At 46.1% G+C, this 72,089-nt stretch overlaps 2 protein-coding genes across 2 annotated transcripts; both read right to left on the bottom strand.

Moving 5' to 3' along the window:
- Positions 1-55,357: 55,357 nt before the first annotated feature.
- LOC311099316 (7SK snRNA methylphosphate capping enzyme-like) lies at positions 55,358-60,825 on the bottom strand. The gene is made up of 5 exons (XM_084140040.1): positions 60,596-60,825; positions 58,050-60,022; positions 57,659-57,877; positions 57,324-57,447; positions 55,358-57,212 (listed from the first exon to the last, which is right to left on the bottom strand). Exons 2-5 carry the CDS (start codon positions 59,979-59,981, stop codon positions 57,172-57,174), a joined length of 2,316 nt encoding a protein of 771 aa, XP_083996166.1. The 5' UTR covers positions 59,982-60,022; positions 60,596-60,825; the 3' UTR covers positions 55,358-57,171.
- Positions 60,826-68,039: 7,214 nt separating this feature from the next.
- Positions 68,040-69,911, bottom strand: her1 (hairy-related 1; the record flags this gene model as incomplete). The annotated part of the gene is made up of 4 exons (XM_084140572.1): positions 68,040-68,839; positions 69,251-69,341; positions 69,669-69,764; positions 69,885-69,911. 4 exons carry the CDS (start codon positions 69,909-69,911, stop codon positions 68,040-68,042), a joined length of 1,014 nt encoding a protein of 337 aa, XP_083996698.1.
- Between the last annotated feature and the right edge of the window lie 2,178 nt (positions 69,912-72,089).

The following is a 72,089-nucleotide window of genomic DNA, read 5'->3' as shown; positions in this document are numbered from 1 at the left end:
GCTCGAGCTCAACATCTGACACGGAAGAGGAAAAGACTGCCCGGGGCTGGCAAGAGCCAAAGTGTATAGTCTATGAGTCCCAGGTCATTGAGCTCATGAAGTTCTACCAGACCAGCTGCCATTTCCCAACACAAGATGAGGTTCAACAGCTAAAGAACATTCAGGACCCTGTCTGGAACATTCAGCCAACACAACATCCATATTCAGTTAGACTGATGTTGTAGTATAATATACACTGAATGTTCAGGTCTGGGGAACGGGCAGGCCAGTCCATAGCAACATCTCCTTCGCATAGAGTTGATCAGGCTGTTGATTGTGGCCTGTGGAATGTTGTCCCACTCCTCTTCAATGCCTGTGCGAAGTTGTTGGATATTGGCAGGAACTGGAACACGCTGTTGTACACGTCGATCCAGAGCATCCCAAACCTGCTCAATGGGTGACATGTCTGGTGAATACGCAGGCCATGGAAGAACTGGGACATTTTCAGCTTCCAGGAATTGTGTACAGATCTTTGCGGCATGGGACCTTGCATTATCATGCTGAAACATGAGGTGATGGCAGCGGATGAATGGCACGACAATGGGCCTCAGGATCTCGTCACGGTATCTCTGTGCATTACAAATTGCCATCGATAAATTGCAATTGTGTTCGTTGTCCGTAGCTTATGCCTCCCCATACCATAACCCCACCGCCACCATGGGGCACTCTGCTCACAATGTTGACATCAGCAAACCGCTCGCCCACACGACGTCATACAGGCTGTCTGCTATTTGGGCTGGCATGGTTACACGTGGTCTGCGGTTGTGAGGCCAGTTGGACGTACTGCCAAATTCTCTAAAACGACATTATGGTAGAGAAATGAACATTCAATTATCTGGCAACAGCTCTGGTGGACATACCTGCAGTCAGCATGCCAATGGCATGCTCCCTCAGAACTTGAGACATATGTGGCATTGTGTTGTGTGTCAAAACTGCACATTTTAGAGTGGCCATTTATTGTCCCCAGCACAAGGTGCACCTGTGTAATGATCATGCTGTTTAATCAGCTTCGTGATATGCCACACCTATCAGGTGGATGGATTATCTTGGCAAAGGAAAAATGCTCACTAACAGGGATGTAAACAAATTTGTGTACCAAAGTTGAGAGAAATAAGCTTTTTGTGCAAATGGAAAATTTCTGGGATCTTTTATTTCAGCTCAACATGGGACCAACACTTGCGTAAGGGCTGTTCTTAAAATGTTAGTATGTTAGTGTGTAAAAGAACATCAACAACTGTTTCGTCGTCCAGCCCTTCTTGGACAGAGGAATCATCAGAATCATCCATTGTAATTATTTAGCCATCTCAGATAGACAGTGCACGGTAACATACTGTAGCTCCCGTAAAACCTGTAGAAACTAGTACCGCCCCCGTTTTGAAAAGCCTGCCTTTGAGGGTGGGAACACAATTGGACAAGGAAGTAGGGCTCCCGTCAGCTGTAGTCTTTACAAAGCAAGGGAAAATGAGTCAACCTAGATATCCTGCAATGTCATGGCAGATAGGAACATCATTGAGACAATTCCAATGGCTCTATTGAACAAAGACAACGATATCTACACTGCTCAAAAAAATAAAGGGAACACTTAAACAACACAATGTAACTCCAAGTCAATCACACTTCTGTGAAATCAAACTGTCCACTTAGGAAGCAACACTGATTGACAATAAATTTCACATGCTGTTGTGCAAATGGAATAGACAACAGGTGGAAATTATAGGCAATTAGCAAGACACCCCCAATAAAGGACTGGTTTTGCAGGTGGTGACCACAGACCACTTCTCAGTTCCTATGCTTCCTGGCTGATGTTTTGGTCACTTATGAATGCTGGCGGAGCTTTCACTCTAGTGGTAGCATGAGACGGAGTCTACAACCCACACAAGTGGCTCAGGTAGTGCAGCTCATCCAGGATGGCACATCAATGCGAGCTGTGGCAAGAAGGTTTGCTGTGTCTGTCAGCGTAGTGTCCAGAGCATGGAGGCGCTACCAGGAGACAGGCCAGTACATCAGGAGATGTGGAGGAGGCCGTAGGAGGGCAACAACCCAGCAGCAGGACTGCTACCTCCGCCTTTGTGCAAGGAGGAGCAGGAGGAGCACTGCCAGAGCCCTGCAAAATGACCTCCAGCAGGCCACAAATGTGCATGTGTCTGCTCAAATGGTCAGAAACAGACTCCATGAGGGTGGTATGAGGGCCCGACGTGTTTTAAGGACATTACATCAAAGTTGGATCAGCCTGTAGTGTGGTTTTCCACTTTAATTTTGAGGGTGACTCCAAATCCAGACCTCCATGGGTTGATAAATTTGATTTCCATTGATCATTTTTGTGTGATTTTGTTGTCAGCACATTCAACTATGTAAAGAAAAAAGTATTTAATAAGATTATTTCATTAATTCAGATCTAGGATGTGTTATTTTAGTGTTCCCTTTATTTTTTTGAGCAGTGTACTTGATGCTAGCGTGACCGTGCAATTGGCGAAACACAAAGGCCAGAATAATTTTTACAAAGCCTGACTCCATTAATTTTTGGATCAGACAGCAGGCTCAATCAACCAATGACGTCATTGGTTGAACTCTCCTGGCGCAAAAATTCAAAAATACCACTATGTTGTATAATTATGTCTGAAACATCCCAAATAGTGACTAGCGGTGAAGTTTCCCTTTAAGAATCAGACAACTTTTCAATGATCTCAATCCAAAATACCTTTTGCCTACCAAGGTTGATGGCATTGATACAGTCAAGATAGACACCTTCTGGTCTCCATGACAGTAGTCTCGCGTTGTCATACCTTCAAAATCATGTCGTTGTCACGCCTCCCTTCAAAGACTCCCGTTTTAGGGAAGCCTGGTTCTCAACGAGGGTACCACGAAAGTGATCTAATTTGCAGTGGCGCCATTCATTACACTTTTGATTCACAATAGACAGCCACTGACCAGTTAGTAGCCTTTATGGACTGATGGATGATATCAAAGTGAAAGCCCTTACCAATAAACTGGATTCATCCCAAGGTCACAAACAGCTCTCTCAGATTACAAGGATAAGAAGCTATAGCCCAGCTAGCACATAACGTTCTGAGAACCATATGTTTCTTAGAGCTTGGTGAGAGCGTGGTTGTCCTATGGTTATTTTCCATACAACCTTTTGGGAATGATACAGGATAGTTTCTTGGCTTTGGAACATTCTCAGCACATTGAACCTTCAGAATGGGAAGCATAGAAATAGCACACATAGAACAGATGTACCGCTTCTTAGACTTGCTTTCAACGGGAATGAAAGATCTGTAACTCACATTTCTATGTGAATTTTGTCGGGTTGCCGAAAAACTTACATATTGTAGCTTTAACAGAACGTTTCCTAAAAGTTGGTTAATTTCAATTTTTGTAATGTTCTAGGAACGTTCTCCAACTGGTTTTACACTGGGAATGTTGGCAAATAGTTCAGAGAACTTTAAGAAAATAAGTTATGTGGGAATTTCAATACTTCAGCATAACATTTCCTATAAGTTTCCTCATCCCACTGGGCACAGACGTCAATTCAAAGTCTATTCCACGTTGGTTCAATTTCATTAATATGATGTGGAAACAACATTGATTCAACCAGTGTGTACCAAGTGGGATAGTTCTATTTAAAGTCATGTTCTCAAATTGTTCTGAGGACGTTAAGAAAACTTTCCATAAAAACCACAAGAAAACTATGGTAACGTTTAGAGAACGTTCTAAGAATGTTATTTAAAAATATATACATTCCGTTCTCAGCATGAACAAAACTCTCTCTATCCTCTATCTTGTTAAGTGTGTTAAGGTGTGTTGGCTGCACCCACTAATTGGCCACACCTGATCTTAATGAGTGCTTGTTTCCTTTGAAATGGGGTCTGCTTGAATAGACTAAAATAAACAGCTTTGTAAGCATTAAAAAAACATGTCATGCTAGCTCCATCCTGGTGGCGCAGTGTACTAATTCCATGGATAGAGAACAGAAGGTTAGAAGCTCACTGATAAAAAACAAATAAAAAACAAATGCATTTGCATGATTAATGCCTAAGGAAATGAATTTCCATGTGTCCTATCTGTGCTTGGAGTTCCAAAAAGTTAACCCAAAATAAGCTAGCAGTATTATTAAAAGTCGTATTGAAACATTCAGTGAACGTTTTAAATAACCTAGAATTTATGTTCTCAGAGCGTTAATAAACCTACCAGGAAAACTTTAAAGGAACCAGAGTAAAACATTCTCAGAACCTCCCTGCAACCTAAAAATAAGCGTTCCCAAAACACTTCTGTTCCAAGAATGTTTAAAAAACGTTACGTTTTACCAGTCAGGAAAGGCATGGCTTCGTTCCCACAACCAATGGGAAACCAAAAACATATATTCCCACAACTTCCAAGGAACCAAATGTGCTAACTGGGATCTATATTGTCTCTTTGTTGGGATGCACAACAGAAAGCTCATGACCTACAGCTGCGAAGTAAAGCAGAACATAATGTTCCTGCTGGTTTACATGCTGACCATTGATCTAAACAGCACAAATGTGAAGTATAAGGTTTCTTGTTTCATTGATGGTCTTTATAAGATAATCAAATGGTACCATCTCTAAAGATGCATGGATGGCTCAGATATGCTGGTTGATATTCCATGGAAATTGCCTGTGGAAATGGCAGATCTAAATGACGGCATGCAAAGTCGATATGAGTAGGCCTATAAGACCAGAAACACATATAAGGCGTATTGCCAGCAGAGGCTCCCATTTCAAAGCTCCAGATAATCGGGGATTGAGATCATTATGGGAAAGTGGAAACACAACAGTAACCTAAACATAAAGGCTGTGTGAGGTAGTGGGATCTTCTTTGGGGAATGATCACAATGCTCAGTCAGCAATTTCATTGTGTCAACCGAACGGTTTATTATTTTGAACACATAAGACACGAACATACACACGCACAAATGCACACACCAACACACTTGCGTGCTATATTGTATCTCATTCATCCTTTTAAGCCATCTATCTCATCATCTCCTCGCTTTCTCCCAATCTACGTGAATTGTGTTGCAATTACAAACTGTTGTAATAGCTTCGCTACAACTGTTACACCAAAACTGCTCTAAGCTTACCTTGCAACCGAACATGAGGGAGAGAGTCCGGTTGCTGCAGATGACCTTACACTGACACATCACCGGCGAGAGGCACTTTAGATTCCTAACAGGCGGAGACATCCGTTCAACACCCATAGACCAGACCACACCGGTCCACCGCCAGAGCCGCGATGCTGGAGAGGAGGGAGCGTTGAAGAGCTGTAGTCGGTGCAGGTGACTAGGCTATCCACGGTTGGTAGCCTACCCTGAAACGTGCTAAGCTACTCAACGCTGAAATCCGACGTTCAACTCTAAACTCTTGTATGATCAGAAAATGTAACTTTCAGTTCGGGAACATGAGTTATGGATTGTAGCCTAGCCTATTAGCTCTAAGATTTGCTTAGAACCTGGACAGATGTTAAGGTTGAAATGCTGTTGTTCACCTCATGTTCCTTCTATTCAAGTGTTACAAGAACACCATAATTCATGATTTGCACAAGTCTTCATCCACATCGACCTCTCTCTCTCTCTCTCTCTCCACCGTAAGGTTTGGATTTCATGCGCAATTATAATTGGAACGTGTAGTAGGCTCTGCATCAGTGAATCAAGACAAAAGCAGTTATGTTATAGGTTCCCATGCGGACATAGGCTATCGAAAATCACACGACATGCACATTGCTTTTTGGACGGTAGGTTATTTTGATCAAAACATGCACACATAATCAATAAACAGTAAATTATTTACTATCATGAGCTGACGTTTCCACATCAAAGTCCCCTCACACTGCCTGCTGTTCATGCTCACACCAACTCCGCAGCGATCATAGAAAGCCCATATGGTGTTATATAGCGCCCCCACATGTACAAATTGAGAAGTGTCTGCTGAGAACTGTCCATGGTCCTGAAATATGAATAAAGCTTCAGCACAGCAGTGGCCAGCGACACACTCTTTTCAGCGTGCAACTGCAATCACCTGTACGTCAGCATGGGGCGGTATCTTTAACACTGAGACCAGTCCTAAATCAAAAATATAAGCTTACGGTCAAACATGCAGAGACACATACTCACACAAGGTCATCCAATGTCTTTGTATGATTGTATGACAAAGCCTCCATATTCCATCCTCCCTCGAAGCACATAGCAGAGGCCCAGCTAAAACACACCGGAAAGCCTATATACCCTACCGGGCTCTTCTGGTAAATACTAATTGCCCAGATTGGTGTAGTATGCCCCCACTTCATCCACCTCTCTCTCTCTCTCTCTCTCTCTCTCTCTCTCTCCCCTTTCTCTCTCTCTCTCTCTCTCTCTCTCTCTCTCTCTCTCTCTCTCTCTCTCTCTCTCTCTCTCTCTCTCTCTCTCTCTCTCTCTCTCTCTCTCTCTCTCTCTCTCTCTCTCTCTCTCTCTCACACACACACACACACACACACCACATACACACACACACACACCTTGCAAGTGTAGATGTCAATCTGTGATAACACGTAACTTTTCAAGTGGTTCTCCTGATTATTATACGGGTGTTGTCAGGTTTTTTTGGTGGGGGTAGGCACTGGCTGACTGCGTCCACAAGGTGGAGCGAGAGAACCAGGTGGACTAAATATTGTGCATTCATCTCAGGACCGACTGCGGCGCGGGGGCTCCACGCTCTCGAATGACGTCAATGTTAAATGGAACAGATGCGACCGTACGAGACGCACAGGGTGTGCAGAGATAAAATATATTTTTCATCTTATTCCAAAAACCTTGTCCCTACCCCGTAATAAGAGGCAAGTAAGGTGTCAGGGACATTAAAATTAACATGTATTGGCTGTCGTTATTCCAAGAGGAAGTTCAACATTCACAGTTCATAGCCTACCGGCATGTGAATTATCCTGATGCCTTGCATTCCAGAGAGACCACAGAGGTTCATAAACTAACACATCAATTGTGTACACAGCAAGTAACTCCACACGGTTCTTTATCCGATCATTACTAAACTATACATTTGAAAACCTTGCCTGGGAGCAAACACTTAGCACAGAGAAAATTAAATGTCTAAAAAGAGAAAACTCACTGCAAATATTACGTTTTATAAAACGTTAAATCATGTCATTATTTGCCCACAAAGCCTATTGTCATATTGCTACAGCCTAAAATGGAATGGAACAAAGAAGAAAGTCAAAAAGAAAAACATGTAGAAAGTCAAATATATCAGTGTGTGTGTGTGTGTGAGAGAGAGAGAGAGAGAGAGAGAGAGGAGAGAGAGAGAGAGAGAGAGAGAGAGAGAGAGAGAGAGAGAGAGAGGGGGGGAGAGAGAGAGAGAGAGAGGAGAGAGAGAGAGAGAGAGAGAGAGAGAGAGAGAGAGAGAGAGAGAGAGAGAGAGAGAGAGAGAGAGAGAGGGAGAGAGAGAGAGAGAGAGAGAGAGAGAGAGAGAGAGAGAGAGAGAGAGAGAGAGAGGAGAGAAGAGAGAGAGAGAGAGAGAGAGAGAGAGAGAGAGAGAGAGAGAGGAGAGAGAGAGAGCGAGAGAGAGAGAGAGAGAGAGAGAGGGGGGGGGGGGAGAGAGAGAGAGAGAGAGAGAGAGAGGAGAGGAGAGAGAGGAGAGAGAGAAGAGAGAGAGAGAGAGAAGAGAGAGAGAGAGAGAGAGAGAGAGAGAGAGAGAGAGAGAGAGAGAGAGAGAGAGAGAGAGAGAGAGAGAGAGAGAGAGAGAGAGAGAGAGAGAGAGAGAGACACACACGTTTTCACTGTTTCTGCATTATTGTTTATATGACCAAGCGCACTGTGCTTTGGAACCCCACAACATGGTTTCCATGGATATTGTCTTCTGAAATAGAGATTCTGCCTCGGTTGCGGTACCAAACATTGGGGAAGCAGACAGATAAAAGACTCAGATGTTTCTGGACAAATGCAGGATGACAAACAGTGCGAAGATTTCATTGATAGATGTATACTGTTAAAAACTGCTAGTCACAACAGGTACACCCAAAGAAAATAATCTCACTGTCCGTGATTGTTTAATACACATTCAAAAGGACATAGACATGATCCATATTAGAAGAAACTGGAGGCCTTCCAAACAGTGTTATCCAAAACACTATTAGCCTGCTTAAAGAGGCTCTCAATAACAGTGTTATGGTTATATACCATGATGTAGTCCATGTCTGGTGACATATATGTAAATAGCTAGCCACAGACAGTGTGGGCCCTAGCCTAGCTGCCAAAGTCACAGAAGCCTGTATGTGGGGCTGGCCAACCCCTCAGTGGGCTCAGGCAGTACAGCTCTCTAGCTTTCACATCACATGGTGGGACTCTACTTGGATATATCATCAATAATGTACATTTTCTAACGTTTCTATGGATCTTAAAGAGGTGTCTGTTTACTCATCAACACCCCCCCCCCCCACCCCCCCTATTCTAAAATAGAACTCGCAAAACCACTCAACTACTGTCCACCACTGCTACATTGAGAGTTGGCATTGTGTAATAGTAAGTTTGACATCACACTGCTACATTGTGTATCTGTAATATTTGTATCCCAGCAGTACATTGTGTAGTAGTGAACTACACATCCCAACGGTACATTGTGTAGTAGTGAACTACATGTCCCAGCAGAACATTGTGTAATAGAGAACTACACATCCCAACAATACATGATGTAATAGAGAACTACACATCCCAACAATACATTGTGTAATAGAGAACTACACATCCCAACAATACATTGTGTAGTAGTGAACTACACGTCCCAGGAGAACATTGTGTAGTAGTGAACTACACATCCCAACAATACATTGTGTAATAGAGAACTACACATCCAGACAATTCATTGTATAGTAGTGATCTACACGTCTCAGGAGAACATTGTGTAGTAGTGAACTACACATCCCAGCAGTACATTGTGTAGTAGTGAACTTCACATCCCAGCAATGCATTTTGAAATAGTGAACTTCGCATCACAACACTGCAATGTGTAGCGGTGAGCTTCACATCCCAACAATGCACTGCATTGGGTGAACAAGCACACAGAAGAGAGAGGAAACCCCACAAGAGCCAGAGTGTTTCCATGACAACATCTGCAGGGGGCGGGGATTCCCCATCAAATAGTGTATTGGCTAGCTGGCTGGTGGTCAGGTTACCATGTTCCTATAGGATGACTGCACATCCTCATTAACTATTACAGCCTTCTACAGTGTACAGTCAGGCCATAGGTCTCCTCCTCCTGCTGCTACACTGGCTGTCACTGGGTTCCACCTCACTGGCCTTGACTGGTACACCTGTTCTGTGTGTTCTAGTCTCCTCTCTTTCATGATTTGATGTGACTTGGGGTTGATTAAGGCACAAAATTAATGTAGCACGAGGGGATATGTTGTGATTTTAGTTAAGTGACGAAAGCCTAATTGTAGTTAACAGTCAGTTATATGACTACTGTCATTTTGTTAGTGAAAGGTCAGATTAAAGCACTATATATGGTAGAATTAACTCAACAACAGCTCTACGTTAACATCATTGAAACACGGCATAACAGCTCTGCTGTTGTTGACAACTTGCAGATTGTTAGATATACATTATATGAAACCCAAGGAGCTGCGCTATGAAAGCACCTGTTGAGAGGATGCTACATTAGGCTACCTGATGTTACAGATGTAGGATCTTAATTTGACTAGTATTGTCGTAGCAAAAATAATCCATAATGTTGCTTGGTGGTTAGGCTATTAGCTGGACAAAATTAGGCTACATGAAAAGTGCAATACTATTGATATAGAGATTCCCTAAAAACACGTCACTTCAATACAGCTATGATCAGAAGTTACTTTTTCGTGGCAGGTTAGGAGAAATTGACGTAGCAGGTTAGGAGAATTAGGTTAAGGTTCAGAAAAGGTTTAGGGTTTGGGTTAGTGGAAATGCTCTACTAATCTGCTACGAAAAGTCACTTCCAGATGTAGCTGTATCAAGGTGGTGTGTTTTTAGGGAGTCCCGTTAATATAACTGTGTGTTAGTACAGGTTTTAGTGTTAATGCAGGACCCCTCATTTAGAGCATGCTACCTTGGCACCTCTTTTGAGATTGTCAGTTCTACAAGACTGTTTCTCCTTCTATTAGATTGAGAGGCGACGCGTGCTGAATGTGGAACGAGGGAGAGCTCGGTTTGTTGTTTTGAAAGTTTTGAAAGTCTCATAAAAAGTGTTCTATTGAAAAAGTTTGGTTACTAGCTACCTTTTGAATTTGGATCCTGCGAAGTGGTTAGCATCTGTTGCTGGGACCGCTACTATCTGTCCAGGGATCCTGCCAATCAAACGTCTGAAGAGCTGCTTGGCGTAGCAGCTAGCCTAGCTGCTAACTAGCTATCAAGCTAGCAAGGTTTCCTGAAAACTTGAGCACAGCCCACGACACAGTTAGCCCTTGTGGCTAGGACCGCGGATTGTTCCGGGCTTGTGGCTGTCTAAATCCCTGCTGTTTGTTGCTGTTTCCATCTGACCTGTAACCTGACCTTTCTGGAACTGCGTGGAGAACCAGAGTTAGCCTACGTTGCTACGATGACATCCAAAACCAAAGCCTGTGGGAGTAACGGAGAGGACAGTGTTTCTCTATCACATGTGAAGGAGCTTTTAAACGAACAAAAAGGTTTCTACAATCAGTTGTTACAACAGGAAAATTGCTTCAGCTGTATATGTTCAGAGCCATATTCCTGTAAAGCTTAGAGAGGATCTCATGTCTAGTGCTGTGTAAGTGGTGTAGTTTCACATTCACCTGCCTCAGCTAAAGCCTCTTCTTTTGGGGTGCTGCTATGGGCCACCAAGTGCTAACATTTATTATCTGGATAATACACTATATATACAAAAGTATGTGGACACTCCTTCAAATGAGTGGATTTGGCTATTTTAGCCACACCCATTGCTGAAAGGTATATCAAATCGAGCACACGGCCATGCAATCTCCATTGACAAACATTGGCAGTAGAATGGCCTTACTGAAGAGCTCATTGACGTTCAACGTGGCACCGTCATAGGATGCCACCTTTCCAACAAGTCAGTTCATCAAATTTCTGCCCTGCTTGAGATGCTGCAGTCAACTGTAAGTGATGTTATTGTGAAGTGGAAACGTCTAGGAGCAACAAGGACTCTGCCGCGAAGTGGTAGGCCACACAAGCTCACAGAACGGGACCGCCGAGTGCTGAAGCGTTTTGTGTGTAAAAATCATCTGTCCTCGGTTGTAACACTCACTACCGAGTTCCAAACTGCCTCTTGAAGCAATGTCAGCACAAGATCTGTTTGTCGGGAGCTTCATGAAGTGGGTTTCCATGGCCGAGCAGCCGCACACAAGCCTAAGATCACCATGCACAATGCCAAGCGCCGGCTGGAGTGGTGTAAAGCTCGCCGCCATTGAACTCTGGAGCAATGGAAACGCGTTCTCTGGAGTGATGAATCATGCTTCACCCATCTGGCAGTCCGACGGACAAATCTGGGTTTGGCAGATGCCAGGAAAACGCTACCTGCCCCAATGCATTGTGCCAACTGTAAAGTTTGGTGGAGGAGGAATAATGGTCTGGGGCTGTTTTTCATGATTCGGGCTAGGCCCCTTAGTTCCAGTGAAGGGAAATCTTAACACTACAGCATACAGTGACATTCTAAACGATTCTGTGCTTCCAACTTTGTGGCAACTGTTTGGGGAAGGCCCTTTCCTGTTTCAGCGTGACAATGACCATGTGCACAAAGCGAGGTCCATACAGAAATAGTTTGTCGAGATCGGTGTGGAAGAACTTGACTGGCTTGCACAGAGCCCTGACCTCAACCCCATCGAACACCTTTGGGATGAACTGGAACGCCGACTGCGAGCCAGGCCTAAGTGTCCAACATCAGTGCCCGACCTCACTAATGCTCTTGTGGCTGAATGGAAGCAAGTCCCTGCAGCAATGTTCCAACATCTAGTGGAAAGCCTTCCCAGAAGAGTGGAGGATGTTATAGCAGCAAAGGGGGGACCAACTCCATATTAATGCCCATGATTTTGGAATGAGATGTTCGACGAGCAGGTGTCCACATACTTTTGGTCATGTAGTGTGTGTGTGCAATGCTTGATAATGTGTGTGATGTTAACATAGAGGTCTATTTTCTGGGTGACCTGAATATATACTGGTTTTCATCAAGCTGTCCGCTCAAGAGGAAGCTGCTCACTGTAACCAGTGCCTGTAATCTGTCTCAGGTTATTAATCAACCTACCAGGGTGTTTACAAACAGTACAGGAACTACTGTAAATCATCCATGTGTATTGATCATATTTTTACCAATGCTGCAGAACTCTGCTCTAAAGCTGTATCCATACCCATTGGGTGTACTGATCATAATATAGTGACCATATCTAGGAAAGCCAAAGTTCCAAAGGCTGGGCCTAAAATAGTGAATAATAGATCGTACAAAACTTTTTGTACTGATTCCTTTGTTGAAGATACAAACAATATGTGTTGGTCTGATGTGTGTAATGAGGAGCATCCAGACGCCGCACTTGATGCACTTATGAAATTGTTTCTTCCAGTTATTAAAATGCATGCACCTATTAAGAAATTGACTGTTAGAACTGTTAAGGCCCCGTGGATTGATTAAGAATTGAAAAGCTTTATGGTTGAGAGGGATGAGGCAAAATGACTGGTTTATAAGTCTGGCTGCACATTTGATTGGCAAACTTACTGTAAATTGAGAAATTATGTGACTAAACTGAAAAAAAATTATAATAATTGTATTATGAAACCAATATACATGACAAAGTATTATGGAAAAAAGCTTTGGTATACTTTAAATGAAATGATGGGCAGAAAGGCTAATTCAACTCCATCTTTCATTGTCTCCGTGCTGCTGTGCTGTTTGTTGCTACTTGGCTACCTGCCAAACTATTCACGTTTTACTTTTAATAAACGTTTAATCAATCTCTGTGTTCAACAAATTTACCAACTTTTTAGTTTTGTCCTCACTCATCTTTTTTCGTTAAACGTTAAACTTTTTCACCCCGGACGTTTATCCCGAGACAGAAGAGTCATTTTCCTGTGCGTTTTAGCTGCCAACTTTACGTTATTTTCCTTTTTTCCATCGCAACTTTTTTCCCTTATTCAACTTTTTCACTCCGGACGCTTTATCTGGACATGGTTCATCAACATCTTCAACAGCCGAAGCTAAGTAGTAACATTAACATGATGTCTTCTAATTGCAGTCGCTGTACTCATAATATACAGGAGAATTCTCGCCTTACGGCGAGAATAGCTGTGCTACAAGCCCAGCTTCAGACGCAATCGTTAGAGACCTCTGTGGGCTATACTCGGCCTTGTCTCAGGATTGTAAGTTGGTGGTTGGGGATATCCCTCTAGTGGTGCGGGGGCTGTGCTTTGGCGGAGTGGGTGGGGTTATATCCTTCCTGTTTGGCCCTGTCCGGGGGTTTCTTCGGATGGGGCCACAGTGTCTCCGGACCGCTCCTGTCTCAGCCTCCAGTATTTATGCTGCAGTAGTTTATGTGTCGGGGGGCTGGGGTTAGTTGGTTATACCTGGAGTACTTCTCCTGTCTTATCCAGTGTCCTGTGTGAATTTAAGTATGCTCTCTCTAATTCTCTCGTTCTCTCTTTCTCTCTGAGAACCTGAGCCCTAGGACCATACGTCAGGACTACCGGGCATGATGACACCTTGCTGTCCCCAGTCCGCCTGGCCTTGCTGCTATTCCAGTTTCAACTGTTCTGCCTGCGGCTACGAAACCCCTACCTGTCCCAGACCTGCTGTTTTCAACTCTTAATGATCGGCTATGAAAAGCCAACTGAGAGACCTGAGCCCTAGGACCATACGTCGGGACTACCGGCCGTGGTGACTCCTTGCTGTCCCCAGTCCGCCTGGCCTTGCTGCTATTCCAGTTTAAACTGTTCTGCCTGCGGTTATGGAACCCCTACCTGTCCCAGACCTGCTGTTTTCAACTCTTAATGATCGGCTATGAAAAGCCAACTGAGATTTATTCCTGATTATTATTTGACCATGCTTGTCACTTATGAACATTTTTGAACATCTTGGCATGGTTCTGTTATAATCTCCACCCGGCACAGCCAGAAGAGGACTGGCCACCCCTCATAGCCTGGTTCCTCTCTAGGTTTCTTCCTAGGTTTTGCCTTTCTAGGGAGTTTTTCCTAGCCACCGTGCTTCTACACCTGCATTACTAGCTGTTTGGGGTTTTAGGCTGGGTTTCTGTACAGCACTTCGAGATATTAGCTGATGTAAGAAGGGCTATATAAAATAAAATTGATTGATTGATTGAATCAGATGGCTCATTTATCACAAAACCTTTTGATGTTGCCAATTACTTTAATTACTATTTCATTGGCATAGTAGGCAAGAAATGCCAACAACAAACTGTGAACCATCATATTCATGCATAAAATACCTAATAATGAAAGTAATTTTGAATTCTGTAAAGTTAGTTTGGGTGAAGTGGAAAAATGAATGTTGCCCATCAATAATGAGAAACCTCATGACAGCTTAGATGGAAATCTCCTGAGGATATATTGCCACTCCTTTTTGTCATATTCTTAGTCTGTAAACATTTGGTGGGAAGCTAAAGTCATTCCGCTACCCAAGAATGGTAAAGCACCCTTTAATGGTTCTAACAGCCGACCAATCAGCTTGCTGTCGACTCTTAGCAAACTTACAAATATTTTTAAAAGACCAGATCCAATGCTATTTCTCTGTAAACAAATTAACAACAGACTTTCAGCATGCTTATAAAGAAGAGCATTCTGCTGCTCTGTTCTTTATTTTACTGTTAATATGATCTATCCTGATGCCAAGTCACTTTACACTGCCTTTATGTACATATCTACCTCAAGTACCTCGTACCTCTGCACATTGCTCTGTAACATACTTTGTTTCATGGAAACTTGGCTCTCTCGGGATATTCTGTTGAAATCAGTCCAGCCAGCTGGGGTCTCAGTTCATTGCGCAGACAGAGATAAATATCTCTCCGGGAAGCAGAAGGGCGGAGGTGTGTGTTTCATGATTAACGACTCATAGTGTAATTGTAGTAACATACAGGAACTCATGTCTTTTTGTTCACCCAACCTAGAATACCTCACAATCAAATGCCGACTGTATTATCTCCCAAGACAATTTTCCTCGGTTATAGTCACAGCCGTTTATATCCCCCCTCAAGCCGATACCACGACGGCCCTCAAAGAACTTCACTGGACTATATGCAAACTGGAAACCACATATCCTGAGGCTGCATTTATTGTAGCTGGGGATTTTAACAAAGCAAATTTGAGGACTCGGCTGACGAAGTTCTATCAACATATCGACTGTTGCACTCGCGCGGCTAAAACTCTCGACCACTGCTATTTCAACTTCCGGGATGCTTACAAGGCCCTCCCCCGTCCTCCTTTCAGCAAATCTGACCACGACTCCATTTTACTCCTCCCTTCCTATAGGCAGAAACTCAAACAGAAAGTACCCATGCTTAGGACTATTCAACGCTGGTCTGACCAATCGGAATCCACGCTTCAAGATTGTTTTGATCACGCGGACTGGGATATGTTCCGGGTAGCTTGCGAGAATAATTTAGACAAATATACTGAAACGGTGACTGAGTTTATCAGGAAGTGTACAGGAGATGTTGTACCCACTGTGACTATTAAAACCTACCCTAACCAGAAACCATGGATAGATGGCAGCATTCGCGCAAAACTGAAAGCGCAACTGGTAATACAAACAGCGTAGTTATTCACTCCGCAAGGCTATCAAACAGGCAAAACGTCAGTATAGAGACAAAGTGGACACCGCCCTATCCCATCTGGACAAGCGGGATATCTATGTAAGAATGCTGTTCATTGACTACAACTCAGCATTCAACACCATAGTACCCTCCAAGCTCATCATTAAGCTCAAGGCCCTGGGTCTGAACCCCGCCTTGTGCAACTGGGTCCTGGGCTTCCTGACGGGCCACCCCCAGGTGATGAAGGTAGGAAACAACACCTCCACTTCGCTGATCCTCAACACCGGGGCCCCACAAGGGTGCAAGCTCAGCCCCTTCCTGTACTCCCTGTTCACCCATGACTGCGTGGCCAAGCACGCCTCCAACTCAATCATTAAGTTTTAAGACGACACAACAGTAGTAGGCTTGATTACCAACAATGACGAGACAGCCTACAGGGAGAAGGTAAGGGCTCTGGGTGTGTGGTGCCAGGAAAATAACCTCTCACTCAACATCAACAAAACAAAGGAGATGATCGTGGACGGGACCGCAGTGGAGAAGGTGGAAAGCTTCAAGTTCCTTGGCGTACACATCACTGACAAACTGAAATGGTCCACCCACACAGACAGTGTGGTGAAGAAGGCGCAAAAGAGCCTCTTCAACCTCAGGAGGCTGAAGAAATTTGTCTTGGCACCTAAAACTCTCACAATCTTTTAAAGATGCACAATTGAGAGCATCCTGTCAGGCTGTAACGCCACCTTGTACGGCAACCGCTTGGTACGGCAACTGCACCGCCCGCAACCGCAGGGCTCTCCAGAGGGTGGTGCGGTCTGCCCAACGCATTACCAGAGGCAAACTACTCGCCCTCCAGGACACCTACAGAACCCGATGTTACAGGAAGGCCAAAAAGATCATCAAGGACATCAACCACCCGAGCCACTGCCTGTTCACCATGAAATCATCCAGAAGGCAAGGTCAGTACAGGTGCATCAAAGCTGGGACCGAGAGACTGAAAAACTGCTTCTATCTCAAGGCCATCAGACTGTTAAATAGCAATCACCAGCACATTAGAGGCTGCTGCCTATAGACATAGACTAGAAATCAATGGACACTTTAAGAAATGGAACACTAGTCACTTTAATAATGTTTACATATCTTGCATTACTCATCTCATATGTATATACTGTATTCTATACTATTCTACTGTATCTTAGTCCATGCCGCTCTGACATTGCTCGTCCATATATGTATATATCCTTAATTCCATTCCTTACTTAGTTTTGTGTATATTGGGTATATGTTGTGAAATTATTAGATATTACTTGTTAAATATTACTGCACTGTCGGAGCTACAAGCACAAGCATTTCGCTACACCCGCAATAACATCTGCTAAACACATGTATGTAACTAATAGCATTTAATTTGATTTGATCTGGTACTGGTACTCCCTGTATATAGCTCCATTCCTGTGTATTGTATTGTATTACTCGTGTTATTATTTTATTTCTATTTTAAACTCTGCATTGTTGGGAAGGGCTCGTAAGCAAGCATTTCACGGTAAAGTCTACACTAGTTATATTCAGCGCATGTGACGAATAAAATTGGACTTGATTTGATTTACTGCACTGACACAAATGACTGATGATTGGTTGAAAGAAATTGATAATTAGAAGATTGTGGGAGCTGTACTGTTAGATTTCAGTGCAGCCTTTGATATTATTGACCATAACCTGTTGTGGTCAAACCTATGTGTTATGGCTTTTCAACCTCTGCCATATTGTGGATTCAGAAATATCTATCTAATAGAACACAGAGGGTTTTCTTTAATGGAAGCTTCTCTAATGTTAAACTGTGTAGTGTACTGCAGGGCAGCTCTCTTGGCCCTCTACTCTTTTCTATTTTTACTACTGACTTGCCACAGGCATTAAACAAAGTCTGTGTGTCTATGTATACTGATGATTCAACCCTATACATGTGTCACGACTTCCTCCGAAGCTGCCTCCTCTCCTTGTTCGGGCAGGCTTCGGCGTTCATCATCATCGCCCTTCTAGCCACTGCCGCTCCTCATCTCATCATTCCATTGGTTTTGTCTTGTTTTTTACACACACCTGGTTCATATCCCCTCATCAGTCCCTGTATAAGTATTCTCTCTGCCCACCATGTCTTTGTGTGTGATTGTTTCCATGTGGAGGTGTCGATAGCTCGGTGGAGCATTATGTACTTTATCACCAGGATATTCACCTGTGTGTTTTCCCCATTGCTGCGACCCGCTGTATTGGCCGAATAAACCATTATTCTGTGATTTACACCTCCTACGCCTGACTCCGTCCAAATCACCCGCTACAACACGTCAGCAACCACAGCTAGTGAAATCACTGCAACCCTAAACAAAGAGTTGCAGTCAGTTTTAAAATGGGTGGCCAGTAAAAAACTGGTCCTGAACATCTGGAAAACTAAGAGCATTGTATTTGGTACAAATCATTCCCTAAATTCTAGACCTCAGCTGAATCTGATAATGAATAATGTGGCTGTTGAGCATGTTGAGGACACTAAATAATTTGGTGTTACCTTGGATTGCAAACTGTCATGGTCAAAACATATTGATGCAATGGTTGTAAGGATGGGGAGAGGTCTGTCCATGATAAAGAGGTGATCTGCTTTTTGGACACCACACTCCACAAAGCAAGTCCTGCAGGCTATAGTTTAATCCTATCTTGATTATTGTCCAGTCGTTTGGTCCAGTGCTGCAAGGAAAGACTTAGTTAAGCTGCAGCTGGCCCAAAACAGAGCGGCACGTCTTGCTCTTCATTGTAATCAGAGGGCTGATATAAATACTATGCATGCCAGTCTCTCTTGGCTAAGAGTTGAGGAGAGACTGACTCCATCACTTCTTCTTTTTATAAGAAACATTAATTTGTTGAAAATCCCAAATTGTTTGCATAGTCAACTTACACACAGCTCTGACACACACACTTACCCCACCAGACATGCCACCAGGGGTCTTTTCACAGTCCCCAAATCCAGAATAATTCAAGAAAATGTACAGTACTATATAGAGCCATGATTGCATGGAACTCCTTTCTTCTCAGATTGCTCAAGTGAACAGCAAACCTGGTTTAAAAACACATAAAGCATCACCTCATGGCACAATGCCTCTTCCCTATTTGACCTAGATATTTTGTGTGTATGTATTGATATGTAGGCTATATATTATGTTTTAAATGTATGTAGTTCTGTCCTTGAACTGTTCTTATCTATTAATGTTCAGTATTATGTAATGTTTCATGTTTTGTGTGGACCCCAGGAAGAGTAGATGCTGCTTTCGCAATCCTCATAAAATACCAAATACTGAGTTTTCAGTGTATTTATGTACAGTTGAAGTCGGAGGTTTACATACACCTTAGCCAAATACATTTAAACTCAGTTATTCATAATTCCTGACATTTAATCCTAGTAAAAAGTCCCTGTCTTAGGTTAATTAGGATCACCATTTTATTTTAAGAATGTGAAATGTCAGAATAATGGTAGAGAGAATGTTTTATTTCTTTCATCACATTCCCAGTAGGTCAGAAGTTTACATACACTCAATTAGTATTTGTTAGCATTGCCTTTAAATTGTTTAACTTGGGTCAAACGTTTTGTGTAGCCTTCCACAAGCTTCCCACATTAAGTTGGGTGAATTTTGGCCCATTCCTCCTGACAGAGATGGTGTAACTGAGTCAGGTTTGTAGGCCTCCTTGCTCGTACACGCTTTTTCAGTTCTGCCCACACATTTTCTATAGGATTGAGGTCAGGGCTTTGTGATGGCCACTCCAATACCTTGCCTTTGTTGTCCTTAAGCCATTTTGCCACAACTTTGCTTGGGGTCATTGTCCATTTGGAAGACACATTTGCGACCAAGCTTTAACTTCCTGACTGATGTCTTGAGACGTTGCTTCAATATATCCACATAATTTTCCTTCCTCATGATGCCATCTACTTTGTGAAGTGCACCAGTCCCTCCTGCAGCAAAGCACCCCTACAGCATGATACTGCCACCCCTGTGCTTCACAGTTGGGATGTTGTTCTTCGGCTTGCAAGCTACCCCCTTTTTCCTCCAAACATAACAATGGTCTTTATGACCAAACAGTTCTATTTTTGTTTCATCAGACCAGAGGACATTTCTCCAAAAAGTACGATCTTTGTCCCCATGTGCAGTTGCAAACCGTAGTCTGGCTTTTTTATGGCGGTTTTGGAGCAGTGGCTTCTTCCTTGCTGAGGGGCCTTTCAGGTTATGTCGAAATAGGACTCGTTTTATTGTGGATATAGATACTTTTGTACCTGTTTCCTCCAGCATCTTCACAAGGTCCTTTGCTGTTGTTCTGGGATTGATTTGCACTTTTCGCACCCAAGTACGTTAATCTCTAGGAGACAGAACGCGTCTCCTTTCTGAGCGGTATGACGGTACTATTGTTTGTACAGATGAACGTGGACCTTCAGGCATTTGGAAATTGCTCCCAAGGATGAACCAGACTTGTGGAGGTCTACACATTTTTTTCTGAGGTCTTGGCTGATTTCTATTGATTTTCCCATGATGTCAAGCAAAGAGGCGCTGAGTTTGAAGGTAGGCCTTGAAATACATCCACAGGTACACCTCCAATTGACTCAAATTATGTCAATTAGCCTATCAGAAGCTTCTAAAGCCATGACATCATTTTCTGGAATTTTCCAAGCTGTTTAAAGGCACAGTTAACTTAGTGTATGTAAACTTCTGACCCACTGGAATTGTGATACAGTGAATTCTAAGTGAAATAATAAGTCTGTAAACAAATTGTTGGAAAAATTACTTGTGTCATGCACAAAGTAGATGTCCTAACCGACTTGCCAAAACTATAGTTTGTAACAAGACATTTGTGGTTGAAAAACGAGTTTTAATGACTCCAACCTAAGTGTATGTAAACTTCCGACTTCAATTGTATCACCTTGTCACACCACTCCAGACTAGACATACACCACCCTGAGACACAACAAACACAGTGAGACTGTCACACGCACACATGCACACACACACACACAGTAATGGCCAGACAGCTCAGGCTGCGTTTATGTCCACTCAGTAACTAAGCCAGGGGGAGACCTGAGCTCCCAGTAACTAATCAATGCTCTCATGTTCCCATTTGTGCACTTACACACACATACTGTATATACAAACACAATACATACACACTCATACTATACAAACACTATACACACACACACACACACACACACACACACACACACACACACACACACACACACACACACACACACTGTACAGAGAAACAGCCTTCCAAACACACCCAAATAAATATAATGTAACACAAACCAGAGGAGGTATAAAGGCATGTACTCCTGTATTCAACAAGTCTACTAGAACCACTCTCTATACTCACTAACTCTGACACACACACCACATGTGCCAGGCCACATTCATACGCTGATTCAACCCACCCTCCCTTACACACACACATACGTACATGCCTGCATAACTATAAATCTAAGGAACACACCCAAACACAGCGTGCATGACAAACAGAGGTTTTACCTCCAGCTCCTATTGGTGCTAAGCTACAGGTGACCAGGACGACAGACCTACAGACAGCCCGACAGACAGATTGGCCCCCATCTCCCACAGCAACTACCCACTCAACAACAACACCTTGACCCGACATGCCAGACACAGACAGAGAGAGGGATGAGGGGTAATAATGAAAGACACCGAGGTAAATCTACCTACCACACACGAGCAGAGCGAAGGGAGCTTAGTGCGGCCCTTCATGAGCGAGAGACACAGAAAAACAGCCTCTCAGACGCCCGCAGTAAAGGAGGAAAGGAGGGATGGAGAAATGGGAAGAGAGCGAGAGCGATGGGAGACTGTGAATGGGTAGGGGGAAATAAAAAAGAGAGACGGGGAGGGGAAGAGAGGGAGGGGGAAGGGGGTTGTCGTAGCAGATGAGGAGAGATAGTTTTTCCTGGAAGCCAGAGTTGGTGTTGGCTACGTCTCAGTGTTAAGGCTACGGTCTAAACAGAGAGATCTGGCTGACTGATCCAGCCGTGACTCACAAAATATGTTCGTCACAGCCAGTGAGAGAGGGAGGGGAGAGAGAGAGAGATTGAGAGAGAGAGAGAAGGAGAGAGGAAGAGAGAGTGAGTGTAGACCTCACCTACGCTTTTTGCATGTATTTTCTGCTCTTCCCTTCAAACATACAGTACTGTTTATAGCCCCTCCCTCCCTCCACCCCTCTCTCTCCCTCCCTCCCTCCTTCCTCTTTCTTTCCTTCCTTCCTTCCTTCCTTCCTTCCTTCCTTCCTTCCTTCCTTCCTTCCTTCCTTCCTTCCTTCCTTCCTTCCTTCCTTCCTTCCTTCCTTCCTTCCTTCCTTCCTTCCTTCCTTCCCTCCCTCCCTCCCTTCCTTCCTTCCTTCCTTCCTTCCTTCCTTCCCTCCCTCCCCCCTCCCTCCCTCCCTCCCTCCCCCCTCCCTCCCTCCCTCCCTCCCTCCCTTTCTCTCTTTCTGTCCCTCTCTCACACACCTTCCCCTTCATTTCCTCATTTGGATTCCTCCTATATGACTCAGGTCAGCTTTTTTAAAAATCTATGTTCAAATTAGGACTAACATTGAATTCAACCAGAATATTTGTAATTTCAGACAAGCCCTGTGCAGTGTCAATTAAAGCTGCTTGTAATATCCAACTGTGTTCTGGTAGCACTTGGTGTACACATTATAATCAACATGATGTGGAGCTACCTAAGCAACAGTAGCAGTATTAGGCCAACTCATCTGCAACTCAAATGACCCACTGGCTGGTCCAATTTCAAAACAACCTATAGCCACAGAACACATTCACTTCAGGAGGTTGATTTGCCTGAGCCCAGCCCTATCTGGGTTATAGCATCCATCCTGCCCACTATGGATTACTGGATGTGGCCATAGAGCGTGTAACACCAATACCAGGTGTAAACAGGGTAAAGGTCTGTGTGGTAGCCCAGAGCGAACTACATTCATACCACAGCTACATAATATGATGTTGTTTTCAGTCTGTTCAGAGCAGTGGGGTGTATGCAAGAATGCTAAGGGAAGCCAGGCTTCCCCCACTGGAATAGGCTCCATTGAACTGGGTTGCTAGATGTGTTTTCACAGCAGCTGAGGTTGGGCTTAGAGCCCACTTGTATTAGATAGAGGGTATTTGGACTAAAACGTTCTGTATCTATGACTAAAGCTAACTAACAGCCATCTAGTAATTTTCATTGACACAGTACTCAGCAAATGGTGTATCACGCAAAACATCTGCATCATATACAACGCGTAAAGTGTTCATTTCTTATTCTCTGCTACCGCCTACGCCGAGGTCACCCTCCTACCTGCACACTCCGGGTTTCATATCATCAACACTCATCAACAACATGTCTCACTCTGTGCTCGTGCTCGTGCTCTCTCTCCCTCGCTCTCTCACTCTCTCTCTACCTCCTTCCTCTTTCGCTCTCTTGGTCTCTCAGCCCCTCTCTCACTTCTCCTTCCCTCGCCTTTCATATATTTTCTCTCCATGATACCCCTACCATGTTGTCATGGCAACAAACGGGCCCTGATGGCTTGGTTGCTAAGCAACTGACATCACCCATAAGAGGAACATGAAGATACAGAGTCAGAGACAAACAAACCACTCAAATGTGTATGTATGTATGTGTGTGCGCGCGCGCTAGTCCACGCGAGTACGTGTGTATGTTTGTGCCTTCATATAATCAGTTAATTGATCTGTCATGTTTTTCTCTCTATTCAGTGCTGTCTATGACAGATATAGAGGTAGCAGTTTATGCCATTAACACTAGAGAGCACATAATCGACACCAAAGACTTAGGCATTCAGAGGAGCCGTTTTTTTGGAATGCAGCAGGTTAAGCCGACCGGTTTTTCCCGACCAGAATTTCAGATTAGACCGTTACAAATGATCAGAGCAGGGAAAACAGCCATTGTTCACAAACCACTGGAGACAGTAATATTCATTGTCATTCTCTCTACTGATTACTTATTTTTCAGTGGTTTCATCCCATGACGAGAATGCATAACGGTTCAAAAACTACAGAAGATATGCGAATTAGGATCTAGGCTATTGTACAGGAATATAATTAATTGAATGACATGAAATTAGTAGTGAAGCAGTAGAAATAGCACTGTGTCCCATGGGCTAAATTCACATTTTCATGCACATATACAGCATGCCACAAGGTGTCAGCCTACTCTATGTTGAAGAGTATAATAAGAGCATTGTCATAATATCTGATCCATTTGCAAGGCTAATACCTCTGACACTCCTATAGGAGACATTATCACCATCTTTATACAGTGTGGGATCAAAGGGATGTCTTGTATGGATCCCACCTTCTCCCTTGACACCAAAGGACATTCTTTCATACCAGTCTTCTCTTTTCTGAGATATGTCTCTAGCCATCCATCCAGTCAGCCAGCCAGCAAGTTAGCCACAGCCAGGTATTCAGCAGTGTTACCAGCCAGCCATTCAGTAGTGTTACCAGCCAGGTATTCAGCAGTGTTAAAAGCCAGGCATTCAGAAGTGTTAAAAGCCAGGCATTCAGCAGTGTTAAAAGCCAGCCATTCAGCAGAGTTAAAAGCCAGGCATTCAGCAGTGTTAAAAGCCAGGCATTCAGCAGTGTTAAAAGCCAGGCATTCAGCAGTGTTAAAAGCCAGCCATTCAGCACAGCAGTGTTACCAGCCAGGCATTCAGCAGTGTTACCAGCCAGGTATTCAGCAGTGTTACCAGCCAGGTATTCAGCAGTGTTACCAGCCAGCCATTCAGCAGTGTTACCAGCCAGGTATTCAGCAGTGTTAAAAGCCAGGCATTCAGCAGTGTTAAAAGCCAGCCATTCAGCACAGCAGTGTTACCAGCCAGGCATTCAGCAGTGTTACCAGCCAGGTATTCAGCAGTGTTACCAGCCAGGTATTCAGCAGTGTTACCAGCCAGCCATTCAGCAGTGTTACCAGCCAGGTATTCAGCAGTGTTAAAAGCCAGGCATTCAGCAGTGTTAAAAGCCAGGCATTCAGCAGTGTTAAAAGCCAGCCATTCAGCAGAGTTAAAAGCCAGGCATTCAGCAGTGTTAAAAGCCAGGCATTCAGCAGTGTTAAAAGCCAGGCATTCAGCAGTGTTAAAAGCCAGCCATTCAGCACAGCAGTGTTACCAGCCAGGCATTCAGCAGTGTTACCAGCCAGGCACTCAGCAGTGAATACACTAGGAATGGGTCATGTTACAGCATGAGTCTTCTAACCCAATGTGAAGGGACTAAGTCCCCAGCTGATCCAACCTGTCATCTGTAGTGGGGACCATTCCCAGACAGACAGTAACACAGACAGCATCAAACAGGTAGATGAAGACTAGAGCCATGAAACCGTGTCTGTGTGTGGATTCTGTGTGTAATACAACATCTAGAATTCAATTAGGATTGGGACAAAGGTTGACACTGTTTCTTACTCTCTCCCATTCAAGTCAGTGTGCTTGGTTGTTAGTGGTTTGTGTGTGGGTGGGTGTATTTTTCTGTACAATGCGTGTAGTGGGTACATATGTAGGTGTGTGGCTTTGTGTGTGAATAGGTTGGAGTGTGTGGATTCAGGGCACAGTATGAGGGGTGTCTGAGTGTGTGGGTGTGGGGCTTTGTATAGATGAAGGGTTGAGTGTGGTGAAGTGGGTTGTGACGTGTGGGTTGCAGTCTGTGAAAGATAGAGTGTTTAGGTGTGTTCATTCTACTAAGTCATACTGCAAAGCAAATCTATGGTATAATTAAGCAAAAAGGCCTGAGGAGGTGTGGTATATGGCCAATATACCACAGCTAAGGGCTGTTTTTACGCACGACGCAACACGGAGTGCCTGGATACAGCCCTTAGCCGTGGTATATTGGCCATATAGCACAAACCCCCAATGTGCCTTATTTCTATTATAAACTAGTTACCAAAGTAATTAGAGCAGTAAAAATACGTTTTGTCATACCCGTGGTATTCGGTCTGATATACCGCGGCTGTCAGCCAATCAGAATTCAGGGCTCGAACCACCCAGTTTATAATGTCATATTATTACTTATTCTAAGACCTTTCATGAGGACAAATATAAACACATTCAATGGATCTCTGAAAGAGACTGAGGTTGAGAGGAGATGAAGAGAGTGGAATCAGGCTTGAGGAGAGAGTGAAGGAGGGAGGAATAGAAGTAGGGAATTAGACAGTAGTAAGACAATAGATCTGGTAAATGAAAGACAAGTAAACTATGCCAAGCTAAAACACACAAGCAGGTGAATGAGCATGCACGCACACGCACACACACAAGAAACACTGACAGCAAAGTATTAATTGTATCTGAGAGAATGTGATCTGTAGTCTAACAGCACCCTGGGAGCATTTGACAGGATCAGTGCCTCTGCTCCCCTGGCCCTGTGGCTGAACACACACACACACCTGGCAGAGGGACAGAGGACAGAGCCTGTGTCCTGGAGTGGAAATCAAATATGAGCTATCTGCTTTATCAGTTCAACACAGACCCCTTGGCAAATGGCGCATACACACTAAAGTAGAATTTAACTAACTTACATTTTACTATATCTGAAAATGCACTTTTCAAATGCATGCTTGATATTCATACATGTATTATGAGTTCACATACTATATATACACCCACGTGGACTCACAAGCTGCAAATTTTCAACACACCATACATATTTCAGATAGAGACACACTCCTCACTACAGCAGAAACACACTTACTCTGGAATATACACACACATGGCTTAAACACACACACACACACACACACACACACACATACACACGCACACACACACATACACACACACACACTCAGGAGACACACAGTCTTTTCAGACAAGTTAAGCTGAGCAGAGTTGTATGCAGCAGCCACAGCTGAACGAATAATGAAGTGGCTGGGTCTGTTTGATTGTGTGTGAGTGGTGTGGGGGCCTCAGATATGACCACTAAACTCTATCCTACAGACTCTCAGGAATACGCAGCAGTCACCAGCTTCCCAACCCCCATCCTCCCCGACACACACTGCACAGCTTCAGATTGTCACTAATAATATTCATGTTCTTAAAAATACCAAGTAGAGCTGGCAGCGCAGCGTCAAGTGGTGCAGTTCTACAAACATGGAGGCTAAAGCTGGCAGCTGCTGGAAAGATGTTCACACTGGAGCTAAAGCAAAGCAGCCAGCCACATACAGTGCCTTGCAAAAGTATTCATCCCCCTTTCCGTTTTTCCTATTTTTGTTGCTGTCACGCCCTGGCTCTGGGGAATCTTTAAGGTTGAGCCAGGGTGTTAGTTTCTATGTTTAGTTTTCTAGGTTTCTGTTCTAGATCGTTGTATTTCTATGTTGGCCAGGGTGGTTCCCAATCAGAGGCAGCTGATTCTCGTTGTCTCTGATTGGGAACCATACTTAGGCAGCCTGTTGGCACTTTTGTATTGTGGGATCTTGATCCGTAAGGTTTGTGTTTAACCCTAGGACTTCACGTATCGTTTATTGTTTTGTTCGTGTGTGTACTCATTAAAAGAATGTACGCTTATCACGCTGAGCCTTGGTCCGCTTCTTATGACGATCGTGACAGAAGATCCCACCAAAGGAGGACCAAGCAGCGTGTCCAGGAACAGACAGCCTGGACTTGGGAGGAGATCCTGGACGGGAAGGGATCCTGGACTTGGGAAGAGATCCAGGCCGGAATGGATCGCCGTCCTTGGGAGGAGACTGTGGAGGCGCGCTACAGAGAGGAGCAGCGGCAACGCAGTGGGTACCGGCCGAGGACGAAGCCCGAGAGACAGCCCCAATAAATGTTTTTGGGGGGGCTAAAAGGGCAGGCTCCGTGTTATGCGGAGCCACGTACTGTGCCGCGAGTGTTCCGGCACAGGCCTGTACGTCCTGTGCTAGCACCACGCATGTGTCGTGCTAAGGTGGGCATGCAGCCAGGACGGAGTGTGCCGGCTCAACGCTCGTGGCCTCCAGTACCCCTCCTCGGTCCCGTATATTCTGCACCAGTGCCACGTGCTGTAGCGCCAGTACGAGTGCACAGCCCTGTACGTCCTGTGCTGATGCCTCACACATATTGTGTGGAAGTAGGCATTCAGCCAGGATGGGTTGTGTCAGCTCTCCGCTCCAGACCTCCAGTCCGCCTCCACAGTCCGGCCCGGCCCGTTCCGGCTCCCCGCACCAAGCCTGTGGTGCGCGTCGCCAGCCCGGTCCGGCCTGTTCCTGCTCCCCGCACCAAGCCTGTGGTGCGCGTCGTCAGCCCGGTCCGGCCCGTTCCTGCTCCCCGCACCAAGCCAGTGGTGCGCGTCGTCAGCCCGGTCCGGCCCGTTCCTGCTCCCGGCACCAAGCCAGTGGTGCGCGTCGCCAGCCCGGTTCGGCCTGTTCCTGCTCCCCGCACCAAGCCAGTGGTGCGCGTCGTCAGCCCGGTCCGGCCCGTTCCCGCTCACCGCACCAAGCCAGTGGTGCGCGTCGTTAGTCCGGCACGGTCCGTGCCGGTTCCACCTGTGCCTGGTCCGGCACCGGTCAGCTGCTCCACGCCGGAGCCAGAGCAATACGCTCCACTGGTGTTCAGTCCAGCTCCGGCCAGCAGGGCCAGACCACGAGGGCGAGAGAGAGAGTGGTGGTCACGCCCGGAGCCGGATCCGCCTCCGAGGCGGAATGCCCACCCGGCCCCTCCCCTGTTGGGTTTAGTTGGCGCGGTCGCAGTCCGCGCCTTTGGGGTGGGGGGTACTGTCATGCCCTGGCTCTGGGGACTCTTTAAGGTTGAGCCAGGGTGTTAGTTTCTATGTTTCGTTTTCTATGTTTCTGTTCTAGATCGTTGTATTTCTATGTTGGCCAGGGTGGTTCCCAATCAGAGGCAGCTGATTCTCGTTGTCTCTGATTGGGAACCATACTTAGGCAGCCTGTTGGCACTTTTGTATTGTGGGATCTTGATCCATAAGTTTTGTGTTTAACCCTAGGACTTCACGTATCGTTTATTGTTTTGTTCATGTGTGTACTCATTAAAAGAATGTACGCTTTTCACGCTGCGCCTTGGTCCGCTTCTTATGACGATCGTGACAGTTGCATTACAACCTGTAATTTAAATTGATTTTTATTTGGATTTCATATAATGGACATACACAAAATAGTCCAAATTGGTGAAGTGAAATTAAAAAAATAACTAAATAACCCCTAAATAAGATCTGGTGCAACCAATTACATTACAAGTCACATAATTAGTTAAATAAAGCCAACCTTTGTGCAATCTAAGTGTCACATGATCTCAGTATATATACACCTGTTCTGAACGGCCCCAGAGTCTGCAACACCACTAAACAAGGGGCACCACCAAGCGAGCGGCACCATGAAGACCAAGGAGCTTTCTAAACAGGTCAGGGACAAAGTTGTGGAGAAGTACAGATCAGGGTTGGGTTATAAAAAAATATCAGAAACTTTGAACATCCCACGGAGCACCATTAAATCCATTATTAAAAAATTGAAAGAATATGACACCACAACAAACCTGCCAAGAGAGGGCCGCCCACCAAAACTCATGGACCAGGCAAGGAGGGCATTAATCAGAGAGGCAACAAGGAGATCAAAGATAACCCTGAAGGAGCTGCAAAGCTCCACAGCGGAGATTGGAGTATCTGTCCATAGGACCACTTTAAGCCGTACACTCCACAGAGCTGGGCTTTACGGAAGAGTGGCCAGAAAAAAGCAATTGCTTAAAGAAAAAAATAAGCAAACATGTTTGGTGTTTGCAAAAGGCATGTGGGAGACTCCCCAAACATATGGAAGAAGGTACTCTGGTCAGATGAGACTAAAATTGAGCTTTTTGGCCATCAAGGAAAGCGCTATGTCTGGCGCAAACCCAACACCTCTCATCACCCCGAGAACACCATCCCCACAGTGAAGCATGATGGTGGCAGCATCATGCTGTGGGGATGTTTTTCATCAGCTGGGCTAGACAATCTGGACCCTTATTTTCTAAAATTAGCCGCCGAAATTGTCGCAACCCCTATTACTAGCCTGCTCAACCTCTCTTTCGTATCGTCTGAGATCCCCAGAGATTGGAAAGCTGCCACGCTCATCCCCCTCTTCAAAGGGGGTGACACTCTAGATCCAAACTGTTACAGACCTATATCCATCCTGCCCTGCCTTTCGAAAGTATTTGAAAGCCTAGTTAACAAACAGATCACCGACCATTTCAAATCCCACCGTACCTTCTCCGCTATGCAATCTGGTTTCCGAGCTGGTCATGGGTGCACCTCAGCCACGCTCAAGGTCCTAAACAATATAATAACTGCGATCGATAAAAGACAGTACTGTGCAGCCGTCTTCATCGACCTGGCCAAGGCTTTTGACTCTGTCAATCACCGCATTCTTATTGGTAGACTAAATAGCCTTGGTTTCTCAAATTACTGCCTCGTCTGGTTCACCAACTACTTCTCAGATAGAGTTCAATGTGTCAAATCAGAGGGCCTGTTGTCTGGACCTCTGGCAGTCTCTATGGGTGTGCCACAGGGTTCAATTCTCGGGCCGACTCTATTCTCTGTGTATATCAATGATGTCGCTCTTGGTGCTGGTGACTCTCAGATCCACCTCTATGCAGACGACACCATTCTGGACACTGTGTCAACAAACCTCCAAATGAGCTTCAATGCCATACAACACTCCTTCCGTGGCCTACAACTGTTCTTAAACGCTAGTAAAACTAAATGCATGTTCTTCAATCGAACGCTGCTTGCACCCGCCCGCCCGACTAGAATCACTACTCTCGACGGGTCTGACTTAGAATATGTGGACAACTACAAATACCTAGGTGTCTGGTTAGACCGTAAATTCTCCTTCCAGACTCACATTAAGCATCTCCAATCCAAAGTTACATCAAGAATCGGTTTTCTAGAATCGGCAACAAAGCCTCTTTCACTCATGCTGCTAAACATGCCCTCGTAAAACTGACTATCCTACCGATCCTTGACTTCGGCGATGTCATTTACAAAATAGCTTCCAACACTCTACTCAGCAAATTGGATGTAGTCTATCACAGTGCCCTCCGTTTTGTCACCAAAGCCCCATATACTACCCACCATTAAGGACCTGTACACTCTCGTTGGCTGGCCCTCACTACATATTCGTCGCCAAACCCACTGGCTCCAGGTCATCTATAAATCACCTCTAGGCAAATCCCCGCCTTATCTTAGATCATTGGTCACCAGAGCAACACCCACCCGTAGTATGCGTATATCTCACTGGTCATCCCCAAAGCCAACACCTCCTTTGGCCGCCATTCCTTCCAGTTCTCTGCTGCAAATGACTGGAACGAACTGCAAAAATCTCTGAAGCTGGAGACACTTATCTCCCTCACTAACTTTAAGCATCAGTTGTCAGAGCAGCTTACCGATCACTGCACCTGTACACAGCCCATCTGTAATTAGCCCACCCAACTACCTCATCCCCATATTGTTATTTACATTGTTATTTATTTTGCTAATTTGCATCCCAGTATTTCTGTTTGCACATCATCTTCTGCACATCTATCACTCCAGTGTTAATACTAAATTATAATTATTTTACACTATGGCCTATTTATTGCCTTACCTCCATAACTTACTACATTTGCACACACTGTATATAGATTTTCTATTGTGTTATTGACTGTACATTTTGTTTTTGTTTATTCCATATGTAACTCTGTGTTGTTGTTGTTTTTAATCGCACTGCTTTGCTTTATCTTGGCCAGGTCGCAGTTGTAAATGAGAACTTGTTCTCAACTGGCTTACCTGGTTAAATAAAGGTTAAATAAATAAAATAAATAAATACATCTGCAGGGACTGGGAAACTGGTCAGAATTGAATGAATGATGTATGGCGCTAAATACAGGGAAATTCTTGAGGGAAACCTGTTTCAGTCTTCCAGAGATTTGAGACTGGGACAGAGGTTCACCTTCCAGCAGGACAATGACCCTAAGCATACTGCTAAAGCAACACTTGAGTGGTTTAAGGGGAAACATTTAAATGTCTTGGAATGGCCTAGTCAAAGCCCAGACCTCAATCCAATTGAGAATCTGTGGTATGACTTAAAGATTGCTGTACACTAGTGGAACCCATCCAACTTGAAGGAGCTGGAGGTGTTTTTCCTTGAAGAATGGGCAAATATCCCAGTGGCTAGATGTGCCAAGCTTATGGAGACATACCCCAAGAGACTTGCAGCTGTAATTGCTGCAAAAGGTGGCTCTACAAAGTATTGACTTTGGGGGGAGGGTGAATAGTAATGCACGCTCAAGTTTTCTGTTTTTTTGTCTTATTTCTTGTTTGTTTCACAATAAAACATATTTTGCATCTTAAAAGTGGTAGGCATGTTGTGTAAATCAAATGATACAAACGCCCCCAAAAAATCAGTTTTAATTCCAGGTTGTAAGGCAACAGAATAGGAAAAATGCCAAGGGGGTGAATACTTTCGCAAGCCACTGTACATACATACATACATACATATATACTGTACATACTATACATACTATACATACATACAGTGCCTTCGGAAAGTATTCAGACCCCTTGGCGTTTTTTCCTATTTTGTTGCATTACAACCTGTAATTAAAATGGATTTTTATTTGGTTTCATGTAATGGACATACACAAAATAGTCCAAATTGGTGAAGTGAAATGAAAAAAATAACTTGTTTCAAAACACGGAAAAGTGGTGCGTGCATGTCCTGTGGTGATGTTTTCCAGCGGCAGGGACTGGAAGAGTAGTCAGGATAAAGGCAAAGATGAACACAGCAAAGTACAGAGAGATCCTTGATGAAAACCTTCTCCAGAGCACTCAGGACCTCAGACTGGGGTGAAGGTTCACCTTCCAACAGGACAACGACCCTAAGTACACAGCCAAGACAACGCAGGAGTGGCTTCGGGACAAGTCTCTGAATGTCTTTGAGTGGCCCAGCCAGAGCCCGAACTTGAACCCGATCTAACATCTCTGGAGAGACCTGAAAATAGCTGTGAAGCGACGCTCCCCATCCAACCTGACAGAGCTTGAGAGGATCTGCAGAGAAGAATGGGAGAAACTCCTCAAATACAGGTGTGCCAAGCTTGTAGCGTCATACCCAAGAAGACTCGAGGCTGTAATACATACATACATTCATACAGGAAGGCCACTATTGTGCACACAGTATAAGTGCTGACTTTGACTACATCTAGTTAAATGTATAATGAATCTGTAGAAAAACTAATGAGCAAAGCCTAGAGTGTAACAATGATGCTGTGAGTCGAGAAGCAGGTGCAGGTGAACGTTTAATAAAACAACAAACATGAAACGAGACAGCGTAACAGTGGCGATATAGCATAAACACAGGAATAATACAGACTGAGGACTAAACGTAATGGAGGGACATATAAAGGGGAGGTAATGAGGAAGGTAATGGAGTCCAGGTGTGAATCATAATGATCTGCAGGTGTGCGTAATGATGAATCCCAGGACCGGTGGTTAGTATTCCGGCGACGTCGCACGCCGGAGGGGAGGAGCAGGAGTAGACGTGACAATACCCCCCCCCCCCCGACGCGCGGCTCCTGCCGCAGGACGACACTGACCAGAGGGACGACCCCGAGGTCGAGGAGCGGGTCGGTCCGGGCGGCGAAGGTGGAAATCACGGATGATGTTGGGATCCAGAATGTCCTCCACCAGAACCCAACACCGCTCCTCTGGGCCATACCCCTCCCAGTCCCCTCAATGTCCAAGGGGGGGTGGGGGGGTGTCGTGGGGGAGAGCTTTAGCTAGGGGACCAGGAACCACCGGCCTGAGAAGTGAGACATGAAAAGAGGGTGAGATACGATAGTGACTGGGCAGCTGTAACCTACACGTCACCTCGTTGACCCTCCGGAGAACATTGAACGGCCTCACAAACCGGGGGCTCAGTTTCTTGTAGGGCAGGCGGAGTGGAAGGTTCCTGGTAGAAAGCCAGACGCGATCCCCAGGGTGGAACATAGGGGTGTCACTGCGGTGGTGGTCTGCCTGTTCCTTTATACGATGGACGGCCCACTGGAGTTTCAGGTGAGCGTCGCTCCACACCTCTTCTGCGCGCCGGAACCACTCAGCAACCGCAAGAGCTTCGGTCTGGTCTGGGGTCCACGGGGCCAGGGCCGGCTGAAAACCCAGAACACACTGGAAGGGGGTCAACCCAGTGGAGGAGTGACGTAGTGAGTTCTGGGCATACTCTGCCCATGGAAGGAATCGTGCCCACTCACCCTGCCGGTCCTGACAGTGACTCCTCAGGAACCTCCCCAGCTCCTGGTTCATCCTCTCCACCTGCCCGTTGGACTGAGGCCGGTACCCGGAAGTGAGGCTGACCGTGACCCCGAGCTTCTCCATGAAGACCCTCCATACTCGTGATGTGATATTGGGGCCCACAGTCAGAGACGATGTCCTCCGGAAGGCCACAATGCCGGAAGACCTGCTGCAAGATTGCCTCAGCGACCTGGAGAGCAGTGGGGAGACCAGGAAGAGGGATTAAACGACAGGACTTAGAAAATCTATCCACTACCACCAAAATGGTGGTGAAACCATCAGAGGAGTGGAGATCGGTTACAAAGTCAATGGATAGATGTGACCAGGGTCGCTGAGGCACGGGAAGTGGCAGGAGCTTCCCTGCTGGAGCGTTCCGGGGGGACTTGGTTTGAGCACATAAGGAACAGGAGTTGACATAGCGAGTGACGTCCTGCGGTAAGGTGGGCCACCAGTATTTCCCAGGGATGGATTGGGTAGTGCGAGAAATACCTGGATGTCCAGTGACGACAGCTGTGTGCGCCCAGGTCAACAGACGATCCCTTATCCCTGTGGGAACGTAAATGCGCTCCGTAGGACAATTAGTGGGTGCGGGCTCCCTCTCCAGAGCCTGGCGGATGTCCGCATCTATGTTCCAGACCACAGGAGCTACGACTCGGGAGGATGGAATTATGGGCGCATTCTGGAAAGGACCCTCCCCCGAATCGTATAGACGGGACAGAGCATCGGCCTTGGTGTTCTTAGAACCTGGGCGATAGGTCAGTTAAGTCAAACCTTGTGAAGAAAAGGGCCCACCTTGCTTGGCGCGGATTCAGCCTCCTCGCTGTCCGTATGTACTCCAGGTTCCGATGGTCGGTGAGAATGACAAAGGGTTCCTTGGTGCCCTCCAGCCAGTGTCTCCACTCCTTTAAGGCCAACTTCACATCCAGCAGCATACAATCACCGACGTCGTAATTCCTCTCTGCAGGGGACAGTTTCTTAGAGTAAAACGCACATGGGTACAACTTCTGTGGGTTACCCTGTCATTGAGACAGAACTGCCCCCACGCCTACCTTTGAAGCGTCCACCTCCACCACAAAGGATGTCGTGGGATCTGGGTGTGGCGGAGGTGAAACGTCCTTTGAGTAGACAGAAGGCCTCATCGGCTGCTGGGTTCCACACCAACCTACAGGGCCCTCCTTTAAGGAGAGAGGTGAGAGGTGCGGCGACAGAGCTGAAGTTCCTGATGAAGCGGCGGTAGAAGTTGGCAAACCCCAAAAACCATTGTAACCCCTTTAAGGTGGTTGGAACTGGCCATGACCTGACTGCATCTACCTTCTTGTCGACCATCTTCACACCCTGCGGGCTGATTTGGTAGCCTAAGAAGGAGACTGTCCTCTGGTGAAATTGGCACTTCTCAACCTTGACGAACAGGTGGTTGGCGAGAAGGCGTTCCAGGACTGCTCGAACGTGAATGATGTGATCCTCCAAGGTAGCCAAGTAGATCAGGATGTCATCGATATACACGACCACCTGGTGGCTGAGCATGTCCCTGAACACCTCGTTAACGAATGCCTGGATCACTGACGGAGTATTGGCTAAACCATATGGCATTACCAAGTACTCGTAGTGACCAGACATTGTGCTAAATGCCGTCTTCCACTCAACCCCCTCCCGGATGCGGATGAGATAGTATGCACTCCGCAGGTCCAGTTTGGTAAAGAACCGGGACCCGCGGAGTTGCTCGATGGCTGACGGCACCAATGGGAGAGGGTACCGATACTTTGAGGTGATTTCGTTGAGTCCTCTGTAGTCAATGCAGGGACGTAACCCTCCATCCTTCTTGGCCACGAAGAAGAAACCAGCCGACGCAGGGGAAGTGGACGTGCGGATGAAAACTTGTTGGAGCGCCACTTGGATGTAATTCTCCATGGCCTGGGTCTCAGCCACCAACAGAGGATAGATGCGTCTGCGCGGAGGCGCAGAACCTGAAAGCAGGTCGATGGTACAGTCCCAGGGGCGATGAGGAGGAAGATAGATGGTGCGGGTCTTGGAGAATACCTCCCGCAGGTCCTGGTATACCTCCGGGATGTTGGGCTGATGGGCAACCACAGGACTCTCAACTGACGTGGAACCAGAGGTGACAGGGAAGCATTTGAGTGACTAGTCTGTAATTCTCATTCTCGACCATGAGATGGTAGGGTTGTGGCGTTGAAGCCAAGGGAGGCCGAGGGTGATCTTGTGGACTGGTGCACTGGTAATGAAGAAGGGAATGTTCTCCTGATGAATGGACTCCACGGTGAGGGTGAGTGGTTGAGTGATGTGGGTGACAGTAACAGATCCTAAAGGCCGACTATCCAGGGCTTGAACCGGAAAAGGAGAGGAGAGCGGGTATGAGTTGATGTTAAGAGAAGAGGCAAGGGTCTGGTCAATAAAGTTCCCCGCGGCACCGGAATCCACTAACACTGTAGACACAGTACATTAGGGACAGTCAAAAAGAGCCTAGTAGACAGTGATGAAGATGGAATACTCACTCCTGCCCTAGGAGGTGGAAGATCATGTGACCGTCCCTCTGCTCTTGTGGATCCCGGATTCGGACATGCCGGACACCTCTGGAGCTTGTGCCCTCCCTCTCCACAGTACAGACAGAGCCCCAGCTGTATCTGTCTGTGGCGCTCTGCTGCGGGGAGACGAGTGACCCCTACCTCCATGGGTTCAGACTCTGATTCTGAGTGTTCACTGAGGGAGGGAGAGAAGCAATGAGAGTACCGGCGCTCCCGAAGTAGGTTATCCAGACGGATGGCCATCGCAATGAGTGCGTCCAAAGAGAGGTTGTCGTCTCCACAGGCCAGTTCTGTCTGAACCTCTTCACACAAACCTCTTCTAAATAGTGTACGAAGCGCCGGCTCATTCCATCCACTGGATGTTGCTACTGGCCTAAAGGTGAGCGGGTACTCAGCAGCCGTCTGGTTAGCCTGCCGTAATTGCAGTAGCCGCTCACCTCCCTCTCTGCCCTCCGGGGAATGATCAAAAATACATTTAAACAGAGCCATGAACCCCTCATAAGAATCAAGCTCCTCCTCTCCTCTCTCCCAGACGGCCGTAGCCCACTCCAACACCCACCCAGTCAGCAGAGAAATCACCGTTGCAACCTTGGACCTCTCGGTGGTGGGAGCTCCCCTTTGATGCGAAAAATAGAGAGAGCACTGAAGTAGGAAGCCACGGCATTTTGATGGTGTATCGTCATATTTATCAGGGAGGGATAAATGGGCATCGCTGACCTGAGCAGGTTGCTGAATGGACTGATGTGCTGGCTTGTTGGGTAGACTGGTTGAGGAGTATCCTCCGCTAGATGAAGACAACAGCTCCTGGGTGTGTTCGAGACGTTGCACACTGCGAAGAACCTCCTCCATAACCGATCCCAGTTGTGCCAGCTGGTCATGGTGTTGACGTAGAAGATAATCCTGTTCATCGACCGTCTGAGAGATATTCGAATTTCCTGCTGCTTCCATGGTTGGAGTCAGTATTCTGTAACAATGATGCTGTGAGTTGAGAAGCAGGTGCAGGTGAAACGTTTAATAAAACAACAAACATGAAACAAGACAGCGTAACAGTGGCGATATAGCATAAACACAGGAACAATACCGACTGAGGACTAAACGTAAGTGAGGGACATATAAAGGGGAGGTAATGAGGAAGGTAATGGAGTCCAGGTGTGAATCATAATGATCTGCAGGTGTGCGTAATGATGGATGCCAGGTGTGCGTAATGATGAATCCCAGGACTGGTGGTTAGTATTCCGGCGACGTCACACGCCGGAGGGGAGGAGCAGGAGTAGACGTGACATAGAGAGTGGAGAGGAGACAGGGGGAGAGGGGAAAGAGGGGAGGAGGGAAGGAGGAGGAGTGGAGAGAGGGGAGATGAGAAGAGGGAAGAAGTGGAAAAGAGGAAAGAGGTGAATCCAGGAGATTAAAGGGGTGGAAGAGGCAGGAAGGATGGACATGGAGGAGAGGATAGAGACAAATGGAAAGGAAAGGCATTTGTAAGGCATACTAGGAAAATAGGGGGTGTGAGAGGAGAGGGGGAGGTTAGAGGATGTGGAAGTAGGAGAGGAGAGAGACAAAGGGAGTGTGACAAGAGAAGAGAAGAAGAAGATAGAGAGAGAGACAGGATAGGAGAGGGGGAAAGAACTGTGTTTCCTCTCAAACAGGGATGAGACTGTAAGACCTGACGATCTGGTTCATATAAACTCATATCACATTGACCATGAGGGTGTACCATTCAACCCCCTTCACACACTGACCATGAGGGTGTACCATTCAACCCCCTTCTCACACTGACCATGAGGGTGTACCATTCAACCCCCTTCTCACACTGACCATGAGGGTGTACCATTCAACCCCCTTCTCACACTGACCATGAGGGTGTACCATTCAACCCCCTTCTCACACTGACCATGAGGGTGTACCATTCAACCCCCTTCTCACACTGACCATGAGGGTGTACCATTCAACCCCCTTCTCACACTGACCAGCATGCTTCACATCTTAGAACCTTGCACAATAACATGGTTATAGAAAACACTTATGTCTGTACCTGTTAGTGGGTTGTGGTTTGCACAATTTCTAACCTCGTAGCCAGGCTCAATTGATGGCTGGTGTATGACATTTCATAATTTCAGATATATTAAATTGTAAACTGTGATATTAAAAAGTGATAGTTTTACAGTGAGCTGAAGTTTTTATCACAATCAATTTGCGTTTGTTTGCAAATCTAAAGCATGTATAAAATACATTTCTGTGTGCAATCACACAAACCTCAATGTGCTATCACAGCTGCTTTGTAGAATCTGTACCTTCATAGTAAGTATACTTTACATACCTACAGTAATTATGACCTATTACTGTAAACATATGTTTTGTTATCAATGTAAAGTGGGACTGAAAAAAGATTACAGAATTAATTTTGACTTCCCTCTTTCTACATTTAGATATTTTTTTTTTTTATTTTAGTCATTTAGCAGACGCTCTTATCCAGAGTGATTTACAGTTAGTGCATTCATTTTAAGAGAGCTATTTCTCACTTCCACCTACTGTACCCACTGTATGAAAGCTAGTCCTGCAGAGGAGAGCCATCCACAAGGTTAGGGGTCAGGGGTCAGTGTAGGAAGTGACCTACCGTAACTCAGAGCTAGTCCTTCACTTCTAGCTGACCTTTGTTCTTCAGGATTAGGGTTAAAGGTTAATCATGGTCTCATGGCTGTCAAATTACTCATCTGCACTACCACCAGGCACCATTAATACTTTATCACATACCATTAAAGAGACTTGCTTCTCCAGGCACTAATTTTGCTTCCCTTCTATAAATTGACCGCCATCTGCCGCAGAATGTTTGGCAAAAGTGGGCCTTCCTTCCTCTGCCAGCTCTGGAACAAGGTTGTCAGATATCCATGGATACCGACTGTGCTCTATCATAGTGGATTAATCAATCAGTGTTCATGGCACATCTAAAGAAACTCCTGTTAGCCAGCATAATTACAGTGGGGAAAAAAAGTATTTAGTCAGCCACCAATTGTGCAAGTTCTCCCACTGAAAAAGATGAGAGAGGCCTGTAATTTTCATCATAGGTACACGTCAACTATGACAGACAAAATGATTTTAAAAAATTCAGAAAATCACATTGTAGGATTTTTAAGGAATTTATTTGCAAATGATGGTGGAAAATAAGTATTTGGTCAATAACAAAAGTTTCTCAATACTTTGTTAGATACCCTTTGTTGGCAATGACACAGGTCAAACGTTTTCTGTAAGTCTTCACAAGGTTTTCACACACTGTTGCTGGTATTTTGGCCCATTCCTCCATGCAGATCTCCTCTAGAGCAGTGATGTTTTGGGGCTGTCGCTGAGCAACACGGACTTTCAACTCCCTCCAAAGATTTTCTATGGGGTTGAGATCTGGAGACTGGCTAGGCCACTCCAGGACCTTGAAATGCTTCTTACGAAGCCACTCCTTCGTTGCCCGGGCGGTGTGTTTTTGATCATTGTCATGCTGAAAGACCCAGCCACGTTTCATCTTCAATGCCCTTGCTGATGGAAGGAGGTTTTCACTCAAAATCTCACGATACATGGCCCCATTCATTCTTTCCTTTACACGGATCAGTCGTCCTGGTCCCTTTGCAGAAAAACTGCCCCAAAGTATGATGTTTCCACCCCCATGCTTCACAGTAGGTATGGTGTTCTTTGGATGCAACTCAGCATTCTTTGTCCTCCAAACACGACGAGTTGAGATTTACCAAAAAGTTATATTTTGGTTTCATCTGACCATATGACATTCTCCCAATCCTCTTCTGGATCATCCAAATGCACTCTAGCAAACTTCAGACGGGCCTGGACATGTACTGGCTTAAGCAGGGGGGACACGTCTGGCACTGCAGGATTTGAGTCCCTGGCGGCGTAGTGTTTTACTGATGGTAGGCTTTGTTACTTTGGTCCCAGCTCTCTGCAGGTCATTCACTAGGTCCCCCCGTGTGGTTCTGGGATTTTTGCTCACCGTTCTTGTGATCATTTTGACCCCACGGGGTGAGATCTTGCGTGGAGCCCCAGATCGAGGAAGATTATCAGTGGTCTTGTATGTCTTCCATTTCCTAATAATTGCTCCCACAGTTGATTTCTTAAAACCAAGCTGCTTACCTATTGCAGATTCAGTCTTCCCAGCCTGGTGCAGGTCTACAATTTTGTTTCTGGTGTCCTTTGACAGCTCTTTGGTCTTGGCCATAGTGGAGTTTGGAGTGTGACTGTTTGAGGTTGTGGACAGGTGTCTTTTATACTGATAACAAGTTCAAACAGGTGCCATTAATACAGGTAACGAGTGGAGGACAGAGGAGCCTCTTAAAGAAGAAGTTACAGGTCTGTGAGAGCCAGAAATCTTGCTTGTTTGTAGGTGACCAAATACTTATTTTACACCATAATTTGCAAATAAATTAATCAATGTGATTTTCTGGATTTTTTTTCCTCAATTTGTCTGTCATAGTTGACGTGTACCTATGATGAAAATTACAGGCCTCTCTCATCTTTTTAAGTGGGAGAACTTGCACAATCGGTGGCTGACTAAATACTTTTTTTCCCCACTGTATATTCAAACAGGGACAGATGTTTCAGCCTGCATTTTATTCTGTAAATAACATCTGTAGTAGTATGGAGGAATAAATAGAACGAGTGACTGTGAGAAAAGAGGACAGAGGAAACATAATGAGTAAAGCAGCAAAAAGAGGAGCGAGTAGGATGAAAGAGACGAGTATGGAAGAAGGCATGGACCTCCTCTCTCGCCATTGCACTAAACACAGAGCCAGAATACAGCTTGATGGGCAGGGAACACACAGCCATTTTGGATTCAAGTTGAATCAAAGCTTTTTCCTTGAAGTCAGGTACAAAACATGAACAAGCTAAGCTATCAAAAGACAAAACTATCGGGTGACAATATACCTACTGTACGGCACTTCCTCTCAAGCTACTCATGTACTGAACGGCATCATCATCATCTAGCTGTGGAAGACCATCTCCAGTGAACTGCCTGCACCCTGAATTTGTTTTTGTTTGTTTTTTAAAAGCGACTGAGATTCTGTATGAAAAGCGCTATATAAAGTACAGTTGAAGTCGGAAGTTTACATACACTTAGGTTGGAGTCATTAAAACTCGTTTTTCAACCACTCCACACATTTCTTGTTAACAAACTATAGTTTTGGCAAGTCAGTTAGGACATCTACTTCGTGCACTTAGAATTCACTGTATCACAATTCCAGTGGGTCAGAAGTTTACATACACTGAGTTGACTGTGCCTTTAAACAGCTTGGAAAATTCCAGAAAATTATGTAATGGCTTTAGAAGCTTCTGATAGGCTAATTGACATCATTTGAGTCAATTGGAGGTGTACCTGTGGATGTATTTCAAGGCCTACCTTCAAACTCAGTGCCTCTTTACTTGACATCATGGGAAAATCAAAAGAAATCAGCCAAGACCTCAGAAAAAACATTGTAGACATCCACAAGTCTGGTTCATCCTTGGGAGCAATTTCTAAACGCCTGAAGGTACCACGTTCATCTGTACAAACAATAGTATTACATTTTTTACATTTTAGTCATTTAGCAGACGCTCTTATCCAGAGCGACTTACAGTTAGTGAGTGCAAAAATTTTCATACTGGCCCCCCATGGGAAACGAACCCACAACCCTGGCGTTGCAAGCGCCATGCTCTACCAACTGAGCTACAGGGGAAATAGTATGCAAGTATAAACACCATGGGACCACACAGCCATCATACCGCTCAGGAAGGAGACGCGTTCTGTGTCCTAGAGATGAACGTACTTTGGTGCGAAAAGTGCAAATCAATCCCAGAACAACAGCAAAGGACCTTGCTGGAGGAAACAGGTATCCACAGTAAAACCACAGTAAAACGAGTCCTATATCGACATAACCTGAAAGGCCGCTCAGCAAGGAAGAAGCCACTGCTCCAAAACCGCTATAAAAAAGCCAAACTGCACATGGGGACAAAGATCGTACTTTTTGGAGAAATGTCCTCTAGTCTGATTAAACAAAACTAGAACTATTTGGCCATAATGACCATTGTTATGTTTGGAGGAAAAAAGGGTGGCTACTTTGAAGAATCTAAGATCTAAAATATATTTTGATTTGTTTAACACTTTTTTGGTTACTACATGATTCCATATGTGTTATTTCATAGTTTTGATGTCTTCACTATTATTCTACAATGTAGAAAATAGTCAAAATAAAGAAAAACCCTTGAATGAGTAGGAGTGTCCAAACTTTTGACTGGTACTGTATTTATATCTCTGCTCTTTAGTTGAGCTACTTAAGCTTGTCTCTGCTCTGCAGTTGAAATACATCTCAGCATGCATTAATACACCTTAAAGCTACCCAAGGAGCCCAGGGAAGGCTGAAAGCCATATAGGCATAGCTACAGAACGCCATTCATTGGAAATCTCTTCTTAATGATCCAGAATCGAATGTGTGATACAGTAAAATGCATGCTTTGCCAATCGTAAACACAGAGACACACAGATACAGATAAATGAAGTGTAAAGGCTTAAATGACACACTGCTTCTTCATGCTCATCGTCCCTATCATGGCTATCTCTGTCAACTGGCCATAAGGAGCTCTGTTGTCAAGGGAACTGGCTTACATCAAAGTGATTGATAAGCAAATTAATCCGATTTTCTGTGGCTAAGTAAGCAATGATTTATGTCATATGAAAATGATTTATGTCATATGAAAAACTGAGCCAACCAAGCGTTCTTTCCCCTTCTATAAATAAAACTGCGTCCGGGGTAGTGGTAAGAGTTCCTACATACAGAGAGCAAATACTGGACCACATTTCCCATAAAAAACTACAAGAGCATGTCCAAGTTCATCCAGTGTGTGCATGAGATACCTCTCATTTGTCCCACAGTCTTTGTATTAGCATGGTTCACACACACTCCCACAGCCAGCATGCAGGAGCAGCTGCTATGTTGTTTGTGTGTTTGTGAGTGTTTGTGAGAGTGATTGTGTGTGTGTGTTTGTGTTTGTGTGTATGTGAGTGTGTGAATGTTTGTGTTTGTGTGTGTGTGAATGTGTAAGTGTGCGTAGAAAACCCACCAGGATTCCAGACGTGAGGAGAGGAGGGGAGAGGAGAGTAGAGGGGGGAGAGGAGAGTGGAGGAGGGGAGAGGAGAGTGGGGGGGGGAGAGGAGAGTAGAGGGGGGGAGAGTAGAGTAGAGGGGGGAGAGGAGAGTGGAGGAGGAGAGAGGAGAGTAGAGGGGGGAGAGGAGAGTGGAGGAGGAGAGAGGAGAGTAGAGGGGGGGAGAGGAGAGTAGAGGGGGGAGAGGAGAGTAGAGGGGGGAGAGGAGAGTGGAGGAGGGGAGAGGAGAGTAGAGGGGGGAGAGGAGAGTGGAGGAGGGGAGAGGAGAGTAGAGGGGGGAGAGGAGAGTGGAGGAGGAGAGAGGAGAGTAGAGGGGGGAGAGGAGAGTAGAGGGGGGAGAGGAGAGTAGAGGGGGGAGAGGAGAGTGGAGGAGGGGAGAGGAGAGTAGAGGGGGGAGAGGAGAGTGGAGGAGGAGAGAGGAGAGTAGAGGGGGGAGAGGAGAATGGAGGAGGGGAGAGGAGAGTAGAGGAGGGGAGAGGAGAGTGGAGGAGGGGAGAGGAGAGTAGAGGGGGGAGAGGAGAGTGGAGGAGGGGAGAGGAGAGTAGAGGGGGGAGAGGAGAGTGGAGGAGGGGAGAGGAGAGTAGAGGAGGGGAGAGGAGAGTGGAGGAGGGGAGAGGAGAGTAGAGGGGGGAGAGGAGAGTGGAGGAGGGGAGAGGAGAGTAGAGGGGGGAGAGGAGAGTGGAGGAGGAGAGAGGAGAGTAGAGGGGGGGAGAGGAGAGTATAGGGGGGAGAGGAGAGTAGAGGGGGGAGAGGAGAGTGGAGGAGGGGAGAGGAGAGTAGAGGGGGGAGAGGAGAGTGGAGGAGGGGAGAGGAGAGTAGAGGAGGGGAGAGGAGAGTGGAGGAGGGGAGAGGAGAGTAGAGGGGGGAGAGGAGAGTGGAGGAGGGGAGAGGAGAGTAGAGGAGGGGAGAGGAGGGGAAAGGAGGGGAGGGGAGAGGAGAGTGGGGAGAGGAGAGTGGAGGAGGGGAGAGAAGAGTGGCGGAGGGGAGAGGAGAGTGGAGGAGGGGAGAGGAGAGTAGAGGAAGGGAGAGGAGGGGAAAGGAGGGGAGGGGATAAGAGAGTGGGGAGAGGAGAGTGGAGGAGGGGAGAGGAGAGTAGAGGAGGGGAGAGGAGAGTAGAGGGGGGAGAGGAGGGGAAAGCAGGGGAGGGGAGAGGAGAGTAGAGGAGGGGAGAGGAGGGGAAAGGAGGGGAGGGGAGAGGAGAGTGGAGAGAGGAGAGTGGAGGAGGGGAGAGGAGAGGAGAGTAGAGGAGGGGAGAGGAGAGTGGAGGAGGGGAGAGGAGAGTAGAGGAGGGGAGAGTGGAGGAGGGGAGAGGAGAGGAGAGTAGAGGAGGGGAGAGGAGAGGAGAGTAGAGGAGGGGAGAGGAGAGTGGAGGAGGGGAGAGGAGAGTAGAGGTGGGAGAGGAGAGGGGAGAGTGGAGGAGGGGAGAGGAGAGTGGAGGAGGGGAGAGTAGGGGAGGGGAGAGGAGAGGAGAGGAGAGGAGAGGAGAGGAGAGGAGAGGAGAGGAGAGGAGAGGAGAGGAGAGGAGAGGAGAGGAGAGGAGAGGAGAGGAGAGGAGAGGAGAGGAGAGTGGAGGAGGGGAGAGGAGAGGAGAGTGGAGGAGAGGAGAGGAGAGGAGAGGAGAGGAGAGGAGAGGAGAGGAGAGGAGAGGAGAGGAGAGGAGAGGAGAGGAGAGGAGAGGAGAGGAGAGGAGAGTGGAGGAGGGGAGAGGAGAGGAGAGGAGAGGAGAGGAGAGGAGAGGAGAGGAGAGGAGAGGAGAGGAGAGGAGAGGAGAGGAGAGGAGAGGAGAGGAGAGGAGAGGAGAGGAGAGGAGAGGAGAGGAGAGGAGAGGGCCTGGACTGGGAGCAGTCTGAGTAGTTGAGGAACAGACACCAGCCCAGGAGAGACAGGGTTCGGATGGCATTACATAAACTTTCTCTCTCTGAGAGCCAATTTCACGACAGGGGCTGGCTGTATGGAGCAGTCGGCCCCAGCCTGTCACTGGCCTCATGTGTTTGTGATATAACACACACTTTTTGTGTGTATGTGTGTGTGTGAGGCTGTGGGAGCTCCCAGCATGGGTGTGAGCTAGCTCCATGGCAGTGGTTGAGGTGAGAGTGAGTGTGTCGAAATGAGGAGGTTGAGGCATTCAGGGAGCCCAGGCCTGGTCCCATCTATGGACATCATGGACCTTCCAACATGACGCAAAGCCAGAATTAGCCCCACAACCACAGGTCTATTTGCTAACTCACTCAGCATCCTGCCAGGCAGGTTAACCAGCTCCCTGCTAGCTATCACACTCACACACAGCCTCACACAGAGAGGGATATGGGGGAGAGAAAGAGAGTGGGAGAAACAGAAATATAGAGTAAGACAGGGACAATGCTACTAACACACTAACGCTCTCAGGCAGTGCAGTTCACTCTCAAGTCAAATATATAAGTAGCCAAAAGACCACAAAGAGCTAACAGGAGAGAAATAATGATCAAATATCCTATATTTGCAAAGACATGCTGCCCTGTTACATTTTTACCGTTTACCCCAGACACAAAGAAAGGACGAGACAAAGCAGATAACACGAGGAGGTGATTACCCCCTCTCTCTCTCTCTCTCTCTCTCTCTCTCTCTCTCTCTCTCTCTCTCTCTCTCTCTCTCTCTCTCTCTCTCTCTCTCTCTCTCTCTCTCTCAGTGGACGCAACGGCGGATCAGCTTACCTTTGTAGTCACAATGCAGAGGCAGTCCATGGTAGTGAGAACAAACAGGTGGGGTGTATCTCAACCCCCCCACCCCCCCACAACAGAGGGCTGAGACTCCACACCCCTCGCCCCAGTCTGCCCTACTCCTGCTCTCTCTCTCTCTCTCTCGTCCTGCCTTTCCCCCCTTTTCTTCTCTTCCGTGTATCTCTTTCTTTACTTACTGAACCAGCGAGGAAAAGAGAGGATGGAGGGAGGGGGAAACGTAAAGAGGGAAGGGGAGGGACACAGGGAAAGAGAGAGAAAGAGCAAGAGAGAGAAAGAAAGCGAGAGAGGGTGGGCTCAGAATCTGTATGAGAGAGAGGGAGAGAGAGAGGGAGAGAGAGAGGGAGAGGGAGAGAGGGAGAGAGAGAGAGGGAGAAGCAGGGATGAATATGAAAGGAGGTGGACAGAGGGGGAAGGAAGTAGAAAGGAGAGGTGGTATGGGAAAAAGGGGAGATTCGCTCTGTGAGAGAAAGCGAGAGAGAGAAAGAGAAAGAGAGAGAGGATTAGACAGTGAAACAGCAGAGGATGGAGAGAAAGAGGCAAGGGAGGGGACAGTGAAGGAGAGAGAGAGAGAGTAAGTGTATATGGTGTGTATGTGAAAACAGAAGGAATTAGACCGAAATATAATGTGTAGAGGGGGAGAGAGAGTGCGAATTACATATGCATCACAGAAAATGGAAACACATACGTCAATCAGAGTGACATAACATGACAGAAGGTGAAAAGGCGTGAAGGGTTTTCTGCTTGTTGTGGTGCTCTGCAGCTGTTGCCTTAGCAATGGTGCAGTTGTTGCCGTGGCAATAGGAAGGGTTGTTGTTGTCATGTGGCCGTTACCGTGGTGCTGGGGTCTATGTGAACGGTTGTATGTGCGTCTGCAATGAGTGTGTGTGTGTTTGTGTTTGTGTGTGCGTGAGAGAGAGAGAGAGAGAGAGAGAGAGAGAGAGAGAGAGAGAGAGAGAGAGAGAGAGAGAGAGAGAGAGAGAGAGAAGAGAGAGAGAGAGAGAGAGACGAGGAACAGGAAAGTAAAGGGGGTATAAGGATTTAAAATAAGAAATGAAGCATACATGGAGGGTATTTTGGGTATAAAGCCAAGTCATTCTCATATTTCTCTGTGTGACTATATGTTTCTACAGTTAGCTGGGGGTGTACCTTCTATGACTGAGTAATGTCAATGCAGTGAATTTGGTCTGGAACCTTTGTTAAAATGCATTGCAGTAAAATTTATAGAATCATGTGCGCATTTTAGGGGTGCACTTTGCCTTTAAGAGCATGGACTTCACCACTAAAGCCTGGTTTACGGGGGAATGTGTGCTTCCGTGTCTTTGCATCATCAGCTCAGTAATTGTACAAAAGGCAGCATGACCTCCCTCCCCTCTGCCAGCTCCCCACAATGCAGGAGCAATGGTGCAGCAATAATGCAATTCTAAATTATGAACATACACATATTCCCTGGGGTGGAGAGGAGAGGCATAGATCCAAGCTACAACAAATACAACACACACCTACACACATAGGTATGTGTTGTACACGTAGGCATACACCAGTGGATGTTCCTCATAGGAGGAAGGGGAACACCATCCTCCTCAGTGAATTTCAGAAAAATAAAAATAGTGAAACATTTAAAAAGTTATAATTTTTAGATAAAACAATACTAAATATTTACACGTCACCAAATAATAGATTCAAACACAATGTTTTGCAATGAAGGTCTACAGTAGCCTCAACAGAACTCTGTAGGTTAGCGCCATGGTGTAGCCGGAGGACAACTAGTTTCTATCCTCCTCTGGGTACATTGACTTCAATACAAAACTTGGAGGCTTATGGTTCTCACCCTCTTCCATAGACTTACACAGTAATTATGACAACTTCCGGAGGACGTCCTCCAACCTATCAGAGCTCTTGCAGCATGAACTGACATGTTGTCCACCCAATCAAAGGATCAGATAATTAATCTAGTACTGAAAGCATAAGCTACAGCTAGCTAGCACTGCAGTGCATAAAATGTGGTAAGTAGTTGACTCAAAGAGAAAGACAATAGTTGAACAGTTTTGAAAACAAATTAATGTATTTAAAAATGAAGGAGAAGAGAGAGAGAGATTTATTTTTCATTGTATTTTTTTCACTTTCACTTAGCTACCAAATGCAGCTAGCTAGTTTAGCCTACTCAAACACCCAGCTCAAACAGAGTGTCACGTTCGTTGTATAAATGGTCGGACCAGGGTGCAGCGTGGTATGCGTACATGTTTAATTTAATAAATAAACACTTGACAAAATAACAAAAGCAACTGAACGTGAAGTTCTAAAGGCTAACAGCAACAAGCCTAAACCGAAACAGAAACAGAAACAAGATTCCACAACATAGGTAGGCAAAATGGCTGCCTAAGTATGATCCCCAATCAGAGACAACGATCGACAGCTGGCTCTGATTGGGAACCACACCCGGCCAACATAGAAATAGATAAACTAGATTATCTAGCATTCACACCCTGACCTAACCAAACAGAGAATACAGGTGATCTCTAAGGTCAGGGCGTGACAGTAACCCCCTCCCCCATCCCCCCAAAGGTGCGGACTCCGGCCGCAAAATCCTGACTCATTAGGGGAGGGTCCGGGTGGGCATCTAGCCTCGGTGGCGGCTCCGGCTCCGGCTTCGGACGTGACGTAGGCAGTAAACTCTTCTCCCATCCTGCCTCCCCTTTGCACGCCCGGTCCGGTCTGGACCCCAGCGCGATGCTCCCCCTCTCAGTCCTCCCACCATGCACCAAGCCCTGTCTGGACCCTGGTGTGGGAGCCCTCCACCCTGGAGAGGGGCTGACGTCTGGTCCCAGCCCAGCAGTCCTCCCGCGATGCACCAAGTCCTGTCTGGACCCTGGTGTGGGAGCCCTCGACCCTGGAGAGGGTCTGACGTCTGGTCCCGGCCCAGCAGTCCTCCCGCGATGCACCAAGTCCTGTCTGGACCCTGGTGTGGGAGACCCCGACCCTGGATAGGGTTTGACGTCTGGCTCCGGCTCGGTCCCCGGTGGAGCGGATGGCTCCGGCATGGGAGAAGAGTAGACGACCAGACCCGGACTGGGCACCGGTGAAGTGGACTGCCCCGGCTCTGGTAGGGAGCAGATAACCGGAGCAGGACTGGGCACCGGTGGAGCAGAATGCTCTGGCACTGGAGTGGAGACGCGGACCGGAGCTGAACTGGACCCCGGTGGAGCGGACTGCTCTGGCACTGGACTGGAGCCGCTGACTGGAGCTGAACTGGACCCCGGTGGAGCAGACTGCTCTGGCACTGGACTGGAGCCGCTGACCGGAGCTGAACTGGACCCCGGTGGAGCGGACTGCTCTGGCACTGGATTAAAGCAGCTGACCGGAGCTGGAGACTCTGTACTGCAGACCATCGCAGGAGGCTCCGGACTGCAGACCGTCGCAGGAGGCTCCGGGCCATGGATCATCACATGAGGCTTCGTGCCATGGCCCGTGCCTGCTCGTCGCACCAAACCAGTGGTGCGTGTCGCCAGCCCGGTGCGCCCCGTACCTGCTCCTCGCACCAAATCAGTGGTGCGTGTCCCCAGCCCGGTACGGCCCGTGCCTACTCCTCGCACTAAACCAGTGGTGCGTGTCGCCAGCCCGGTGCGCCCCGTACCTGCTCCTCGCACCAAATCAGTGGTGCGTGTCCCCAGCCCGGTACGGCCCGTGCACTGGAGGCTTCATGCCATGGATCATCACTGGAGGCTTCGGGCCATGGATCATCACTGGCGCTGGCCCATGAGGCACCGGGCTGTGGACCCGCACCACTGGTTTGGTGCGAGGAGTAGGTACGGGGCGCACCGGGCTGGCGACACGCACCACTGGTTTAGTGCGAGGAGCAGGTACGAGCCGTACAGGACTGGAGACACGCACCACTGGTTTGGTGTGAGGAGCAGGTACGGGCCGTACAGGACTGGAGACACGCACCACTGGTTTGGTGCAAGGAGCAGGTATGGGGCACACCGGGCTGGCGACACGCACCACCGGTTTGGTGCGAGGAGCAGGTATGGGCCGTACAGGACTGGAGACACGCACCACTGGTTTGGTACGAGGAGCAGGTACGGGGCGCACCGGGCTGGCGACACTCACCACTGGTTTAGTGCGAGGAGCAGGCACGGGCTGTACAGGACTGGAGACACGCACCACTGGTTTGGTGCGAGGAGCAGGTACGGGCCGTACAGGACTGGAGACACGCACCACTGGTTTGGTGCAAGGAGCAGGTATGGGGCACACCGGGCTGGCGACACGCACCACCGGTTTGGTGCGAGGAGCAGGTATGGGCCGTACAGGACTGGAGACACGCACCACTGGTTTGGTACGAGGAGCAGGTACGGGGCGCACCGGGCTGGCGACACTCACCACTGGATTAGTGCGAGGAGCAGGCACGGGCTGTACAGGACTGGAGACACGCACCACTGGTTTGGTGCGAGGAGCAGGTACGGGCCGTACAGGACTGGAGACACGCACCACTGGTTTGGTGCGAGGTGCAGGTACGGGGCGCACCGGGCTGCGACACTCACCACTGGTTTGGTGCGAGGAGCAGGCACGGGCCTTACCGGGCTGGGGACACGCACCACTGCTTTAGTGCGAGGAGCAGGCACGGGCCAGCAGGCACGGGCCTGCTCCTTGCACCAAACCAGTGGTGCGTGTCTCCAGTCCTGTACGGCCCGTATCTGCTCCTCACACCAAACCAGTGGTGCGTGTCTCCAGTCCTGTACGGCTCGTACCTGCTCCTCGCACTAAACCAGTGGTGCGTGTCGCCAGGCCGGTGCGCCCCGTACCTGCTCCTCGCACCAAACCAGTGGTGCGGGTCCACAGCCCGGTGCCTCATGGGCCAGCGCCAGTGATGATCCATGGCCCGAAGCCTCCAGTGATGATCCATGGCATGAAGCCTCCAGTACACGGGCCGTACCGGGCTGGGGACACGCACCACTGATTTGTTGCGAGGAGCAGGTACGGGGCGCACCGGGCTGGCGACATGCACCACTGGTTTAGTGCGAGGAGCAGGCACGGGCCGTACCGGGCTGGGGACACGCACCACTGATTTGGTGCGAGGAGCAGGTACGGGGCGCACCGGGCTGGCGACACGCACCACTGGTTTGGTGCGAGGAGCAGGCACGGGCCGTACCGGTCTGTGGAGGCGCACTGGCGGCACAGTGCGTAAAGCCGGCACATAGCCTGGTGCTTGTACGGTCACACGCTCCTCAAAGCGAGTGCGGGGAGTTGGCTCTCTTCTGAAACCTCTCTCCACCAGCCTCTGCTTTAAGGACTGAGCTCTCTGCTGCTGGAGGGTTAACTCCTCTCTCAGCTCCTCCTGTTGTCTGGCCAGCTCCTCTCTCCGTGCATCCACTGACTCCTTCTCCCTGTGGGCCTCCTGCAGCGCCTCCCTCTGAAGGGAGAGCTCCTGCTCCCTCTTATCTATCAGCCCCCGTAAGGTGGTGGTCTCCTCTCTCAGTGCTGAGCTGCAGGTCTTTCAGGGCCTCCTGCTGCTTCGCCCACCACCCCTCCAAAAAAGGTACCTGCGAGGAGGAGGTACGGGGTGCACCGGGCTGGCGACACTCACCACTGGTTTAGTGCTAGGAGCAGGCACGGGCCGTACAGGACTGGAGACACGCACCACTGGTTTGGTGCGAGGATCAGGTACGGGGTGTACGGGCTGGCGACACGCACCACTGGTTTGGTGCGAGGAGTAAGTACGGGCCGTACAGGACTGGAGACATGCACCACTGGTTTGGTGTGAGGAGCAGGTACGGGGCGCACCGGGCTGGCGACACGCACCACTGGTTTAGTGCGAGGAGCAGGCACGGGGCGCACCGGGCTGGGGGATGAGAGAGGGATGCTATGTTAGCTGGCTGGCTATAGCTATCCAACACTGGAACTCTTCCAAGTCAAGGTAAGGTTTTGGTTGTATTTAATTTATTGCCACCGGGGCCCGCCTGTAACTGCAAAACTGCTTGCTGACTTTACACTGTACTGCATGATTGTAGCAGGTTTACTAACACATTGGTTCTAGTAGCTATGACGATGTAGGTAGGCTGTGTGTAGCAGTTATCGGTTATGATATGAAGGTTTGGAAAGGTTTTTTCGCCAGGTCACAGACAGCTGATGTGTTGTCCACAAGCGAAGGGAAAAGGTGAGAGGAGGAGAACTTGTAGATGTGAGAAGGAATTCTACAACGAGCAAAATTATCATGCTGTTTGTATGTGGCTGCTATGAAAGTGAACTGCGTGTGATCAGGGGTGTATTCATTCCGCCGATTCTGTTGGAAAATGTTTCTTAAACGGAAGCAAACGTAATGAAACAATAGAAACTCTCATTTGCAACTGTTGGACTAATGATTACATCTTAGATCAGCTAGATGCAGGCCAGAGTGTGCAAGGCAGTATTGCATGTGTCACTGTCTGTCACCTTGATTACTCCAATTTTTCTCTTGACCTGCGCACGTACGTTGTAAACTTTCATTCATTGGCTAGGTTGTAGCAACCTCATGATGGGTATAGGGAAATTTTGAGTATCATGCAGTAGCCTAAACCTATCGATGTTACATTGAATCCAATATGCTGTAATAGAAATAAGGCCATGCTCAAATAAGGCCATGCTCATTTTAAACGTCACCGACCGCCACTGGCATACACGTATTTAACCACACACACTCATGAATACATAAAAAAACACCAAGCACAGTACTGGAACAGTTTGCATAGGAATGCTCAAATACCCCATCTGGGCACCCATCCACCTAGTCACACAGCATAACCTGAACCAAGCTACCTGGACTGGTCGGGAATTAGTTCCAGAGGGTTCCAGCGAGTTCCAGAGGGTTCCAGAGCCCACAGAGGCGACTCAGTAGAACAGCATGGGCCACAACTGACCTGACCCATATTGGCCTCTAGAGAACATTGTCTTGAGAACATCACACACTGTACCATTCACCTAAATTCCATTAAATACAGTAGAAATAGTTTGAAAGGTATGATTGAAAAGACAATATGGAACCCAGCCTGTGGTAAACGACAGTATTCAGCCAGGAGCTGAGCTGACCTGACTATGGCTGACCTGTTTACCACATTTCATAACCCACCCTACTGTGGTGATGGAGAGTCAGACACTGAGGGGTTACACACACACACACACACACACACACTACTGATTTAACTAAATGTCCTGAACATTCATGTTCTAAACCACATGTAAAATATTAATTGTTACAAGATTGCATAAAGAGTGACAGAGAGAAAGTAGTGTGTGTGAATATTGACAGATATACATGTATCCTCCTCACACACAAACAGATACCAACACATGAAAAGCAAGCTTGCATGCCATTTCTCGCACCCTCTCTCTCTCACCCTCTCTCTCTCTCTAACACGCACACACACACGCACAGACGTGCACACACTCACAAACACACGTGGACATATCTATGTAGGTTGTCCAACTAACCAATGACTATTCTCTAACTACTCATCTCCTGCTCTTTTTAACAGCATGCAGCCGGAGGTTTGATACACACAAACAACCGAGGAATTCATCTTCATAGAATAACAGACAGAAACAACACAAAACAAAGGAGGCACATTGACAGACATCTATTACAGTACAAAAAAACACTTAACGATGCTCTCGATAGTATCTGGGAATGGAGAAAAACTCACTGAGAAGTATCTAGTCTCCATCCTCCATCCTCCAGTCCCGCTTTCCTCAAGGCAAGACTGTTCTGCTGGTCCTGAAGCTGCCTCAGCTCAGTTTGACTGGAAGTAGGTCAAGGGCAGGCTCTAGTCAGCTAAATGGGACCCAGGAGGAACATGTGGACCATGAGGAAGCTGCCCGAGGATCACATTTATTTGAAATATTTGGCCAATCTTACAGCTGTGATTTGAACTAGGTCACAAAATGACACCACAACCAGGGATGTCGGGACTTTTCTTGTTCACATACGACACTTAGTATAAGTAAAACTAAGCAAAAGTGCAAAAACTCAAATTCAAACAGCTGAATTCTAAATAAGGTATTATGTAATTACAGTATTAAATTAGGGTTTTTTGGTTTTGATGATCTGACTGTTTACCCCAGTTTCTGGGCTTCTGGTTTCGGTTTGAGCCTGAGAAGAAAATGACAGAACATTTCAGACATTTCATGGAGTGTTCTGCCACCCAGTGGTACTATAATGGACTACAACAAAGTGACTGAAATAACACAGATGAAGAAGAACACTAGCAATTTTTTATAATTTCCCAATGTTTTATTTCTGAAGACCATTTTGCTATGAGGACTCAACAGCCCAAACACCTTGTGCCAAAACATCTTTGTAGCAGTGGTTCCAACCTTGGGGGGGCAGGACACTTTTATTAGTCTACTAGCATCAACCAGCCCTTTTTGGCAGTAGATAATTTAAAATGAATAATTTGATTCTTCCCCTACTCCTGCAAATAAAACATGATAATCTATTTAGCTTGTCAGTTTCTGGATATGCCGCTAATATTCTCAACCCTGGAGCATTTATAAAACTCATATTTCCTGGGGGATCATGGTACTTGCTCATGTTTTTGACATAGGCCTATCATGAACCCTTGTTATCCATATAAAAACAGTATAGTATGGTAGGCTAGGGCTGGCTACGAATTGTTATCTGTCCTGGATGTCTGATGTGCACAGCCTCATGAGCTTAGTTCAACTGCCGCACCCCATCAAAACACAAATATAAGTTTGTTTTAACCCTTTGGAAACAATTTAATTGTAAACAAAACACTGTATAACCTCAAAACATGGTTAAAACTATCATGTTTATATAATGGATGGTCAGTCCTTGCATCCACAGCTCGGTCTAGGAATTGTTACATTTCTCCAGCCTCATTCCTCTGTTTTTTACCAAACCAGTGGCCACTTTATTGTTTGAACTGCAGATTGCTTCTTTAAACATGTACAGAGAGCTCTCAAAACAATGTTCTTGTACGATACAGACAACCTTATTGAAATGACACCCCCCCCCCCCCCGTCAGTTATTAGCCCAAACCTCCACAATACAGATATGACATTATCATGGACTTTGTATAATTGACAAATCCATCATCAGTGTAAATTCAACAGATTGAGAAGTGAGTTGTCTCAATGTATTTGTAGCAAATCTCTCGTGCAGAGTCCTTTGACCAAGCATCCACATGACTAGTGAGAACCCAATTACACACATATCAGGGCTGGTATTCCAAGGGTAGTCAAATATTTGTAAAAATGTATAACTGAGTCAACCTTTATATAAAATGGGTGGTTACAAATCTGCACAACATAGACAGAAAAAATAATGAACAGAAGTCACACGATTCTCTTTTCATCAAGCTATTTCCCCTCTATAACATCTCCCTAGGTCTAGGATCTTGTGGAAAAGGCTGAGATTAATAGGTTGGTTTTGATTTGAGCCTGTGAATCAGATTGTTTTGTTTAGTGCCAGTGGAGGTTTTAGGGCCTGTAGATTGGAGTCCTCTGTGGAATGACTAATGAGCACTGACTGCATTTCCATTGATTTGTTTATTAAAAACAAAAACATTTAAAGAAAATCAGAACTAAACCAGCACCAGGTGCGAGTAAACAAAATATTAAGCGTAAGAATCGAGTAAAGCGTAAACAACATTACATTATGATGAACTGATTTGGATTAAAGTGAGCTGGATTAACAATACAAGTCCGATCTGAGTCCAAACCATGGAAGCCCTGTGTAGGCTACATATGATAAATTGGCAGCAAACCTTTGTTTGTACACATAACAAGACGAATCCATTGAAAGAAACGTTTTTTTTATTTTTAATTATTTTAAAAAAATAGGAACATGAGTCTAATTAAATAAAAGAACAATCAATAATTCTTATTATAGCCAAAGTAAAAACACTGATCATCCTCTCACATCTCACCATAGCCAACTCCACCTGACTGACAGTTGTTTTTGAATCAGCTACCAATAGAAATAGACAGGAACAGTCCCTGGACAGGCAGTAGGATATCTAGAGAGAATGCACTCCGGGCCAGGAGCAGGAGCAGGCTGAAGACAGGCCACACTTATCCAGAGTCAAACTGCTTTTCCTGGTCAGTCAGTTAGGCCACAGGAACTCAGTGAGGACATGTTTTTAAGCAGAACAGTCTTAAATTGAAGATGCTCTAATCCTATAAAAAGTGTGAGAAATGTCCCTAGATGAGTTCTATTTGGACATTATATGAGAATACATTTTATGTAAAGGCTTCGAAATGAGTTTCGGTTGTCCATTCTGCTTCAAAAGTTGATCTATTGATGAACGTCGATATTAAAATGAAAGTGAAAAAAATACAATCCTTAAACTGAACAAGAGTACGAACAGTAGTAAAATGATATGGAACACAATGCCTGTGCATGGGGAGCAAAAAGCCCAAAGAGTCATGATTGAGTTCACCCTGTCCCAACGCTTTCTTATCATCTGGACTGGAGTTTGGTGGGTAGAGAAGCCATCAGATACTCGTTCTATAGAATCAAGTCTCATGTTTTGGTCTCCTTAGCTACCTTCTGAACAACACAGTGTCACAGACATGTAGAAAGCTCTGATTGGGGTTGACCGATATGCTTACAGACTAGAAATGAAGGCAGATCTTTGAAATGGTGGCTTGTTTTGTGTCTCATGGTGGTTTGGGTTTCTCCTACTCCAACCCACTTCCAGGCAGATTATGTTCCTTTATGAAACAAGTAGATTGGCCTCTGAAAACCTGTGGAAGACGTACAAATCCATTAGTTTGAGAAACAGAATAGACTAGACTGGAAAAGGACACGTGAAAGAATCAGAGATGACATCAGTATCTAACGAACCAGCGACATACCTCTTGATGAACTGTTAGGCGTCCCAATCAACTCGTAGCTGGAGAATCCCACTTCAGATGTCAGGTATGTGGAGAACTGTTCTGGTTTGAGGCGGATGCTGTGGTAATTCTTAAAGATGCTATCCTGCAACAGTGAGAGAGGAATGTCAGACATGATTCAGTCTAAGCCTCGGTGCTGAGCAAAGCAGCACATACTTTAAATGTCTGTAATAAAGAAACAGGCCACTTGTAAAATGTTTTAGTTATTGTTTTGGCTATATACTGCATTTATGCACATCTACAGTAGCAGATCACACCATTTGTCCTTACAACACTAAGCTCTCTCCCTATCTCACCGTGAGTTTCTTCCTCTTGCCGTAGGTGATCCAGGGCTGTGGCTCCAGGACGAACAGACCTCCAGGACGCAGGTGTCTGAACACTCTGTGAAAGAGGCGCTTCAGGCCACCGTCTCCCCAGTTCAGGTGGACCCACTTGGTAACGCTGAAGCACAGGATGACATCATACTCTGGCCGCTGGGTCAGCAGCAGAGCATCACTCTCTAGGACATAATTTCCCTAAGGAGAGAGGAGATGAGAGGAGATGAGTTCTGAACAATGTGGGATGTTTCTCTGTGAAAGAGAAGCAACAAATTATTCATCATAATATTATTAATTTCCTCCTTAATATTATGAATAATGATTATTAAAATGGAAACACATTAAAAGGCTGCAGAGCACACACACCTACCTTGACAAAGGAGACATTTGAGGGGAAGTTACCAGGAGGCATGGTGGGTGTGTCAGGGAGTGGGGGTGCTGCTATGGGCCCCCTGGAGATCCGTAAGGAGACAGGGAAGGAGCTGGTCCCCAGTTCAACAGCAGGTGCTCCAGAGTCCTCCTCAGCCCCTCTCTCCTGAGCTCTTCTCTCTGCATGACGTGACAACACCACGCCCCCCGCTGCCTCTGCAGGGATACTGTCTCTTCTCACCTGCTTTTCAGCATTTCCATTTTCATCCCTGCTGTGCTCCCTTTCATTCTGTTTGTGCGTTAGTCCTCCTGAGTGTGACTCGTCATCCTTCTGCGCTCCCTGTCTGTTGGCCTTCTCCTTCCTCTCCTCTTCCTGTCTGTTGGCCTTCTCCTTCATCTCCTCTTCCGGTCCATTGGTCTTCTCCTCATTCCCTGCGGCTCGCCGGGCCTCCTGGGCCTGCAGCTCTGACAGGTAGTGTCTGATGTTCTGGCGGGCCGCGTGCACCAGACCCCCGTCAATGTCCAGCCCCAATATGCGGGCGGGCCGCAACTTCTTAGCAATAAACAGAGTCAGGTGGCCCGTGTTGCAGCCCAGGTCCAGTACTACTTTACCGTGGAACCACTCCGGACGTAGACAACGGAACCGTGGGTCCTCGGCACAGCCTGGGTTGCGGTAGCCGTAGTACTTGTTGTAGTTTCCATACTGGAACTTCTTGTTGCCTTGGTGCTGTTGCTTGTGCTGGTTGTGGGGCTGCGGTTGCCGACCCCCTGGTACCTGGGAGGACCCCCTGGGACCTACCACTGGGGTGTGGAAGGAGGACTGCGCGTTTCTCCCGGGCCCAGCTCCACGGCCCCTCTCCTCCGTCCCCAACCTGGCCATAAGAGTAGATTGGGCCATAGGAGGCTCTGTTTTACCAGAGTTGCGTCTGCGTCTGCGTTGCCGGCTAGAGAGATGGTTTGGGCCTCCGACCGTGGCTGCTGAGGAGTCTTCCTGGGCTCGAGGCTGGGCCTGGGGGGCTGATACAGTGATCATAGCCTCATCTCTCCAGTTGGAGGGGTTGATCTCGTTACCATTAGCACCCTGGGGGTCCAGGACGGCTGGCACACTGGGTGCTTCTAGAACGGAGGCAGACGCAGCACTAGCAGATGCCAAGTTAGACAGAGCAGAAGCAGTGGTGTTGGTCACTTCACCACTTCTCTCTGAATATGACAGGTCCAACATGGAGACTGTGGAACCCCCAACTCCTCCTCCTCCTCCATGGTGTCTGTTGCGGTGTCTCCTCCTGCCGCCACTCTTGAAGGGCGACACCAGGAGGCTCCTACCTCCCATCCCGCTGTTGAGGTTGAGTGGGTCAGTGATGTCCCTGGGAATGAGGATCTCCACAGGGTCGCGGTTCTTGGCAGGCAGGGGGGAGGACCTGGGCGTCTCAGCGTTCAGGGCCCTGTTCACATCCTCGTCCTGCAGGCTGTTGAGGTTCAGCGGGTCAAATATGTTTCCTCCCAGCAGGAAGTTGGTGGGCAGAACAGAGTCGCTCTCTGAGTTGACCCGTCGTCGTCTCTTACCTGCTGGATGCTTGAACCCTGCATTCATTGTGCTGCGACGCTTTGAGAGTTTCTGCTGCTGTTGTTGTTGAAACCCATTTTTAGGGTTAACGTGCTGCTCAGACACCATGGCCTCCTGCCCAACACGCTTTGTCTGATCGTGGGGGTCAGCTGTGCGGCTGTGCTTGGTTTGGGCCCCACTGTCTGGCATGGGGCAGGTAGCAGCACCATCAGTGCTGTCTGGGTTGGCCAGGGTGACCTTTGGCACTTTGGGGGCATTGTTGCAGCTTCCAGTGCATTCTGAGAGTTTCTGGGGTGGCAGAGGTGGCGCTGGATCCACTTTCGTACTTCTGGTTGGAACAGTCTCTTTATCAACAGACATCTCTATCATCTTCCACTCAATTGTTTAGGTGCTGACATGGGACCACTGATCTGAAAACACATCAAAATAGATTATAATAATGATCACTGAACCCTAGAAATCATAATATGTATTATTTATATCCTTAAATGTAAAGACTTTGAATTTAGGCCATATATATATTATTTTTTTACCCCAGCTAAAACTGGACAAAATTACAATAGTGCCCAGTCCCCAGTTGCTGCTTTCCCGGCTATTTAGTAACGCACTTATTTGTTCACACCTGGAAATAGCTTTTGATTATTTGTGCCTGCATGTCATTCTACAATAAGACCCCAAGGTGCATGCATGCCACTGGATAGTATACATCCAAGTTATTGGAGCAAACGTTGAGTGAACGTCTACAATGAAGACATTGAACCCATCCTCAATGCCAGCTGCTGCGCGTGAACCAATGGTTCCTCAATACTGTTATGCTAGCTAGCTCACTATAAATGCCGATATTTTCCAAGAATCCACCACTTTGCGTTCATTAATAAATGCGACTAAGTAAGATGCAAAAATACGTAAACTAGCCATCTAGCTATAGTATGAGGTAACTGTATGTTCATCAACAACAACACAACTGTCTCAGCTCAGCTCACCGTTCTCCCCGCCTTCTCGTGAAGCTGAACTGTCACTGGCACACTCCCTCCCGAGTTACTGACGTTCCTGCAGCATCAGCTTCGTTGATAGCTTGATTGTTCGATAATATTGTTTTCACTGGTGAAATAAATCAATAATGTTTGGAAGACAAGCCTCTCTAAAAATAATAACACAACCAGTGTGGTGGTAATTGTGAGCTCGCTGTGCACTCCAAACTCTGATCGCTAACTTCTAGCTCACCAGCTCAACCTCACGCAGATTGGAAGATTTCAAGGGTTGTTTGCTTTATCCTTTGCAAGAGACTACACACTGAGACAGACAGGCCTCGGAACCAATAAGGTGACGACTTTTAGGCAGTCTTTATGAAATCGACCAATTACAGACGTCTATGGGTTGGGCAATTCACGTCGACCTAGTTTTGCACACAAATAGGTATCCCATCATTTGCCTTTCTGAATTTGTATATGTTATTCCCCCGCCATTTGGCGAAATTATCTATTTAAAAATGTATTGTAAATCTGTATACGGTCTATACGCATCATTTTGTTCACACATTTTACATCAAGGTAAGGTTGTAGAGGCAAAACAAAACAACATAGATTACAACGCTCCCACCACCCTCTCATTCGCTGACATGTGGTGGGGCGGGGCAATTGAGAATTGTCATTAGGATTTGTAGTTTTTATCCAACAACGTCCAGGATCTTCGAGAAGAGTGCAATTGCGGCACGTAATTCGGGGCTTCCTGCATGTGGGCATTCCTGCATAGGCAGGAAGCCCTTTTTATACTTATATTGGTCCATTTTTCAATTAGGACAGGCAGGAGGCAGGGGCACTCCAGTACCATAGATAGTGTCAATGCACAATAATGTTAGACGCCAGCCACCGATAAACCCCACAGAAAAAGGGGCGACAACGGTAGCTAGCTAGCCATACACCGGTAGACAGTGTCCTTTGCCCCCGCCTGTCGGGCACTGTTTTCCCGCAGTTCTGTTAACGATGGCGATGAAGGAGTACTCTGGTACACAGCAGGCGGGATGCGAGGGCGACACCGTGAGCTAGCTAACTAACTAGCAAGCTGTGTACCAGAGTCCTGCTCAGGACTGCTGTGTTCCGGAGAAAACCATGCCCGACAGGACACTGTCTACCGGTTGACCCCTGCCTCCTGCTAGCACAGCAGACGGGAGGCTAGGGCGACACTGTGTGCTAGCTAGCTAACTAGTACTCCGTCTGCTGCCTGCTGTGTACTGGAGAAAACCATGCCTGACATTTGGGGCGAAGGACACTGTCTACCGGTCGTCCGTCCCTCCCTCCCTCTAGCACAGCAGACTAACTAGAAAACTAGCACACAGTGTCTCCCTAGCCTCCCGTCTGCTGTGCTAGCGGGAGGTGAGGACGACCAGTAGACAGTGTCCTTCACCCCCGCCTGTCGGGCACGGTTTTCTCGGGTACACAGCAGGTGGGAGGCGGGGGCGACACCGTGTGCTAGATAGCTGACTAGCAAGCTAGCACATGGTGTTGCTAATGTAGTGTCTGAAGGTCTATGATTTTGCTGACATTTGCAAATGGTGTAATAGATTAACTTTACTCTGCTTTGCTGAAACATCTGGAAAGCATTACTACATAGGCTTCTTGGAATAGAGGACATTTGGAGATATGTGGAGGCCAGGGATTGGTCTGTCAAAAACCACCCATCTTATCTTACATAGGATATAAATACCATGTTTTGAACAAAGGACGGGGAGAAATAACATATCAGATATTGGGTCCGGTTATTCTCCAGATATCTGCAGATGTCTGTAAATTGATACGGTGATCTTTGATACAATAAACCTTTATAATCAAAGTACAGCGTCAGCGGAATTCTTATCATCACAGCATGATCGGCATCGTTGTCTCAGACACTACACTAACTAGCAAGATAGCTAGTTAGCTAGCACACAGTGTCGCCCCAGCCTCCCGCCTGATGTGCTAGCGGGAGGCGGGGGCGACCGGTAGACGGTGTCCTTCCCCCCACCTGTCGGGCACTGTTTTCCCGTAGTTCTGTTAATGATGGTGAGGGTAAGAACCAATGGGATGGGGGGTGGCATTCATGCAATGCTACTTCTCTGTAAACAAATTAACAACAGACTGTCAGCATGTTTATAGAGAAGGGCACTCAACATGTACAGCACTGACATAAATGACTGATGATTGCTTGAAAGAAATTGATCAAAATAAGATTATGGGAGCTGTACTGTTAGATTTCAGTGCAGCCTTTGATATTATTGACCATAACCTGTTGTTGAGAAAACGTATGTGTTATGGCTTTTCAACCTCTGCCATATGGTGGATTCAGAGCTATCTATCTAATATAACTCAAAGGGTTTTCTTTAATGGAAGCTTCTCTAATGTCAAACATGTAAAGTGTGGTGTACAGCAGGGCAGCTCTCTAGGCCCTCTACACTTTTCTATTTTTACCAATGACCTGCCACTGGCATTAAAACAAAGCATGTGTGTCTATGTATGCTGATGATTCAACCATATACACATCAGCAACCACAGCTAATGAAGTCACTGAAACCCTTAACAAAGAGTTGCAGTCTGTTTTGGAATGGGTGGCCAGTAATGAACTGGTCCTGAACATCTCTAAAACTAAGGGCATTGTATTTGGTACAAATCATTCCCTAAATTCTAGACCTCAGCTGAATCTGGTAATGAATGGTGTGGCTGTTGAACAAGTTGAGGAGACTAAATTACTTGGTGTTTCCTTAGATTGTAAACTGTCAAGGTCAAAACATATACAGTTGAAGTCGGAAGTTTACATACACCTTAGCCAAATACATTTAAACTCAGTTTTTCACAATTCCTGACATTTAATCCTAGTAAAAATTAGGTTAGTTAGGATCACCACTTTATTTTAAGAATGTGAAATGTCAGAATAATAGTAGAGAGAATAATTTAATTAAGCTTTTATTTCTTTCATCACATTCCCAGTGGGTCAGAAGTTTACATACACTCAATTAGTATTTGGTTGCATTGCTGGTGTAACTGAGTCAGTTTTGTAGGCCTCCTTGCTCGCACACGCTTTTTCAGTTCTGCCCACACATTTCCTATAGGATTGAGGTCAGGGCTTTAGGATGGCCACTCCAATACCTTGCCTTTGTTGTCCTTAAGCCATTTTGCCACAACTTTGGAAGTATGCTTGGGGTCATTGTCCATTTGGAAGACCCATTTGTGACCAAGCTTTAACTTCCTGACTGATGTCTTGAGATGTTGCTTCAATATATCCACATAATTTTCCTTCCTCATGACACCATCTATTTTGTGAAGTGCACCAGTCCCTCCTGCAGCAACGCACCCCCACAGCATGACGCTGCCACCCCCGTGCTTCACGGTTGGGATGGTGTTCTTTGGCTTGCAAGTCCCCCCTTTTTCCTCCAAACATAACAATGGTCATTATGGCCAAACAGTTCTAGTTTTGTTTCATCAGACCAGAGGACATTTCTCCAAAAAAGTACGATCTTTGTCCCCATGTGCAGTTGCAAACCGTAGTCTGGCTTTTTATGGCAGTTTTGGAGCAGTGGCTTCTTCCTTGCTGAGCGGCCTTTCAGGTTATGTCGATAAAGGACTTGTTTTACTGTGGATATAGATACATTTGTACCTGTTTCCTCCAGCATCTTCACAAGGTCCTTTGCTGTTGTTCTGGCATTGATTTGCACTTTTCGCACCAAAGTACGTTCATCTCTAGGAGACAGAACGCGTCTCCTTCCTGAGCGGTATGACGGCTGCGTGGTCCCATGGTGTTTATACTTGTGTACTATTGTTTGTACAGATTAACGTGGTACCTTCAGGCGTTTGGAAATTGTGGAGGTCTACAATTTTTTTTTCTGAGGTCTTGGCTGATTTCTTTTGATTTTCCCATGATGTCAAGCAAAGATGCATTGAGTTTGAAGGTAGGCCTTGAAATACATCAACAGGTACACCTCCAATTGACTCAAATGATGTCAATTAGCCTATCAGAAGCTTCTAAAGCCATGACATTGTTTTCTGGAATTTTCCAAGCTGTTTAAAGGCACAGTCAACTTAGTTTATGTAAACGTCTGACCCACTGGAATTGTGATATAGTGAATTATAAGTGAAATAATCTGTCTGTAAACAATTGTTGGAAAAATTACTTGTATCATGCACAAAGTACATGTCCTAACCGACTTGCCAAAACTATAGTTTGTTAACAAGAAATTTGTGGAGTGGTTGAAAAACGAGTTTTAATGACTCCAACCTAAGTGTACAGTGAGGGAAAAAAGTATTTGATCCCCTGCTGATTTTGTACGTTTGTCCACTGACAAAGACATTATCAGTCTATAATTTTAATGGTAGGTTTATTTGAACAGTGAGAGGCAGAATAACAACAACAAAATCCAGAAAAACACATGTCAAAAATGTTATAAATTGATTTGCATTTTGATGAGGGAAATAAGTATTTGACCCCTCTGCAAAACATGATTTATTACTTGGTGGCAAAACCCTTGTTGGCAATCACAGAGGTCAGACGTTTCTTGTAGTTGGCCACCAGGTTTGCACACATCTCAGAAGGGATTTGTTCCACTCCTCTTTGCAGATCTCCAAGTCATTAAGGTTTTGAGGCTGATGTTTGGCAACTCGAACCTTCAGCTCCCTCCACAGATTTTCTATGGGATTAAGGTCTGGAGACTGGCTAGGCCACTCCAGGACCTTAATGTGCTTCTTCTTGAGCCACTCCTTTGTTGCCTTGGCCATGTGTTTTGGGTCATTGTCATGCTGGAATACCCATCCACGACCCATTTTCAATGCCCTGGCTGAGGAAAGGACGTTCTCACCCAAGATTTGACAGTACATGGCCCCGTCTATCGTCCCTTTGATGCGGTGAAGTTGTCCTGTCCCCTTAGCAGAAAAACACCCCTAAAGCATAATGTTTCCACCTCCATGTTTGACGGTGGGGATGTGCTCTTGGGGTCATAGGCAGCATTCCTCCTCCTCCAAACAAGGCGAGTTGAGTTGATGCCAAAGAGCTCGATTTTGGTCTCATCTGACCACAACACTTTCACCCAGTTCTCCTCTGAATCATTCAGATGTTCATTGGCAAACTTCAGACAGACCTGTATATGTGCTTTATTGAGCAGGGGGGACCTTGTGGGCGCTGCAGGATTTCAGTCCTTCACGGCGTAGTGTGTTACCGACTGTTTTCTTGGTGACTATGGTCCCAGCTGCCTTGAGAACATTGACAAGATCCTCCCGTGTAGTTCTGGGCTGATTCCTCACCGTTCTCATGATCATTGCAACTCCACAAGGTGTGATCTTGCATGGAGCCCCAGGCCGAGGGAGATTGACAGTTATTTTGTGTTTCTTCCATTTGCGAATAATCGCACCAACTGTTGTCACCTTCTCACCAAGCTGCTTGGCGATGGTCTTGTAGCCCATTCCAGCCTTGTGTACGTCTACAATCTTGTCCCTGACATCCTTGGAGAGCTCTTTGGTTTTGGCCATGGTGGAGATTTTGGACTCTGATTGATTGATTGCTTCTGTGGACAGGTGTCTTTTATACAGGTAACAAGCTGAGATTAGGAGCACTCCCTTTAAGAGTGTGCTCCTAATCTCAGCTCGTTACCTGTATAAAAGACACCTGGGAGTCAGAAATCTTTCTGATTGAGAGGGGGGTCAAATACTTATTTCCCTCGTTAAAATGCAAATCAATTTATAACATTTTTGACATGCGTTCTGGATTTTTGTTGTTGTTATTCTGTCTCTCACTGTTCAAATAAACCTACCATTAAAAATATAGACTGATCATTTCTTTGTCAGTGGGCAAACGTACAAAATCAGCAGGGGATCAAATACCTTTTTCCCTCACTGTATGTAAACTTCCGACTTCATCTGTAGATTCAGTGGTTGTAAAGATGGGGAGTGGTCTGTCCGTAATAAAGAGATGCTCTGCTTTTTTGACGCAACACTCCACAAAGGAAGTCCTGCAGGCTCTAGTTTTATCTTATCTTGATTAAACTTCCAGTCATATGGTCAAGTGCTGCAAGGAAATACTTAGTTAAGCTGCAGCTGGTCCAGAACAGAATGGCACGTCTTGCTCTTCATTGTAATCAGAGGGCTAATATTAATACTATGCATGCCAGTCTCTCTTGGCTAAGAGTTGAGGAGAGACTGACTGCGTCACTTCTTGTTTTTATATTGAACATTGTGTTGGAAATTCCAAATTGTTTGCATAGTCAACTTAAACACAGCACTGACACACACACTTACCCCACCAGACATGCCACCAGGGTTTTTTTCACAATCCCCAGGTCCAGAACAAATTCAAGTAAACGTACAGTATTATACAGAGCCATGAGTGCATGGAACTCCCTTCCATCTTATATAGTGCAAGTGAACAGCAAACCTGGTTTCAAAAAACAAATAAAGCAAGTCCTCACGGCACAACGCCTCTCCCCCATGTGACCTACTTGTTGTGTGTATGTACTGACATGTATGTGTGACTGATAGATGCACACACACTACATGTTAATGTTTTTAAGTGTTGATTCATAATATTGGCTCCATGCCCGCTGGTTTGGGATTTATTTTAAAAAGTTTGTTTTTAGCTGGACTGACATCCAAAATCAATAGGCATATACTATCCAGGGTTATTCATGTTCATTGGAGACATAAACAATACATTATGGGCTTTGGATGCCAACTACAATAATCTTAAACCATGACAAATATCTCAATCATACTTATAGCCTAACTAGCAGTTATAACTGGCACTTAAACCATAATAGTGTTATCGTCATGATTTTGATAAATAGGGCAATACAGTGATTACATTTATAATGCATTAATTCTATACATTTCGCTTTTTTTTTTTAATCTGTTTTATTCTATCAGTTTAAATGTTATACTGAGTAGGTTACATTAGCACTGACAGGCAGTGAGACAAGTTGGAAATGAAGCGAGTTAACAAAATAAGAATGAGTTTATTTACAAGACTTTGTACATGATAAAATATAAATAAATCTACAATGCTTTACATGATTTATAATTTAGGAAAGAACCGGAGACAGGGAATAAATGTATAGGAATGTAAAAGAAGAAATCCATTGTCCAAGACAAGAAAACAAAGAGAAACTCCAGGCATTCTACAAAGTAAGCTCTGAAGAAAATGTTATATAACAGAGAATTCTTCAGTCTGTTAAACAGGCCTTTTAAAGTGACAGTGACAGGTTTTCAGAAAACGTATGATTGTCCTTGACCTCCACATCTTTCTCTCTTAGCTGGCCCTCAACACACACTTCTTGATAGGAAAGATGAATGTTGTCCTGAATGTGTGCCATGATGATCTGGGTGGCTAGGTTTCCGTAAAGATGCTCTCAGAACACATATTGTGGACACCTGTATGTGTCCTGTGTGGATTTCAATCACCCTTCTCCTCCGCATATCAGGACCAGGGCCTCCATACTACCTGGGGCTGGATCTGAAATAGTGACCGCCTCAGAGTCCTTGTTGGGCCGACGGGCACAGGGCCAGAGAGATGTAGAGGGGTGGGGGGACTGGACACCAGGGAAGGATGGGCTGGTACCAGAGGCACCACGGGCGGAGATGTAGTTTGAGAGAAGGATGACAAGGAATCTGATGGACGTTGAGAGGGAGAAGGAGGGAAGGGGAAGTGGCAGGGCATGGAGAGGTATGGAGGGGTAGTGGTGAAAGGTGGCGAGGAGTTTGAGTAACAGGGGGAGGGTGGGGGTGAGAGGGAGTAAGGGGGAGATGGGTATGGGTGTGAGAGGTGTTGGGTAGGGTGGGGGTGGTGGAGCACAAAGGTGTTGGGATAGATGGGAAGAGAGGTGTTGATATATGGAAAAGTGGCTTCCCTGCTGGCTCGTTGATGCCCCATCACTGTGCTGTCCTTCCTGTTTTGCACTCTGCCCAGGAAGCATGATCTTTCTGCTGCAGGGCCCCAGGGCTGGAGGTCCAGGGGGAAGGTCTGGCTCTGCACCCTCCCCAGAGGGCAGGCGCTGTGGGTATCCAGGTGATCCCTTAGTCCCTGGACAAAGCTCTCTCTCTGGGAGGGGTCCACGCTGTCGATGTAGTTGCCCAGGCGGGATATGCACTCTGTGAAACCTGCACTGTAGACAGGGTTGGGTGGGGTCTGTGTTTGCTTGTGTATGGGGCCTGTCCTTTGGGAACTCACAGCACTAGTCACTGGAGCAGAGGACTCTTTCATGGAATTTTCTGAGAAGGCTAGTGTTGGTCAATAGTGTGAGCCAGACAGTATAGGGAGTAAATTAGAAAGAAAAGAGAGGACAGAAAGAGAAGAATCCAGAGATGAAGATGAGCGTGTGATAAAAGATCATGATAGGATGATGAATATGGAGAGAATTCAAAAGTGGACAGCAAGAGGACAGTATGGAGAAGCAGGATGGGAATCAGTGGGAGAATAGTCAAAACAATTTGCAAAAGCCAATGGTGTGTGTGTGTGTAGGTGAGATATAGGGAGGTTTTGGGGCAAGATAAAACAATTATTAGCACTCACATTAACCATGTTCTATCTATATCAGCAGTTTGGGGGCAGATTTCACTTCCCATTTCTGAAATAAATTAAATGACAAACCCACACTGGAAAACAATAAAACATTTTGGATTGATAGATACCTTTGCTGTCGTTCCCATTTGTTTTTCTTCGTATGTAATCGACGGTCAACTCTAAAATTTCAGCTTTTTCTAACTTTGGATTTTTCAGCCGCTGTGAGAGAGAAAGAATAATCCTACTGAACAAGGCATTATGCACAGCCATTGCGCACAATATGTGCGTGTTGTTTTATGGGCTGTTTGAAACGTCATTAATAAGTTATTATTATCGGTGCCCTGCTGTTTATTATATCCCTCTCCCACTGGGCACACACTGGTTGAATCAACGTTGTTTCCACGTAATTTCAATCAAATTACGTTGAACCAACGTGGAATAGATGTTGAATTGACGTCTGTGCCCAGTGGGCTCATTCATACAAGAGGGACACACAAGGAGCTGATTTCAGACGCAACTAGAAAAGCTGTGGCCAACTCAACTCACCATGTCAGAAGTGTTGCTTAGCAGAATAGTCCTTAGCTCATCCAAGCGTTGATTTATCCTATCTCGCCTCTTCTTTTCAATCACCGGTTTTAGAACCTAGAAAATAATAATAATGATCAGTAATTTAACCAAAACAAATCCAAAACCAATTCACGGTCACCTAAATATATAGATGAACTATTTGAAAGATACATTTTACGCAGGATCTGAACGTACCCTCTTTAAGGCTTTACGATTATCCATGTTTGATCCTTCCAACTTTACTCGATGAAGAAAAGTAGGCCTATATGAATAAAGACGATTTTTCAAAAAAATTAAACGATAAATGCATCTAATCCGGTCAAGTCAGCTGAAAATAAAGTCTCCACACTCGCTCGGGACTGGTTCATTATCAGGTGAACCCGCAGGCTATTTATAAGGTCAAGCAGACCGATTGTCATTGGTTGAAAGGTGACAATGACGTTCACGACCGTATGTTAACTGTACTTATGCCTTCTTGATACTCACAAAATTGATTATATGTTGAAAGATATGGAGAAAATAAATCTATTAGACATATAATTAATACATTAGCTCTTTTCTGCTGCTGCAATCTAGCTTAATTTCAGTAAATAAATAAATAAATATATATATATATATATATATATATATATATATATATATATATATATATATATATATATATATATTAGACCATAGACCATTCCAAGGACGCACATTTATTTACTGAAATGAAGCTAGATTGCAGCAGCAGAAAAGAAAACAGCTAATGTATTAATTATATGGCTAATAGATTTATTTTCTCCATATATATATATATATATATATATATATATATATATATTTACAATACAGCATAAACATTTAGAATGGGAGTCCATATAGCCCATATCTTCATCCTAACTTGTAGCTAGAGTAGGCTGTGTGATTCGGTGCATTATTATTGGTGGTCCTCTGTAGCTCAGCTGGTAGAGCACGGCGCTTGTAACGCCGGGTTCGATCCCCGGGACCACCCATACACAAAAATGTATGCACGCACGACTGTAAGTCGCTTTGGATAAAAGCGTCTGCTAAATGGCATATTATTATTTTTATTATTTATGGTTATTTGTTATTTTATTTTATTTACAAAAATGTATATAAGGTGACCCCCCTATAAGACGCAACCATATGCTATACAGTATTATGTTATGACTTGTAAATGCCAGGATTACACTTCTTTTACCTTAATTTGGCATTGACAATAATGCGTTTATGCCATTATTGGCGCAATTGACTAGTAAAGCAGTGATCGTTTTATGTAAATATAGGGCCAATTTGGTACAAACTGTGTCTATAGCTGGAATACTATATTGAGTTGGTGGGAGTGTCTTCACACTCAATGCATCATAGAGGGTATTTTGACTATCCATAGCAGTATAGCATAACTTCATATGTATGTGCCAAATTGTCCTTTTAGACAAGTGTGCCCTGGGAACGTTGGTTTTCTCATGGGAACAGAGAAATACTGTCGCTGAAAAAGTGTCAGAATGAACACAATCACACCAACTCGAACACACTCGCCTTTATGATGTATACATTCCATGTAAGTGCCAATTTAAGCATGACAACAGTTGCACCTTGTGTGAGCATGCCATACTAACCATCTGCTGCAGGCGAGGTTGCGCTATTAATCAACATCAAATACACAAATGAGCTGTGGGAAATTTGACATGCACGCGAATTGAGAATAGCACTTCCATCTATGGTTACGGTCCTGCGTAAAAATAGGCCCTTGCAGCTTTTAACCTACACATGCATGGGGAGAGAGAGAGAGAGAGAGAGAGACAGAGAGAGAGAGAGAGAGAGAGAGAGAGAGAGAGAGAGAGAGAGAGAGAGAGAGAGAGAGAGAGAGAGAGAGAGAGAGAGAGAGAGAGAGTGAATGACCGCGCGTAACAGCAGTGAATGGACAAATGCACAAGTGGGAAGTCTGGACAGAGGTGCAAATTTGACACGGGCATACCCTGGGAGAATGCTATAAACACAAGTGACTCCTTCAGGCCTAAAAAAAAATACAACATGTGGTTCAATGTTCAATGAGATACATTCTAAGGTGAGTTGACCAAATACATTTTGCTGTTCTAAAGTGACAGACTGGGAAAATGACCCTCAGCCCTTTCCCTTGGGAAAAACGATAGGATTTACACATTTGTAAATCGGAAGGTAGCTTAGTGTTTAAGAGCGTTGTGCCAGTAACCGAAAGGTCGCTGGTTCTAATCCCCGAGCCGACTAGATGAAAAATCTGTCGATGTGCCCTTGAGCAAGGCACTTAACCCTAATTGCTCATGTAAGTCGCTCTGGATAAGAGCGTCTGCTAAATGACTAAAATGTAAATGTTAGAATGGTGTCGCCACTGACTTGAGGTGCGATGGTCCCCACAGC

Source organism: Coregonus lavaretus (genome assembly GCF_964263955.1).
Source record: "Coregonus lavaretus genome assembly, chromosome: 24".
Taxonomy (NCBI): Eukaryota; Metazoa; Chordata; class Actinopteri; order Salmoniformes; family Salmonidae; genus Coregonus; species Coregonus lavaretus.
The sequence above is the reverse complement of the archived record's forward strand: the minus strand, read 5'-3'. Positions and strand labels throughout refer to the sequence as shown.

What these genes read in the sequence shown, in the direction of transcription:
- LOC311099316 (XM_084140040.1), bottom strand. Translation starts at nt 59,981, where the DNA reads ATGATAGAGATGTCTGTTGATAAAGAGACTGTTCCAACCAGAAGTACG. An exon ending in CAAATGTCTCCTTTGTCAAG is followed by an intron (nt 57,878 to 58,049) that starts GTAGGTGTGTGT and finishes CTCTCTCCTTAG; the next exon opens with GGAAATTATGTCCTAGAGAG. An exon ending in GCCTAACAGTTCATCAAGAG is followed by an intron (nt 57,213 to 57,323) that starts GTATGTCGCTGG and finishes CGTCTTCCACAG; the next exon opens with GTTTTCAGAGGCCAATCTAC.